This window comes from Emys orbicularis, chromosome 2 (assembly GCF_028017835.1).
Source record: "Emys orbicularis isolate rEmyOrb1 chromosome 2, rEmyOrb1.hap1, whole genome shotgun sequence".
Lineage (NCBI taxonomy): Eukaryota > Metazoa > Chordata > Testudines > Emydidae > Emys > Emys orbicularis.
Window position 1 is genome coordinate 26,763,057 of NC_088684.1, and position 72,089 is coordinate 26,835,145.

Genomic DNA, 72,089 nt, shown 5'->3' on the forward strand with positions numbered 1-72,089 from the left:
TTTATCTAGGATTTTTTTTTCATCAGAACAAACCAGATGTTGAACATTATAGCCACAGTCTAAACCCTGTGAAAAATAATACAAGTCAATTTCTGCTCTTAGGTATGAATGCACTAATTCTACTAAAGGGAATGGAGGTTGGCTGCATGTTTCCAAGGAGAGAATTTGTCTTTAATATTGGAAACGACTGAAGGTTTTTTAAAGTGGTAATTTGCTATAATTCATTTATTTTCTAGTGTCTTGGTATTGTTAAACTGTTAAAGTGCTTAAACTTCCTCGGCCTTGGACGGGGAAATTTGGCATATCTGCAAGTGCAACCCTTTTGCCAGCAGCCAATTGCAGAAAAAAAGGCTGTGTTAAAGCTGTGTAGGGGCCCTTTTTCTAAAATAAACAAAACTATGGCTTGAGCAGCCCTCCCCCTCAGAGCCATACCTCCTGGTCATCTGGGTTGTTTTTCCCTTCACTCAAGCACTCAGAGTCCTCTGAGAACATGGAACTATAAACATCTTTTTATTGGGGGGAAAAGGAAACACAACCAAAAGAAACCTGAAAACTCAATATATGCATTTACATACTGTACAAGAAAGTGAGCAACCCAAATCAATGCATCAGGAATTTGGTCAGGCACACAGTTCCAAAATAGTAATTATCTGCCTTATTGAGGTCCAGAACTCTTAATCTCACCACAAACCCCACAACCTAAAACCCCACTTATGATTCCAGTTAGATCCAGTGGTAGTCAAGGGACAGCTCTCTTCCACCAGCCTGCTCCAATGCTGAGAGAACTACTTTGCCAGCTCACAACCCAGTACGCAACTACCTGGTCCAGTTCTGTGACACCAGCTCTACTTCCACTAAGCTTCTGGTCATCTCAGCACTGCTGCCATCTGTTGAGTTGCTGAATAGTCAGAAATGCGCCACTGATGATCTGGTCTGATCTCACTGCGAATTCAGCTCTGTTCTACCGCTGGGCTGGTCCAGTCCAGTCCTGCAGATTCAATCCACGCAAGGCACAGAATCTCCAGGTGGGGAACCCAAAGCAAAACCCAAAGCATACAGAAAGGGTCCTTACACCCTGGACGAGAGCTCCTAGTCTCTAGAACACAAGCCTTTCTCCTTCATCCACTGTTGAGCTTGGATTTCATTACCAAACCAAGTTGACTACTCATAAACTCAGGCCGACCCATTTACTCCAACGCATGTCCTGACCAAATCCTTTGGCCTTTCATGAAGACAGTAATAATTATCTATTGCCTTGTATACAATCAAAACAAATTCCAACTAAAGAAACCAGACTCAATATATTGAAATGTGTAAGTAACATTATAATTCATATAAATGAAGCTGACTAGAGCTGGCTTTCCCCCTTCTGTCCCATAGAGGGAGTAGAGTTCTATCCCTGTAAGGGAGAGTCTACACTGCAGTCAGAGGTGTGATTGAGGTAGTGAAGACATTCCTGTACTAACTTTACTCTAGCTAGCACGGTGGCATGGGCTAGGAACTTGCCGCTGCAACTTCATTTCTATTTTCAGCTGCACTAACTAGATTAAAGCTAATGTATATATGCCTACTCAAACTGCAATCACACCTCTGATTGCAGCGTAGATATTCCATAAATCTTCTGGTTCTGTGGCTTACATATTGTTTCACACATAAATGACATCTAAGGCCTCCCTGAGTCACTACAGAAGTTACCCCCATCTTCAATTTCCCCATCTACTGTGATTTTGACACTTTTTTCCTATTTCTCTGTAACTTTTTCAATGTTAGAGAGATAATTGCGTAGGTGCACTTAACAGCTGGGAGATCTGGCAGTTGTTTCAAGAGCAAATCTAAAGCAGGGTGTGGTGGTCAGCAGCTGGGAGTTGGGGGGTTGGATTGCATGACATAGGGCTCATTGGCAAGTTCGGCGCCAGATGGATTTCTCCTTTTTTTCCCCTGACAGCAATGTGAATGTTTAGATTTTTAACCATGATTTGGGTGGGGCTTCAGTGACAGCAATATTTCCCTGAAAGTCACATTACAATCCATCTGGCAAATACTAAACATGTTTTTTTTAAATAGTCTAAATAGTAATAAACTATTTATTGTACTCTTGTGAATAATGTGCTTATTCACACCTGTGCAGAGAGCCTGCACAAAGCCTATGCACCACTTAAGACTCATATAAACTCTCAAAATATGACTGTGGGTACAGATGAATTTCACCCTTAAAGTATAGGTGGGGTGGGTAGCACTGCCTATTAGTTGCCTGACACTTCCCATTAAAAGGCCCTGCTTTCAGTTCCTTGTAACTTTGCCAAGCTTTACCACTTGACCTGACATTTTCCAGGCTGGGCGTCTGCTTCAGGCTGATTCTTATAACTTCAGCCAAAAAATTTCAGCTGTTTTTGAGAATGAAGCTAAGGGAAAATACACTGTTTAGTACTTATTAAAAAATTCTGCTGACCTTTTCCTTGAGAAGTTCTAGCATGCCCATACTTTGTAGTAGGTATTTCAAATTTGGCCCAGGTTGGCCTTTGTGTCAGGGATGTGATTTTTGCCATCCCCATGAAAATCTGCCCAAATGTGACAGTTATAAGCCTTTTAAAAAATCACAGCTTGCATATACTTGGTAAAGATATATTAGCACTTCATAGCTAAATTCCTCAGGAACAGGCCTGGCTTTAGAAAGTGCGAGGCCCGATTTGAATAGTTTCGACGGGGTCCCAGCAGGGATGACTCACCCGGCAGCGCTCCAGGTCTTCACTCCAGGTCTTCTGCGGCACTGAAGGACCCGCCGCCAAAGTGCCGCCGAAGACCCGGAGCTAGTGAAGGACCCACCGCCGAAGTGCCGCCAAAGACCAGGAGCACCGCCAGGTGTGTAAAAATTAAAAAGGCGCCTAAGTTAGGCGCTCTTCTTTAGGGCGCGGGGCCCTCTTAGGCACGGGGCCCGATTTGGGGGAATCAGGGGAATCAGCCTAAAGCTGGCCCTGCTCAGGAATTCCATTTGCACTGGGCATGCCCCAGACTGGGGTTAAGCAGGACTTTTCTGGCAGTTGCATCTCTGGACTGCTGCAAGCTGAGCCAGTGGTAAGCACCGGAAATGAGAGCGGGAGGCCTGTCTCTCTTGTGCTCTCTATGCCCCCTCTCCCCCTGCTAGGCCCTGGCAGCATGCAAGAGGAAGCTGCTTGATTTGTACACAGAGGCAACATGAGCTGGACCTGTTTGGAGGGGGACGGGGGGAATTGATTGAGACAATTAGCCTGGGGTGGGGACACTGGAACTACACACTGGCAAAGAAGGAAGGAAACTGAGAATGGGATCTGGGGTGAGGTGGAGACTGAGACTGGCTGGGCAAGGAGATGGAGGTGGAGACTGGAACTCAGAGGTGAGGGAGACTGGAATTGGCAGGGTAAGGAGACTAGGAGCCAGGGCAAATGTGGGGGAGAAATGAGAACCAGTGTTGTGCCAGAGACTGAAATAGGACGAGGAGCCAGGAGGAAGACTGGGCATGGAAACTGGGAATATTCAATCTTTTGTTTTATCCACATTGAACATGTGTGTCCCTAGGCCTTATTTACTGGGTCTGAATAGTGTGCAATAAGCAAGGCATGGGACCACACACTGAACAACAAGGAGAAAACAAAATGTTGAAGAGCTGAGCGGCTCACTAAGTGAGCACCATCCACTCTTTGCCCTGAAAGACGCAGGGTCCTGTAGGAAAATAAATAGTATGAGATTCCAGATTTGAAGACTGTAGCATAAGGCATACGCACAAGGGGGTCTGAGTTAATGTTGCACAGGCAACCTTAATTCTCGCATTTCCTAACTTTTGAGCACTTGACTTTGCAACCTTAATGATGTTCCTTTAATGTAGTTTTTTTGTGTGCACTATATTATGTAACAAAATGCAGTACTTCAGTTAGTGTCCCTTTTGGGATATGCCAAAAGAGGAACTTGTCATGAGAGATGATGGAAGAAATAAAATACTTTGCAGTTAAATAGCTGATTCCAATCAAGAAGCTCAAAGAGCTTTAGTTTAGACTTACAATATCCCTGTGAGCTAGGGCTTTAGCATCAATTTTACAGGTGAGGAAACTGAGGCATCAAGAGAGCATGGGCCTGAACTTGAACCACTGATGGGAGTGCAAGTTTTGCCCTTTACTTCAATGGGAGCAGAATCTGCCCTAAAAGAAGTGACTCTCTCATGATTAAATAAGTCTGTGGCAAATCCAGGAATAACACCCAGGTCCTGTGACTTTCAGCCACCTGTCTTAAATGCAAAACCAACTTTATTAGATATTTAGGGCCAAATTCACCTGTGATATAATGGGGTTGAATGAGCATCCTAGCAGAAAATTTGACCTTAGGAGCCTAATCCTGACACCTAGATGCTGACATGATATGTTCTTTAAATACAGGGGGGTTGGTTTTTTGGTTTTTTACATCTTGCATCATGTGGCATAACGGATTCTTAAGCTTCACGTACAGTTCCGTTCCCGATAACTTCTCCTCTTTGGTATGCCTTGCCCAACTTATCAAAATCAAATGGAGTACCTATATCCCTTAGAGGTAAGCAGTGTCTATCTTGCCACATATACATCAGGCCAAGAATTGTGTTTGCTGAGCCTAAATTAAAGCCTAGTTTGGCTGGCTATTTGACACTGTGCACAAAAACTAAACAGAACTAAATAATCTGAACTTGTTTAAAATGCTGTTTTACAGTGTTCAGCACACTGAGCCCCAGTGTAGATGGGGCATTTGTATCATCAACACACAATCTTGAATCCGCAGAATGAAGGAGAGAGGAACTGTCTCATATCCTCAGCCCTAATACCTAAAGGAACATTCCACTAGGGATATTTGTAAGGTAATTCCACTAGACCCCATTAGAATACTCCAGTTGATTTCTTTTGGTTTCTACTGGAGGACCAATAACCGAATGAATCAGTAACCTCTAATGGACTTGTTGTTCTGTCCCAAAAAGAGACGAAAAGGGGAACTGGGGTATGACGGGGTGTGCAAACCTCCCACTGGGCAAATTAGGGTTAACTCCACATTATGGGCGGCAGAAGTCCTGCCCCTCAGACCGTGCTGGGCATGCTCCAACTGCTACCACAGTATAAAAGGGAGCATCCCCGCTCATTCTAGGCTGATTGCTGAGGAGAGAGGACAGTTGGTGGAGGCTGCAGGCCAGGAGCTGCTACAGCTGCAGACTGTAGGAGCCTGAGGACCTGGAGGCCAGACTTGTGACCTGCTACCCTCAGTGAGTGGCCAGGAGCCAGAGTTCCCGGGAGTAAACCCCTCCACGGAGCCCGGAGGTCCTGAGGGCATAGTGACTGCTACCTCAGGAACCACGTTAGGAAGTGGCTCAGGGAGGCAGGGGGAGTGGTATCTACCACCTGAGCAAGGTCAGCATGTTGTGGTAGGATTCCCCGCTGACTGGGTTACGACCACCCAATTGCCAACAGGGCCCTGGCCTGGGACCCGGTGGAGAGGGAGGGTCTGGGTCCACCACTGTGGCTGCCACCCAGCCCTAGGGGGCAGCCTGCTTCCCTGACTGCAGCCACTAGGCCACCCTGCCCTGACCCCAAGGGCCGTTATATTGACTCCAGCCACCAGGCCACACAGCACTGACCCCAAGGGCAGTTATATTGGCACCGCCCATTAGGCCACACAACCCTGACACTAAGGACAGTCATATTGACTCTGGCCTCTAGGCCGTGCTGTTTTCAGCTGAAGGACAGTCTGGTAGACTGTAACGCTGGTGGGATCGCGCCCTGCCCCAAAGGAGGACAGGGTGTGCATACCCTGTGACAGGGGGTCATAGAGGATCACAAGCCAAATATGAGTCGACAGTGCAAAACTGTTGCAAAAAAAGCTAACATCATTCTGGGATACACTAGCAGAAGTGTTGTAAGCAAGACACGAGAAGTAATTCTTCTACTCTACTCCGTGCTGATTAGGCCTCAACTGAAGTATTGTGTCCAGTTCTGGGCACCACATTTCAGGAAAGATGTGGACAAATTGGAGAAAGTCCAGAAAAGAGCAACAAAAATTATTAAAGGGCTAGAAAACATGACCTTTGAAGGAAGATTGAAAAAATTGGGTTTGTTTAGTCTCGAGAAGAGAAGACTGAGAGGGGACATGATAACAGTTTTCAAGTACATAAAACGTTGTGACAAGGAGGGAGAAAAATAGTTCCTGTTAACCTCTGAAGATATGAGAAGAAGCAATGGGCTTAAAATTACAGCCAGGGCGATTTAGGTTGGGCATTAGGAAAAATTTCCTAACTGTCAGGGTGGTTAAGCACAGGAATAAATTGGCCAGGCAGGTTGTGGAATCTCCATCACTGAAGATTTTTAAGAGCAGGTTAGACAAACACCTGTCAGGAATGGTCTATATAATACTTAGTTCTGCCATGAGTGCAGGGAACTGAATTAGAAGATCTCTCAAGGTCCCTTCCAGTACTACAGTTCTATGAAGTTTTACCTTATATGTACGTACCTGGAAATTTCAAGCATGTATATAAAGATGACCAGATGGAACTGTTACAATGGTACTAGCGACACACATTTAAAAAGACATTGTAAAAAAAGATATTACACAGTCAAATTATTCCCTTAAAGACAAACTTAGAGCTCAAAAGCAGAGGCTCCAGGAGATTTAAAAAATATATGAATAAACTTATTTGGTAAGTGCTGTTTCTAGTTTTTTGTTAAACATAATTGCTACCTCCCTTTTTCCCCTCCCCAGCTGACATTTGGCAAGAAGCCCTCTGAAGAAATCAAATACTCAAAAATCATATATATCTTTACCGGCACATCTCTTAAGGTTTTTTTAATCTGTTTAAGATTTATCTGCTACATTTTAACTATGAAAATCTAGAGCTGATTCTAGGGGTAACAAGAACACTTTAGTTAAGGGGAGTGAGTAGCAGTAAAAAGTGAAACTTTTCTCTTCTTCCAAAACATATGCTGAAGTTTTGGGTTGTAGGGTTCTTAGATTTGAAATTGCTCTTTGTAACTTTTTTTACTATATCTATTACCATAACCATGTGTGAAAGCTTTTCCAGCAAATTAAAACTGATTACAATATTCTGATTGCAATAGTCTCAGAGAGCCAAGAACTCTTTTATCTTTTGCATCATCTCAATAGAAAGTGAGCTTGAAAGGCCTTCAGTAGTGAGATAGATGTGTTTGCAGCACAGTAGTCAAAGAAGGGAAACCTATAAAGTGAAAACAATTCATTTAACTGCATCCTATATTATTGTGCATTGTAAATTAATGTCCTGTGCTATTTTTATGCTGCTGGTTCTAATGAGACCAAAAAAAGTGTATTCTGTAAAAAAAAACTTGTTCCTGTTCTCTGTTTCATGCATTTTATAAAATTGGCTCTTCATTCATTTCAGGAAACTCACTCAGGACATGCACAGAGCCCTATTGAAATCAAAGGGGGAAGGGGAGGGAGATCCTTCCACATGGAACTAAGTTTATAGGATTGGGACTTTTGTTAAAATGTAACTTAATGAGAGGGGAAGAAGATGCAAGGATGACATGGATAAAAAAAGAAGAGTGGCATACCTGAAAGAATGAGATGCTGCTCCAGTTGGAATAATAGTAGTCGATCTATTGTTTCAAACACACACACAAAAATCCAACAATATACAGTCAGTAGAAACTTATGACATGAACAGAATGAAACAAGGGAGGGTCATTGGATTTGCTAGCCCTGATTCAGGCAAGCAGCACTACTCAGGAAAGCATTTAAGAGTGTGCTTCCATGCTTTTCTGAACACTGATGGACTTAAACTCATGGACTTTAAGATCAGAAGGGACCATCATGATCTAGTCTGACCTGCACATTGCAGGCCACAGAACTTCACCCACCCACTCCTGTAATAGACCCCTAACCTCTGGCTGCGTTACTGAAGTCCTCAAATCCTGGTTTAAAGACTTCAAGTTACAGAGAATTCATCATTTACACTAGTTTAAACCAGTCTGTATTGTTACTCCAAAAAATGAGTTTTGAGGCACTGCTGCACTAACCTGCCTATCACCCTCTTAATCTGTTCTTCTGGAGGTAAAAGTTCCCAGGGATGCTAAGGAAACACTCAAAGGACACGGCTATAACCTTCTGATAAAGTAATTGACACAGGCAGTGATCTTTCCAAAACCAAGAAGAAGTGGGTTGTAGCCCACGAAAGCTTATGCTCTAATAAATTTGTTAGTCTCTAAGGTGCCACAAGTACTCCTGTTATTTTTGCGGATACAGACTAACACGGCTGCTACTCTGAAACCTTCCAAAACCAAGTGTCTTTTTAACACCGTGTATCCTAAAAATCCTAAACAAGGCACTATAATCCCTTATTGCAAGTTAAAAGAGCACTTGAACTACAATAGCATATAGTTCAAATGATACTAAGCAAAGCAATTTGTTTGCAACAAATTGCTGATAACAGATCTTAAGTTGCTTTAAAGTTCACATACATAAAATAAAATTAAAACACACACAGACATTTCAAGCATACACATATTAAATACTATAAAAACTATTCTAAACTATACTTATACTAAGCTATAATTATAGAACATTAAGCTTACTCTATAAATCTGTTGCTACTTTCTTTTAAAAATAAAATCACTGGCACTGCTATTTGGCTCTTGGTCAGTTAGTTCTGTTCCGCTCCAGCTTTCTTTTCTCTCTGCGCAGCAGTTTGTCTTTGGCTTCTCTTGCTGGCTTTCCGGCTCTTCCCGCACAGCTCTTGCCTTTTCAGATGCAGCCTTCGGACTCCAAAAATGTTTCCAGCATCTGGCCTTTTATGCTACCTTGTATCCCTGTCTTTAAATAGCTTCCTGTTCTTGGCTATAGTTATCTCACTCGCACGTGCTCAGTCTTGACCATTAACTTAGAATTCTGATTGACAGTTCTGACTTTTAAAACAAGTTGTAACCAGTATGAGTGGGTTCTGACCAGTTAGAGACTTAACTGACTGACCTCTCTGTCACCCCTCCCTTTACTGCAAATGCTCAGTAGTACTATTCTATTGGCTGTCAGGTCTTTGCCTGGGCATGTTTTTGCACATGCTCAAAGTTGCCAATCTTGTACATGCTCACTGAGGTCCTTTACTTCAGAGTTGTGATTCTGTAGAGCCACACCCACACCTACTTGACTCTTTTCCAGGGCACCTTTTTTTTTTTTTAGAAATCCCAAGTTCTTACTGAGCATGCTCCGCAGCATCCATCTCAGAGTGGAGTGATTTTTGCTTATTCAGAATAGAGATCAGAGATACGAAGATGAGACTGGAGAGTTTTCTCTGGCAATATTATCTCTAGATATTATAAGTGGCTGTTGGGGGTGAGGGGAGTTGCAGAGTTGCCTTGTGCCTGGCGGTTGGGATTGCAGCGGATTTGCATTGTGGGAGGGATAGGGTTACCATACGTCCGGTTTTTCCCGGACATGTCCGGCTTTTCGGCAATCAAACCCCCGTCCGGGGGGAATTGCCAAAAAGCCGAACATGTCCGGGAAAAATGCCGGCCGGGAACTTCCCCTCCCGGGCTCCGGCGGCGCAGGGTCCGGAGGCATGGGGGCTGCCCGAAGCCGGTAGCGCTCGGGCAGCTTGGCTCTTAAACAGAGCCGAAGAGTCAGGGGAGGAGCAGAGCCTCCGGCCGCGGCAGCTCTGCTCCTCCCCTGACTCTTCGGCTCTGTTTAAGAGCCGAGCGCTACTGGCTTCGGGCAGCCCCCATGCCTCCGGACCCTGCGCCGCCGGAGCCCGGGAGGGGAAGTGCCCGGCCGGGGGCGCAGGGTCCGGAGGTATGGGGGCTGCGCGAAGCCCAAGCGCTACCGGTTTCACGGTTTGCCGGGCAGCCTCCAGACCTTGCGCCCCCGGCTGGGCGCTTCCCCTCCGGGGCTCCGCTGCGCTGGGGAAGCGCCGGCCGGGGGCGCAGGGTCTGGGGGCTGCCCGGCAAACCGTGAAGCCGGTAGCGCTCGGGCAGCCCTTTTCGCGTGGCTGGGAGTGGGAGGGGGAGGGGGCGGAGTTAGGGCGGGGAAGGGGCGGAGTTGGGGCGGGGCTGGGGTGGGAAATGGGCGGGGCCAGGGACCCGTGGAGGGTCCTCTTTTTTTATTTGTTATATATGGTAACCCTAGGGAGGGAGTGCCCGTTTTTTTGCATTTCAAAGATGGTAACCTTACTCCACTTCCTAATCCTCCCCAAACCCTCAGACTCTGACCACCTAATTTTGACTTTTGGCCTGTATCCGGACTCCAACTTTAATACCAACTTGTCTTGTCTTTGGACTCTGACCACACAGCTTTGACAGCTACGGTTCTGATTCTGGTTTGGCTAGGGACTCTGATCTTGGTTTGACCCTGGCATGTCCCCAGATCTCAATTCCAGCACCACCCTTGATCCAGGCCCAACCCTATGCCTAGGCTGCAACCTATGCTCCAACCACTAGGCCTGATTATCGGAGGCAGCATGTAATTATCTAAACTAGAATTTGGCTAGTACCCTGGGGCTAACACCCTTGTACTCTTATTATGAAAAGTGACATCATTATCGCAGGTGGTCAGGGCCTTTATTTTTTGTTGCCATTGCAAGAGAAACTATACTGCCTCAGAGCAGCACTTTGAGACTTCAGACAGTAGCATCTGTCAGAATTAGGAGAGAAAAATTATTATGAGAAAGTGAGGATGGATACAATACAAAACACAGATGGTTTAAGTCATTTTAATGAACTCATTGCCTGTACCATGTTTCTCATGAATTCTCTGAATTTTGGATTGGAAGTTTTGACGAGGACTTCAGTGGGGCCAGGATTTCACCTGAGATTTGTGCAGTGACTGGGTCATGTTAACACCTTTGACGCTCCGGGCCCATTGGTCCATCTAAATTAACACAATTTAGAAATGTAAACTACTTAATTTTTGACATGCCAGTTCCATTCTAAATTGTCCTCTCTGATAATTAATAAACAAGATGTTTCTCACCTACACACATGGCAGATACTAAATGCAAATATGTGGTTGAGACTACAGTGAGCCTTGAGGTGCTGATGAAAAGGCTGCATACCTCTGAGCCACTCAAGGAAGAGCTCTTGGAAAATACTCTGATTGTCAGTCACAATTGCTCTGCTGGTATCCCCTTGCTCTTGGAGGAAAGCAAATTGCAACACTTCCATGCAAGGTGCAACTTTATTCCACATCCTTGCACTGGCCCCTATGGGTAGAGTGCAGGCTCTGCCTAACCAGCTACAAAAATGTGTTGTTTTCTTTTTACTTTATTGTGATTCCTAATCATATAAATGCCTTTAATTGTGTGGATATTTTTAATACTTTCAGAGAAATGTATGATGAGATACAGTTAGAACCAAGCACTGTAAATGATGCATTGTAGCTTGAGAATAAGCTAACATTAAACTGTACTATTAAAGACAGAAGCTTTTTATAAACAACAGCATTGCACCTCTTTCTGATTCCGTGTATGGAAAATACCATCACTCTAATAATATATTTTAGCATGGAGCTATTCCCAAGACAAATATAACACCAGTACTTTATATATCAGCAGACTGGCAAGGCTCTGATGTACATATAAAGTATTGTACCATCACTTTTATGATATATACTTTAGTACAAGTCTGTTCCCAACTAAAATACATTAAGGCGATAGTACTTTGAGTATACTGTACATCAGAAAGACTTGCTGGGATAAAACATAACACAAAGAATGGGCCTTTTCCACAGAATTAGTCAAGTCACAATTGGTACAATATATATATTTAAACATAGTGAAAATAGAATGTTTGGGAGAGAAAGGGAGCTTCTGATCTTAGATAACCATAGCCTCTCAACCCTTGATAATTATAATGTGGGGAGAGAGGGGATGTTCTGAAGGAGTGGGGTCTTCCTCTCCAGTGACTCATGTGTGCAGTTTAGCTGGTATCTACGTTGTCCATAGTTTGCAGCCATAGATTCTTTACATGTTTCTGTGCAAATCAAAGCAGCTTAGACTGGAGGAAGATGGTGCATGGAACAGTGGATCCACAGACAACCTGTATCTCAAATTTGAGTGTCCAGTGGGGAAACGTGATTACCTCAAAAACATTTATTCAAAGTGAATAGAGCTCTCAAAAAAAAGCTGTCCCCCTCTCAAGAAAAAGTTGTTTAGCTGATGTAAGCTAATTTCCTCTTAAAAATTCTGGATGCACTGACTGGCTGGTGCATTTGACCAGAGGCTAGAAATGAAAATAGGCCTCAGTTTCCTTTTAAATGTCACTGAATTGGTCCTATTCCCCATATGTTGGTGAAGAGCATAAAATCAACTACCAGCTCTTTTCCTGGAGTACAGAATGGAATGCAATTAACTGAGCAGAGCCAGATGAGAAATTCAGCGAAGTACTGGGAGCAGCATTCAAATCATACGGTATGTTTCTTTTGCTGTGCAATGGCAGTTACAAGGCAACTGAGTCAGGAAGTCAATTTACATGTCGAGCATCAGGTCACTTCTACAGATCACTGTCCAAGTTGAGTGAAATAGAAAAGCTACACAAGCAACATGAGTGGTGAAAAATTAAATTAGATTTTAAAAATCCTTTGCTTTAATGCTTTAGGGCAGGGGTGGGTAAACTATGGCCCGGGGACCGCATCCGACCCTTCAGACGTTTTAATCCGGTCCTCGAGCTCCAGCCAGGGAGTGGGGTCGGGGGCTTGCCCCGCTCTGCACATGCTGTGGCTCCGCACGGCTCCCGGAAGCAGCGGCATGTCCCGTGTCCGGTTCCTACATGTAGGGGCAGTCAGGGGGCTCCGCACGCTGCCCCAGCCCCAAGCGTCGCTCCCGCAGCTCCCATTGGCTGGGAACTGAGGCCAATGGGAGCTGCAGGGACGGCACCTGCGGACGGGCAGCACGCAAAGCCTCCTGGCCGTGCCTCTGTGTAGGAGCCAGATGGGGGACGTGCTGCTGCTTCCAGGAGCTGCTTGAGGTAAGCACCGCCCAGAGCTTGCATCCCTCACCCCCTCCCATGCCCCAACCCCCTGCCCCAGCCCTGATCCCCCTCCTGCCCTCCGAACCCCTCAGTCCCAGCCTGGAACACCCTCCTGCACCCCCAACCTCTCATACCCAGCCCCACCCCCGAGCCTGCACTCCCAGCCAGAGCCCTCACCCACCCTGCACCCCAACCCTGTGCCCCAGCCTGGAGCCCCTTCCCGCACCTGAACTCCTCATTTCTGGCCCCAACCCAGAGCCCTCATCCCCAGCTGGAGCCCTCACCCCCTCCCGCACCCCAACCCCCAATTTTGTGAGCATTCATACCCACCATACAATTTCCATACCCAGATGTAGCCCTCCGGCCAGAAAGTTTGCCCACCCCTGCTTTGGGATATTTATGGCAACTGAAGAAAATTTGTATTAAAAATAAATCTTTTGAACATGGAAGTGGCCCTTTGAAACACTCATACAATAATTTATTCTTTGGTTAAAAATGAAGACAGTTCATTGATATTCTTTAAAAATGGTTGTTTAGTGGTTGGAGCTGGAGCTTTATGCATAAGGAAACAGAACATATTGTGCTGAGCTTCTGTCTAGGAAATCTTTTTGTTTGTTGTATTATAGTTTTAGTAATCTTTAGAAGAGCTTCCCACAATTATGTGGAAGCTTAAATGATTGGCTTGATCATTGTATACAGTCATGATGTTTTAAAATCTCAATAACAGTTTAAACCAAACATTTTTACATCATGTGATTAAGCTCAGCTTCAGGCCATGCAAAGAGGCCATCTTAATTAACTGTGATGGGAGAGAAACAGTCTCATGAGATGACGATCAATCAGAAATCTCTTGGACAAACTATGTAACATTAAATTAGACTGAAATCTTCTACAGTGATGGACAAGATCAAGTTGGAGAACAAGCTTACAGAATGAATTGATCTTGATTAGGCTGACCAGATGTCCCGATTTTATAGGGACAGTCCCGATTTTGGGGTCTTTTTCTTATATAGACTCCTATTACCCCTCACCCCCTGTCCCGATGTTTCACATTTGCTGTCTGGTCACCCTAATCTTGATAGTCATGTGCAAACAGTGGACAACAGAGTAAAGATGAAGAAATTATCATTCAGATAATTTAGATTTAAATTAGGCTACATTTAGATTGGAAGCTCTTTGGGGCTCAGGTTGTATGTCTGTACTTCTGTGAAATGCTTTGGCATACTTTGGTAGCTCAATAATAATAATAATAAATGTAGGAGGATCAGACACTAAAACGCTGAAAGAATTGCAAAAGTCTGGCTAGGCATCAAGAAAGGATCAAAACTACTCCTTAATGGCCTCATGATTCTAATCAGTCAATAGGTCTTATGGACAAGCTAATTTCAAGTATTTTAGATCTGATTTGCAAGAAAGGATTCAAGATCTGACTTGCAAGAAAGGATCCCTTCTGTAATAAGAAGTGCTAAACTACTAATATCAGAATTCAGCCCGAGTACCAGAATACCAAGAATACCCAAATTAGGTGAGACAAAGAGTACAATGATTTTTAAGTCCATGGGTGAGAAAAAGAGCTGAATGATATTCAGGAGATATGAAAGAATGTTTTAGGAATGTATCATACTCTTCCCTAAAGTTAAGCTCTGCTACTATTCAAGAATAATGTGGACTGTGACAGGTAGGTAAACAGCTGGCATACTACCCAGCAGTGGGGAGAAAATAATTGTTGGCCAAAGACCGTGGGGCAAACCCTTCCTTTTATTAAAAGTGGCGTGTTATATTTAATATCCTATTGAGAGCAAAAGGACTTCTGATTAAAATGCATGGAACTCAATATATGTACCACTGAAATAACAAGTCAGTCTTGCTGAGACTAAAAATCTGTGGTTCCAGGGAGTTTAAGTATTTCCAACCTGGTGCTTCAACCACTAAGCCACTGTATTGAGAAAAAAAGAAAGGGGTTAGTAGTGTTACAACAGGCATTTTCTGATAGAAGGCATCCTGGGAGCATTACTTTACCCAGCAAAGTTCCGTGTGGGGCATAAGGAGAATCAGTGTTTGTTTTGGATAAAGATTCTAATGAGACACTATTACGGAAAATGAATACTGAATACTGCAAAATTGAGTCAGAGGAAGTGGAATCAGGAGACTAGACTGCATATTTTTACAGTATTTGTTTGATATGCTATCATTTGCTAAGATTATATTATTGTCTGATATGATAGATTTGCTCAATTACAGTAATATTGTTTAAACCCTTGGAGGGAAAGCGGAGTTTCATGGTATTTCAGTGTTCCAGCTTGTTTATGTGCTGATAGTCTATTAAATAAATGTACAATATTGTTTTATAAGAAAGTTTTCATTATGCTTATATATTTAAGGTCTCTTTGGGACAAGGATGATTTATGGCACTTTCTTTTATAGTTGATCCAATATGTTGTTTGACTTTGTGTAGCCATGGTTTCACAGACTCGCTGATGCCTCATAGAGGTGACTGAAAAACATTCTATTCAGAAAAAATTGTTTCCTGGTTTTCTGTATTTCATTTCTTCCCTCTAAAAAAAATTTGAGTCATTAGTATAAAAACAGAGTATTTGTTTACTAATCATCTACTCCTGCTGCTTATTTTCCACCTGCAGTCATAATGCTTTCTGTGAGATAATACATTTGGTTGCTAGGGAAATGCTTGCTATTTTCAAACTTCCAAAACATGTGGTTCCGAAACCAAATTGCTTCAAGCAAGGAAAAAGGTCTGGGGTGTGCAGGTGCCATGTCCAGCCATGGGCGGAAGTGGTTAATGAACATTGTTGAGGAAAGGGAGAAGAAATATCGGTAGTGCTCCAGAGGGCAGGAGTGAGCTGTGAAGCTTGGAGGGAAGACCTGACAGCTGGGCCTTCCATAGGGAAGCAGGCTTTAAAAGGGGATATTTGATTTATGGTATAGAGCCCTTTTTCCAGACTAATGAAACCTGTTTGTAGAGTCCGTAGCAAAACAGCCTGAAGGCAAGGGAAGTGATTTTTGCTGCCTTGTAATAACAGGACTGTTTGTTTTGCTTCCCTAGAAAGCCGAGAGCTGTGTCTGAAGGATTTGTGTCTGAGATCAAGCAACTTATCAGGCCTCCAGCATGGTTGTTGGCCCCTAATAGATCAATCTGGAGGGGAGTAGCTTGCATCTGAATTCAAATGACAAACATCATGACTGTGCGTTCGCTAGCCTAGATGAATGTTCTCTTTGCTTTACTTGTTCAGGGGGAATCTGTAATAACGACAGTTTACCTCTTGCCAAAGACAATGTCCTGACCTAATGTACCTATGGTAGAAAGTAGATTAGACCCTGCTGGCACTCATGGGCACTAGTCCTTTTTCACACCTGGATTCAAATTGTGCATTGTGGAGAAAAGCAATGGTACTCTCTTGAGTTCTGCCAACAAATGCTGCCTGTTTGAGACAACTATTCATGGACTTCTCTAGGCTCTGCTTTTCCTTGGTGGGGCGAAGATGCTAGCCTGGGATCTGGGGTCTACTCAGTTGCTCCTTAATAGGGTTCTGAGATGGTAACAGCAATAGGAACACTGAAATCTGATCTACACACAGATTTTGAACCAGAGTAGTTATGTCAGTTAGGTACTGATATAGTTATACCAGTAAAACCTCTAGTGTGACAGTGTTATATTGATTCACATATAGGAATAAGCTTTACCCATATAAGCCCCTTTATAGCAATATAATTGTGTACACATACCATTTTAACTATACCAGTACAATTAAAGTGGTACAACTTTGTGTTTGGCAAGGTCTTAGTTAACAGAGTAATTAAGCTCACAGCTTGCATGTATTGAATCAGAACTGTTTAACACTAAACAAGAGATGTTAATGATCCCAAGTGTCCAACTGCTCAGTCAGGGGCAGTAAACATCACCACCCCACATGCAGTACATCACCACCCAGCCATTCTGCTACCCCATCATTCATCACCTGACTTGTTCAGGAACTGTCCCACCAGTTTGATTCATTTGGCCAGCAAGCAGATACACCTCAGTGTTCCCAACTCTCACAAATCTTGTGATATTTGATGTTTCTCTTAAGACCCTCAGCTCCTGAACTCATAGGATTGCATAGGAATCTTAGCTTTCATTTTTAAAAAGTAAGTTCCTTGTCTTCGTGATTGCAGGAAAAAGCTTGAAGATGTGTCCCCAGTGTAAGCTAAAGGCTCAGAAACCAAAGGATAAATAGACTCATAGACTTTAAGGTCAGAAAGGACCATCATGATCATTTAGCCTGACCTCCTGCACGTTGCAGGCCACAAAACCTCACTCACCCACTCCTGAAATAGACCCCTAACCTCTGGCTGAGTTACTGAAGTCCTCAAATCATGGTTTAAAGACGTCAAGTTACAGAGAATTCACCATTTACACTAGCTTAAACTAGTTTAAACCTGCATTCTGCATCAGAAGGTGAAAAATCCGCAGCGTCTCTGCCAATCGGACATGGGGGGAAATTCCTTCCCAACCCCAAATATGGTTCTCAGTTAGACACTGAGCATGTGGGCAAGACCCACCAGGCAGATACCTGGGAAAGAATTCTCTGTAGTAACTTAGAGCCCTCCCCATCTAGTGTCCCGTCTCCAGCCTTTGCGGATTTTTGCTACTGACAGTCGCTGATTAGGCACATGCCATTGTAGGCAGTCCCATCATACATTCACCTCCATAAACTTATCAAGCTCAGTCTTGAAGCCAGTTAAGTTTTTTGCCCCCACTGCTCCTTTTGGAAGGCTGTTCCAGAACGTTACTCCTCCGATGGTTAGAAATCTTCACCTAATTTTGAGCCTAAACTTGTTTATAGCCATTTGTTCTTGTGTCCACATTGGTGCTTAACTTAAATAACTCCTCTCCCTCCTTGGTATTTATCCCTCTGATATATTTATAGAGAGTAATCATTTCTCCCCTGAGCCTTCTTTTGGTTAGGCTAAACAAGCCAAGCTCTTTGAGTCTCCTTTCATAAGGTAGGTTTTCCATGCCTCGGATCATCCTAGTAGCCCTTCTCTGCACCTGTGTCAGTTTGAATTCATCTTTCTTAAACGTGGGAGACCAGAATTGCACACAGTATTCCAGATGAGGTCTCATCAGTGCCTTGTATAATGGTATTAATACTTTCCTATCTCTCCTGGAAATACCTCGCCTGATGCATCCTAGGACTCCATTAGCATTTTTCAAGGCTGCATTACATTGACAGCTCATAATCATCCTGTGATCAACCAATGCACCCAGGTTTTTCTCTTCCTCTGTCGCTTCCAACTGATAACTAAAAAGACCCCAAAATGAATTATTATTTTTAAATGTAATGATCTTGGGAACAAGACTCGTGACTTTTCAATGCTTCAGCAGAGTTGCTAGCTCTTGCGAATTAAGTATGAGTTACAGATTTTGGCACCCACAGAGGGCACTCCTCCATTCCTGCGATTTTCGGGGCTTGGGGCAGAGAGCTCTGATCATTTTCCAGATCCATTTTATATACCTCATACAGAAGGCAATATGGGGTGAGGTGGGAAAGTAGGAGGTGAGAGAGTCAAGATGATAATAGGTAGAGCCCTACCAAATTCATGGCCATGAAAAACAGATCACAGACTGTTAAAACTGGTCTCCCCCATGAAATCTGGTCTTTTGTGTACTTTTACCCTATACTATAGGGTACTATGGGGTAAAAGTATACAAAAGTACATAGCATTTCTCAAACTGGGGGTCTTAACCCAAAAGGGGGTTGCAAGCCTATTGTAGGGGGGTTGCAGTAGTCCCATTCCTTACTTCTGCACTGCCTTCAGAACTGGGTGGCCTGAGAGCAGCGCTGCTGGCCGGGCACGCAGCGCTGAAGGCAGCGCTGCCAACAGCAGCAGCGCAGAAGTAAGGTTAGCAATACGGCGCCCTCCCTTCAATAGCCTTGCAACTCCCCTCTTGAGTTGGGACCCCCAGTCTGAGAAATGCAGACTTAAGTGCTATACATGTGCATATTTTGCTGTTTTAAAATACATATTCCTGCTTTGTTACAACACTGTGAAATTTAATATTTAAATATCTGAAACCATTAAATTCAAGATTTTTAAAATGCTATGACTGTGACATTTACCAAAAATGGATCATGGATTTGGTAGGGCCATAGTAATAGGAAATGGATGGCAGTTCCCCTGTTGTGGGGATGGGGGGAGGCGGAGAGAGCAAGGAGAGGGTAAGTGGACTGTCCATCTGAGAAACTAGGGAGAGGCATGTATGTGTGTGTGCACTAAAGGCTGACTCTTCAGGCTGAAATTAGCAGGTGGGCAGAGGAGGGGGTGTACAAAGTCAAGAGACTAAAAACATGATTTGATGGGGGGCTTTTTAATCTCATGATTTTGCCGCCAATCTCACTGGGGGGGCTGTCATCTGACTCAGTATTTCACAAGCCTGATGCCAGGGGCTGTAACTATACAGCTCCCTAGGCAAAGACCTGCTGCTATGTACCCCAGCAACTGCGCTAGCCACTCCTGCCCTAGAGGGGGCGCTACCACCGCCCTCTTCCTTTCCGGGCGAGCCGCTTCAACCACACCGGCTCAGCGACCACGCGCAATTCCTCTTCCTTGGCTCGTTCTCCACGCTCCGGGCCCTAGCCCCGCCCGCTTTCGTTGGGCCTTGTGAGTCTCAGCGGTTACGCATGCGCCTTTTCAGCACCTTTCGACGCTCCGCCCTTTTCTTCGTTCGGCTACCGGAAGGCAGGGGCTGGGGCGCATGCGTATTTGGTATCTTCTTGCACTCTCGGAGCCCTGATCGTCATAGTGGCTGCAGTTCCGCGCATGCGTGTTTGGTCCCTGTGCCGGGAGGGGGGCATTTTAACAGTAAACATCCTGCCGATTTGAACGGCGGGTTTGGGCGGCAGGAAGGGCTGCGGCCGCCATCTTGTTTGTTTGAGTGGCTCGGATCGGGGAGGAGGCGGAGCGGTGTAGTTACCGAGCCCGGCCCCGCCAGCCGCTGCATTGGCCTCCCCTGCCGCCACGCAAGACTTGGGGTAAGGAGCCGGCCTCGCTGCGCCCGCCCCGGCGGAGCAGGCAGCGCGTCCCGCGGGGGGATCTGCAGCCGTCCGAAGGGCGGGGGCGGCCGGGCTCAGCGCTGCGCTTCCTCCGGGACGCGGAGAGGCCTAGTCCTCGCCGCCCCATGTTGCGGCTGGGCAGCCCTGGCCCGCTGCTCCTGGGCACCCTCCAACCGAGTCCGGGAGGCGGAGAGACGTGGGGGGTCGCGAGGCTTTAATGTGTCTTCTGGGGCCGCTTCCCCAGAGGCGCGCGGGGTGCTGCGGCCAGTGCCTGCGGGAGCCGGGAGGGCTGCTCTGTAGTCCACTGTCCCCAGGAGCTTGCCCCACTGCCGGGTGGAGACGGGTGAGGCCCGTGAGGGAGCCCTGGGCAGGCAGCGCGGAGCAGTTCGACGTGAGCCAGCTGTGCGGGGCTGCTGCAAAACTTCCCCGTAAGCGAAGGTGACGTGCCCCAAAGTCCCCCCTTTCTAGCCCCTCGGGTGCGGCCTTGAGCTGCTGGATCTGAGGGGCTGCTGCCGGCATCGGAGCCGTGTCCAGTCCGGGGCACCGGACAGGTGATTGGTGCAGGGGGAAAGGGGGTTCAGTGCGTGTCTGAATGCCATGCGCTTTTAAATGTAAAGCGATCAGAGGTACTCAGTAAAAATGTTTGCTTCCCTCTGTACGGGTCAACTAATTTATATTCATATAGGCTATTATGTGGGACACTATTTTGCGAGCCTTTTGCTGAAACAGTGTAATCTCTGGGATTGGGTTTATGGGGGGGGTTGCTTTTGGGGTTGTGGGAAGTGAAGGTTTAGAAGGGGGGACCTGAAAGGGAAAAGTTTGAGAACCCACTTACACTAGAAAATATATTTTGGGGGGTTTGGATCAGTCCTATATTAGTAGAGATGGATAATCTAGGGCTTTTCTACTAGCAATAGTTAATGCAATAACTAGTGATTAGTTTAAGTGGTGCATCAAAGGGATATCCGTGTTACATTTGCTAGATTTTTAGAGTTAAAAGAAGTTTTTAGGACAATAGGATTGCCTGTATTTCCCTCTACATGCTTATAATATTTGTAGTTCTGTACTGTAATGACTGTAATCTAATCCTGTCTTCATGGTTTCATCTGGTCTCCTGCAGAAGTCAGGAAGGAACACACACACACACTCCTGATGTACAACTGTATTCTGGAGGTGGTGGAGGGGTTGGGTTCACCTTCCTCTGAAGCATTCTGCCACTACCAGTTGGGGTGGACTGGTGCTCGGAAATGGTACAGAGAATCTTGCTCACATGCTTATGGTCTAGTCTCTAGCTGATCACTAGATTTGGTGTTTGGAAGGAATTTTCCCAAAGATCAGATTGGCAGGGACCATGGGATTTTTTTCACTTTCCTCTGCAGCATGAGAGGAAGCATGGATTGTGTGCTATGATGTATCTCAACTAAGCGATTCTCTGCCATCACAGAGATCTTGGGATCCCTGTTGTTCTCAACTCATGGTGAGCAACAGTTTAGCCTCCCGAGGACTAAAATCTAACTGAAGTCATTGGACTCAACATAGGGGTATACGGGTGAAACTTAATGATTTGTGATGTGCAGGAGGTCAGAATCTATGATTTTGTGATTCGTTCTAGCTTTTCTGAAACCTGCCCCAGAATCACCCTGCCTGCCAAAGTTCAGCTGTAAGAGTCACATTTTCCTTTTTTTTTTTTTAATATTTTTTTTTTGGTTGCTGTGTCATTTAAATTAAGTTACCTTGTTTGTTGAATTTGAACACTTTTTGGGCAAGAATATTGCAAAATTTCTACAGTAGTTTCTTTGGCCAGGATTCAGCAATCACACATGCTCTCTTTCACAAATGTGGGTAGTCTTCTTGACCTGTGTTTGTAGGATCGGGGCCTTAGTTTACTTTCTAAAGACTCATTGTAAGCATGTGGCATGCTGTGAATTTGTAAACCGTAATTAAAACAAAATGAACCCAGTATATTGACAATCAGAGAAAGTGAGTATGGTGGGAAAATTGGCAGATAAGTTATTTAAGTTAGTCAAGTATAGAGAAGATTGTGAGGAACTTTAGGGACCTAACCAAGCTAGATAAATGGACAGATACTGTGGTAGACTAGTTTCAGAGTAGCAGCCGTGTTAGTCTGTATCCGCAAAAAGAACAGGAGTACTTGTGGCACCTTAGAGACTAACAAATTTATTAGAGCATAAGCTTTCGTGGGCTACAACCCACTTCTTTGGATGCATATAGAGTGAAACATATATTGAGGAGATATATATACACACACATACAGAGAGCATGAACAGGTGGGAGTTACCAACTCTGAGAGGCCAATTAAGTAAGAGAAAAAAAACTTTTGAAGTGATAATCAAGATGGCTCAGTACAGACAGTTTGATAGACTAAGTTGTGGTAGACTAAGTACTTTGCTTTTACCAACATTGAAATGTCCATTGATGGGGGGAAATTTGAACTAACCTGATAATTAACTTAACTCTGGAAAGAGGCCTGGGCCTCATTGTGGGAGTGAAGACCTACTCAGTGTGCAGCTGTGGTCAAAAAAGCAAAGAAGACATTAAGATGCACAAGTAACAGGATGGAGAATAATATTAAAACTATGCTATTATGTAAATCAATTGAATACCCTCATCTGGAATATTATGTGCAGGTCACCTGACTCAAAAAAAGATATAGCAAAATGAAAGGGGCTAAGGGAAGGGCAGCAAGAATGTGGTGTATGAAAAAATTATAGTATGAGAAGTGACTGAAAAGATTGGGATTTTTTACCTTAAGAGACAAATGTGATGTAACATGATAAAAAGTATATCCAATAATGATATAGAGAAGGTAGATCAGGAACTTAGTCTCTCCCTTTCTCTTAACTAAGAACAAAAGGAACATGGTGGCAGATTCAAACTGATAAAAGGAATTTTTCATGCAGTGTATGATTAAAATGTGGAAGAGCCCAAGTTTTTAGCTAGATTCAAAGAGCTGTTGGACACTTATATGGCTAACAAGTATTTCCAGAATTACAATACTTTAATGCTAATACATTTTAGAAGGGATATAAAACCTAATGCTTTAGGTTTAATCCAGTCTGTAATGACTGGGAATTAGGATGAGACTTTCTGGGGGGCAGATTATCCCACATCAGCCCATTCTGAGGTTTCTTGCACCTTCCTCAGACACATCTGGTGCTGGCCATTGTCCAAGACAGGATGCTGGGGTAGATGGACCGTGGATCTAATTCACTATGGCAATTCCAACATTCTTTTTTTCAGTTTTACTTTATATACACTGTGTGGTCAAATGTACAGACATAGTATAGTCAATTTTCCTGTGATTGTTTTGGGCTTTCCACACAACATAGAGACACACTTTAAACAAAATAGGAATGCTTGACTGTCAAAACACAAGTAGGCAGGAGGGCTCAAGGATGACTGTGGCATTTGAAATAATTTTAAGTTGATTAGACTTCAGTTTGGTGTCCCTTTTTAAAAGGACATCTTTTGACAGGGTCAAAATTTGATCATAGTAGAAAGTTTCTCAAACTGAGGTGAGTGAGGCTGCCCGTGAGGTGCCCAATAGGATTGCTAGGCAGAAGAATAGATCACTGTGCAGAACAGTGGTTCTCAACCAGGGACTTGCTAGGACCCAGGGCAGAAAAGCCAAAGCCCTACCATGCAGGACTGCATCCTGGTGCCCCAAGCATCACCTCCCAGGGCTAAAGCCAAAGCCTGAGCAATTTAGCTTCACAGTGCCCCCTGTGGCATGGGCCCCTGGGCAATTGTCCTGCTTGCTACTCCCCTAACGTCAGCCCTGGCTTTTATATGCAGAAAAACAGTTGTGGCACAGCTGGGCTGTGGAGTTTTTATAGCGGGGGGCGGGGGATGACTCAGAAAGAAAAAGGTTGAGTACCCCGGTGTAGAAGAAAGTTGTAGGATCCCAGATCTGATCCATTGCTTCTCTAGTTAAAATGGCAGGTGGCTACTTGAAAGTAATTAATTACCCTTCCTGCATCTGTTGTGAGCCCTAATATTGTTGGCTGCAGGAGCAACTCACATGCACAGGTGTATAGTCAGGGAGTACCATGCCAACCTAAGCTTCTCTTTGCACATCTAGCAGTTAGTTCAGCGTTGGGTTGTATCAAATGTCCTATTGCTCTCCCCACCACCATCTGCCTGCACTTTTCTGGAAAGAAGAGTCAGACAAAAAAAAGTAAAGGAGAGAAAACAAGAAAGAAACAAGGGAAAGAAAATATACTGAAAAGAGAGAGGACAGAAGCGTGAGAAAAAGGCAGCAACAGTTGCTGCCATGCTGCAAAGGATCATGTGTGGTGCCTGTGCACTAGTGCACCCCAGATGGGGAGTCCAAGAAAAAAAAGTTGGTGAGCACTTCATTAATAATTCCACTGGAAATGTATTTTTAAAATTTGTACAAGCTGCATGTGAATGTATTCTCATTGCAGTATTGGGATAGTGCATTAGAACTTAGAAGTGATGCTGACTTGTGGTATTGGTTCAAGCAGACCGCATTGCATAAAGTAAACATTGCAAATAGAAATTAATGTTTTAATGTAAGATGTTGTAACTTATAAATGCATTTGTTAAATTATTTTTAGTGTGGTAACATCACTCTTTAAATTGTTTCCTCTATTTATATGTTATAACTTTCTGTGGCAGCATGTCCATAATATATGGAGGAAAACTGCTAATCTCTGCCAGCAGCAATTTACTTCTACTTTATTTCCTCTTTTCAAGATTTTCAATACACCTCTACCCCGATATAACACGGTCCTTGGGAACCAAAAATCCCTACTGCGTTATAGGTGAAACCCTGTTATATCGGGGTAGCGGCAGCAGGGCTCCAGCGGTGATTTAAAGAGCCCCGGGCTCCGGCCGCTGGGGGGAGCCCGGGCCCTTTAAATCGCCGGCCGAGCCCCGCTGCCGCAGCTCCGGAGTAGCGGTGGCAGGGCTCCAGCAGTGATTTAAAGGGCCCAGGGCTCCCCGTAGCAGCCGGAGACCCAGGCCCTTTAAAGCGCCGCCCGAGCCTCGGTGCCAGAGCCCCGGGGTTACCGCGCTATATGCGAACCCATGTTATATCGGGTCGCGTTATATCTGGGTAGAGGTGTACTTGAAACAAGTAACTCTCATTCTTCTCTAATATTGCCCTTGAGTTTCAGGCTATCCGTAACCCTTGCAGAGATTTAGCAATTCTCTATGCTAGTCCTGTGAAACATCAGCATGCTGACCACTTACCATTTGGGCTTCCTATCCCCATCTTCCCCACAACAAAAGTGTAATAGGTTCCCAGTCCTGTTTGTTGTATTAATGACCTGTGTTTGTGTGAAAGATTAAACCTTTCCCTATCACATTGGGGAGCACTTCTTCCTCTCTCCTTTCTCCTCCCCCACTCCCCCATGCCCATGTATATTCCCAGAATAGAAGAAATAAACAATTTGTCCTCACAAGGAACTAACTTTGTTACCCCTTAGCGTTTAGTGTTTGTGTGTTCCTGTCACCATGGGAAAGTTACTTCCTCTTGTAGCTCTAATGGGGGAACATGCAGACCGAGTGCAGCAATATTGCTGAAAGATAGTAGTGGCAATATGTCCATGCTAGCAGCTGCTATCTGTGCTGTCAGGGAACTGGACTGAATACAGTTGCTTCTGTGTCTTATTGGTCCACATAATGCTTTTCATGTTTAAGGGGAAGACTTCATTATATTTTCAGGTTTGAGTCAAGTATGATTGCTCTTTCCCTGAAGTTCAAGCTATATATTTTGAATTGATTGTGAACATGTCAAATCTAATAACTATGCCAATCCACAAAAAATCAAAGAACAGTTTTTACAACTGGAGTTGGAAGGTTGTGACAGAGATTTAATGCTGATGGCTTTAACTCCTCACTCCTCCATTCTCTTATGCCTAATGTTTTTGAGAAATACACCTCTACCTCTATATAACGCTGTCCTCGGGAGCCAAAAAATCTTACCGCGTTATAGGTGAAACTGCGTTATATCGAACTTGCTTTGATCCACCGGAGTGCGCAGCCCTGCCCCCCCGGAGCACTGTTTTACTGCGTTATATCCGAATTCGTGTTATATCGAGGTAGAGGTGTATTGCATTGTACAACAAACCCACCTCATAGATTTGTGAAATACTTTTTTAAACCCATTGCACTGAAAAATACAGTTTCTGATTTATAATGTCCCCTTTCATTTGATGATCTGGGTAATTCCCATAAAATTGCTCCTTTGGCAGGTCTTTTGGAGGATCCGCTGCATCTTCTCTCTCTCTCTCTCTCTCTCTCTCTCTCTTCCCCCCCCTCCCCCCCCCGCCCCCAGCTTTCAGTGAGGGTGTAACAGATTTCTGTCCTTGGTTCCTTTCTCTTCTCCCTCTTCACGTTAACTGTGGGTAATCTCATTTGCAGATACAAATTCAACTACAGTAACTCCTCGCTTAATGTTGTAGTTGTGTTCCTGAAAAATGCGACTTTAAGTGAAACTATGTTAAGCGAATCCAATTTCCCCATAAGAATTAATGTAAATGGGGGGGGGGGGGGGGGTTTCAGGTTCCAGGGAAAAAAAATTTCACCAGACAAAAGACATACACACACACAATAAATTTTAAACAAACAATTTAATACTGTTCACAGCGATGATGATTGTGAAGCTTGGTTGAGGTGGTGAAGTAAGAGGGTGGGCTATTTTCCAGGGAATGCCTTACTGTTAAATGATGAACTAGCTTTTGGCTGAGCCCTCAAGGGTTAACCCATTGTTGTTAATGTAGCCTCACCGCTACAAGGCAGCAGAATGGAGGGAGGGGAGACAGCATAGCAGACAGACACACACCCTGTGTGTGAGAGAGAGAGAGAGATGCGCATTGTCCTTTTAAGTAGGCTGACCCCCTCTAAGTACACTGCCTTGTTAATTAATCAGCAAGTTGAGACAGCAGCTGCTCCCAGGAAGCTCCCTTGGTCCTGATCCCTGTGGTGTTATCATGTCCCCCCCATGGAGATGGAGTAAGTAGGGTGCAGGAGAAAGGGGGACACCCTGACATTAGCTCTCCTCTCTCCCCCCCCTGCATTGGGAGCAGCTCCAAGGCAGAGGGCAGGAGCAGCACATGGCAATGGGGGGAGGGACAGCTGAACTGCTGGCAATTGATAGCCTGCTGGGCGGCTCTCGCACAGGGAACTTAGGGGAGCGAGGAGCTGATGCAGGGCTGCCGGTCCACCCTGGTTCCAAGCCCCCACCAGCTAGCTACAATGGGCTGCTCTTCCTGCAAGCAGTGGATAATGCAGGCGGCTGCCAAATGACGTTATAAGGGAGCATTGCACAACTTTAAATGAGCATGGTATCTAATTGATCAGCAAGGTAACAACAAAACAATGTTAACCGGGACAACTTTAAGTGAGGAGTTATTGTACCACAGGGGTCCCCATCTAAGTGCACCCGCGTACTGGCCGGCGGACGAGCAGCAGCCGAAATGCCGCTGAGAAGCAGCGTCATCCAGAGGCATCGCCTCCGAAATGCCGCCAAAAGGCATTTCGGCAGCGACGTCTCTGGATGACGCTGCATTTCGGCGGCGACGCCTATTGACGTTGCCGCTCGTCGGCGGATGCTCATCCGCCGCCACGGTCCTCCGTGGCTCGTCGTCTGGCGGCTGCCAGACGAAAAAGGTTGGGGACCACTGCTGTACCACAACTATTTCTGGTGACTCTCAGATCTTCCTCTACTCCAGGCCTATCTTTCGAGCCAAACAACAAGCTCAACATGGCTGAAAGTGAGCTCTTCACCTTCCCCTCCCCTCTCTTTTCTATCATTGTGAACAATACCACCATCTTTCCTGTCACTCAGGCCAGTAACCTGGCTGCCCTCTTCAACTCAGTCCTCTGTGAGATCTTACATTCAGGCTCTGTCTAACTCTTGCCAATTCTTCCTGCTGTGACAAAGTTCCTTCTCTACCTTGGTGGGTCCTGCGCTTATTGGCGGATTTGCTCGCTTTACAGATCCACCCTGTGGGTCAGGAAACAGTCCAGAGACCTTCCCCTCTGGTAGAAGCTATAGTCCAGGTCAATTCCTCCTGTGTTTGATCAGGAGTTGGGAGGTATGGGGGGAACCCGGGCCCGCCCTCTACTCCGGGTTCCAGCCCAGGGCCCTGTGGACTGCAGCTGTCTATAGTGCCTCCTGTAACAGCTGCATGACAGCTACAACTCCCTGGGCTACTTCCCCATGGCCTCCTCCCAACACCTTCTTTGTCCTCACCACCGGACCTTCCTCCTGATGTCTGATCACACTTGTACTCCTCAGTCCTCCAGCAGCACACCCTCTCACTCTCAGCTCCTCACACTCACTTCCGCTCCCCCTGGCTTGACTGGAGTGAGCCCTTTTATAGCATCTAAGAGGGGCCTTAATTAGAGTCAGGTGCTTAACTGCCTCACCTGGCTCTTAGCAGGTTAATTGGAGTCAGGTGGTCTATTAGCCTGGAGCAGCCCCTGCTCTGGTCACTCAGGGAACAGAAAACTACTTATCCAGTGACCAGTATATCTCCCTTCTGCTACTCTGCTGTTCCCAACTGGTCTGGGTCTATCACACTGCATACAATCTCCAAGATTTGGCCTTTTCTTTCATCCACGCTGCTAAAACTCTCATCCAAGCTTTCATCATCTCATTTCCCAATTAGTGCAACATCCTTTTCTCTAGCCTTGACAAATGCAAATATGCCCCGCTCATATCCATTCAGATTGCTACTGCAAAAATCGTTCTCATAGCACATTGCTTGATTGCATCACCCCCTCTCTCTGAATCCCTCACCGGCTCTCCCTTCTCTTATCACATCAAACATAAGCTACTTGCCTTCACATTCAAGGCCCTTTGAGTCCTGTCCCCACCCTAGCTATAATCTCTCATTCACTCTTAAGGGTTGAGTCCTGCCTCTGAACAGCTTGTAATGCTAACCTCCATCACCCACTTCTTAATCTTCAAAGGAGTGCTTTTTTAATGCAGCCCCTCATGCTTTGGAGGAGCTCCCTATAAACATCTGTAAAACTTAACTCATTATACTACTTTAAAACTTTTTCCATGATCCTACAAAAAAATTAACTATGGTTACGCTGCCAATGTGCTGAGACGCTACCTGTAATGCTGACCTATATTGTCACATTGTTTCCTTGTACTCCCCCATTTATCTGCCTGTATCTGTCTCTTGTCTTGTACCTATGCTGTAAGGTCTTTGGGGCACGAACTGCTTTGGGGTTCTTGGGGTTTTTTTTGTTCTGTTTGTACAGTGTCTAGCACAGTGGGATCCCAGTTCGTGACTGGAGCTTGTTGGTGCTATGGTAATACTATAGGGCTAATAAAACGCATATTCAGATAAATATAAACCAAATTACATGAGTGGGCATGCTGAGATCTGGTTGCAGAATATTGCACAACTGTGGAGTAACTGAAAGAATGTAAGGGTATGTCTCCACTGCAATTAAATACCCGTGGATGTTGTCAGGGGCTGTTTAATCGCAGTGTAGACTTCTGGACTCAGGCTGGAGCCTGGACTCGAGGACCTTGCATGGTGGGAGGGTCCCAGAGCTTGGGACGCAGCCTTAGCCAGGAAGTCTACACTGCAATGGAACATTCCTGCAGTTTGAGCCCAGTGAACCTGATTCAGCTGGCACAGGCCAGCTGCAGTTTATTTGAAGTTTAGACATTGCACTTCTATTAACCTTTGGGACCGCAGATTTAAACCTGGCCTGGAATCACAGGAAGCCTGCATTCTGTATACTACCCTGCATTTTGGAAACTTTCCAGCAGGAGACAATTGTCAGTTTTGCTAGAAATTGATACTCCTCTGCTTGATGCATCAAATTAAACTGCTCTGCTCCTAGTGTCACATGCTGTGCCTGCTGGGGAGGTGTTCTTTATAGGAGCTTTAAAGGCATAGGTTTGATCCTCCATTGTAGGTACAGTGAGAGAAGGATAGAAGAGGCAAGACAGATGGTGCTTGGACTTGCCAGGAGCCGGATCTATCCTCTTAGGATGATAGCGTGCTCCCCTTACTTGCTCATTTCCGATTAGCTGCCTGTTAGTGGCTTTGGTCTTCTGCTTCCCTAATACACACACTTAATTATTGGTAAGGATGCAATTTTTGTCGGAGGTCACGGATTCCATGACTTTAGCGGACCTCCATGACTTCTTTGGCTTCAACTCCCACCACGGCAGCGGGTCGGGAGCAGCTGTCTGTGCCTGCTGCAGTAGCAGCAACCGGAGCTGGAGCAGTGGCTGGCAGTCAGCCCCCAGCAGGGCTTGGACTGTTAGTCTTGAATATTTTTGGTAAAAGTCACAGACAAGTTGTGGGCTTCTATGAATTTTTGTTTATTGCCCGTGACCTGTTCATGACTTTTACTAAAAATACCTGTGACAAAATCTTAACCTTAATTATTAGGTTCATACGGGTTTCCCCATAAGCTAGTGATGGGACTGTAGTCTTATGTCTATCTCATATTATGGTGACCAGTCCCTTATAAATACAGTATATTTCCCCTTCTCAAAGCTGCTAGGAGTGGGCTCTTGCACCACCAGCAGCAAGACAAAAGGACAATAGGAAAACAATGCTACACTCAGAGGGAAAGGGCTGTAGATAATAAGAGTCCTTTAGAAAGGTTGGAATAAACCAGTGGTTCTCAAACTTTTTTACTGGTGACCACTTTCACATAGCAAGCCTCTGAGTGTGACCCCCCCTTACAAATTAAAAACACTTGTTTATATATTTAACACCATTATAAATGCTGGAGGCAAAGTGGAGTTTGGGATGGAGACTGACAGCTCGCGACCCCCCATGTAATAACTTTGCGACCCCCTGAGGGGTCCTGACCCCCCCGTTTGAGAACCCCTGGAATAAACATATGGAAGGCTTTTAGAATGAGTAGAGCTCTTAACTTTTTGTTTTGGAATGCAAAGATACAGGAACTGTTTGAGGATGGAAAGACTGTGATCTTTTTTGTGTGTGAGGAAAATTTGGGTCAGTAGTATTCCATATGTGCTGGGGTCTGAATAGCTGGTACTTGATAAGGCTATGTAGAAGACTGTGGTGAATGGAGATGAAAGCATGAATGAAGATTTTTACAATGGAGGAGTCTTAGTGACTAGAATTGGGAAATGAGCTCTTGGAAGAATCATAGATAGGTCTAATAAGAGACCAAAGTTCATGGTCAAGGATGATGCTAAACTTAGACCATTGCTGGCAGACGTTTGTGTAGGTATATTTAATCCTGCCTCAATGCCGGGAGATGGACTTAAATGTCTTTTGAGGTCCCTTCCAGCCCCACATTTCTGCAGGTGTGACTTTTTTCTAGTTTACTGCTCAAGTTTCCAACGCAGTAAACTTCTACACTTATAAACATATAGCCACCAATGGGGAAAAAACGAGCAAAACGCTCTCAATCTTGAACAAAATCCTTTCAGATTTCAAGGTATATGGAGCATTTTCTGTTCTACTTGAAAATTTCTGTCCTTTTTCTTGTACAAAACCATTCTAGAATCTTGCTGGTTGAAAAGAAGACATGTTGATAGCCTCCAAGTGGCATATATATACATATGGTGAGATTTTTTTGCAGTAACCCAATTCAGTATAAAACAATTATATTTTTCTTTACAGGTTTACACCTTATAGGCGGCTGGGACAATGTTCTACGCCCATTTTGTCCTGAGCAAGCGTGGGCCGCTGGCCAAAATCTGGCTAGCGGCCCATTGGGATAAGAAGCTAACCAAAGCCCATGTATTCGAGTGTAATCTAGAGAGCAGCGTGGAGAGTATCATCTCACCTAAGGTATCTATTTTACAGTCATCTTGATGTTAATGTTGCTGGTTCAGCAGAGATAAATTACGACAGCACATGATCAATATACAAGAAGTAACTAATATACTGATGCCTTAACCTGAAAAATTCTAAAATGTTAACTCTTTTAATGAAAAATAGTGTGCTCACAATTGTTTTACATGAAGTATGAAATAATCCATGAATACCTGTATTCTAAGAAATAATCTGAGCTTTTCACTCAATTCTTATTTTATAGTTTTGCAAGAAGTGGCCAGGTTTCAAATTTGGTCCTTTGGTTAATAGGTTTTATGCAGAGTATCTTTATCTGAATTATCTTGACGTACCATGTGTATACGTAGAAATTTTTTATGGTGGGAGAGGGAAAGGGAAAAAAACATCTTGTACCTGTCAGCAAGTAGCTTTCAAAGGACTTACGGTAACATTTGAATACGCTTGACATTGAGAGCTATTGAAATAAAGAATGATTGATTATTTAAATATTCTTTCTTGTCCTTTATGTTCAAAGGGTTGGAAAATGTAGTCGATAGCTACACAATAACATTACTTGCTGAGTACAGTTTTCTCCGGGCTAGGCCCTAAGTTGCCTTTGGTGCTTTGCTTGGTATTGGCTACAGCCAACAGAGCAACTGTGAAAGGTGCTGAAGGACACAACCTCAGAGTTAAGGGGGAGAGAATGGAACACTTTCTTCTTACCAGATACCTACTAATCAGAGGGAAGATTCTTCAGGTCTTGTGTTCATGGATGTTTTCGTTTTTAACTCACCTCTAAAAATGGACTGGTTATGTGGCACATTAGTCAAATATAAACCATTTTACTTGACAACAGACATTTGGATGTCTTAGAGAAAAGCTTTTTTATTTTTTAAAAAAAAACTAAAGCTTGTTTCCAAGTATCCATAAACACTTTCTTCAGCTAAACAGATGTTCTGGCTGTCAGTTCAGTGCAGCTAATATGATCTTTACAAGAGTTATAAATATACACAAATATAATAGCTGAATCCTCTATTAATCAGAGCACTGTAGATATGCATGGTGCTTTACAGAACAGGCTGATTCCCTGCCTACAAGAGTTTGTAATTGAAGGGTATGTTTACACTGGCAGAGTTACATCGCTGCTCAGAGAGCACTGAAGGGAAACCACTGTTGTGGGTTCACACTGTCAGCTACTTGTGCAATAGCGTGTTCACACTTGCAGCGCTATTTGGAGCGGTGCACTCTGGCATCTCTTCCTCTTCTGCTGCTAAGAATTGTGGGAAGGCGGAGGGGGTCGCGGGGCATCCTGGGTCCTGTCCCAATGCCCCGTGATGCATTGCTTCGCATTCCAGCAAATTCTGTGCTTCTGTCCGCCTTTGGCACCATCTTTCAACAGTTTGTGTACTGTGCACTCTGCCTCTTCGGTCTTCAGGAATGGATCCTGCACTGCTGACCAATATGCTGCTCGCCCTCACTAACGCATCACAAGTGGCAGTGAAGTTATTCCTTAAATTACAAAGGCAAGAGGAGTTTGACATTAATCTCGCCAAGCGTAGTAGCTACGACATGAGATTGCTGTGACATTCACGGAGGTTCTGACCACAGTGGAACTCCGCTTTTGGGCTCGGGAAACAAGCACTGAGTGGTGGGATCACATCGTCATGCACGTCTGGGATAACGAGCAGTGGCTACAGAACTTTCGGAGAGGAAAGCCACATTCATGGGACTGTGTGATGAGCTTGCCCCAGCCCTGCAGCGCAAGGACACGAGAATGAGAGCTGCCCTGTCTTTGGAGAAGTGCATGGCAATTGCACTGTGGAAGCTGGCTACTCCAGACTGCTACTGATCGGTCACTAACCAGTTCGGAGTGGGAAAGTCGACTGTTGGAGTCGTGTTGATGGAAGTGTGCAGGGCCATTAATCACATCCTGTTCCAAAAGACCATGTTGCCCAGAGTCATGCGTGACATTGTGGATGGCTTTGCGCAAATGGGCTTCCCTAACTGTCGAGGAGCGATAGATGGCCCGCATATTCCAATTCTGACACCAGACCACCTAGCCACCGAGTACATTAATTGGAAGGGGTATTTCTCTATGGTTCTCCAGGCACTTGTGAATCACCGTGGGCATTTCACGGACATTAACACAGGCTGGTCTGGAAAGGTGCATGAGACACGCAACTTTTGGAACACTGGCCTGTTCAGTAAGCTGCAAGCAGGGACTTACTTCCCAGACCAGAAGACCACTGTAGGGGAAGTCAAAATGCCCATTGTGATCCTGGGAGACCCTGCCCTACCCCTTAATGCTGTGGCTTACGAAGCCATACCCGGGGAACCTTGACAGCAGCAAGGAACGGTTCAATAGCAGGCTGAACAAGTGCAGAATGACTGGTGAGTGTGCTTTTGGCCATTTAAAGGCCCACTGGTGCTGTCTATATGGGAGGCTGGACATGGCTGATGACAATATTCCTATGCTTATAGCCACAGTTTGTACGCTCCATAATATTTGTAAAGGGAAGGATGAAAGCTTCACTCAAGGCTGGACTGCGGAGGCTCAGCGCCTGGAGGCTGAATGTGAACAGCCAGAGACCAGGGCTATTAGAGGGGCGTAGTGCAGGGCCATAAGGATCAGGGATGCCTTGAGGCAGCAATTTGAACAGGGTGGATTTGATTTAAATCAAATTGATTTAAGTCACTAGTCAGGAAGACTCGATTTAATCATGGTTTTCTACGTAAAAGTGCATTCTTGTTGGTTGTTATAACCTTAATACATATTCTTCACAACTCGGAGATAGATGTAGGTTTCATTTTTAGAAGGTACACACTTATACATTTTAAAGTGATTTATTTTGAAAACTTCAGATTAGCTTTACAGCTATATCAGAAAATGAATGATTGGTTATTTCATTTACCAAAGGTAATTGAAGCAGATATTTATAAAGTCATTGGGAGGTGAACTATCTCCAATTCAACAGGTTAATCATTAATATTTGAAGGATTTTCTTGCCATGCTGTATTAGGAGGAGAACATCACCAGACAGACATTTAAACTGTTTTATTTAACTAAAACAAGGACATTAAGTGTTCTGGATTTTTTTCTTAAACAGCAAACACATAATATTTTAACAAAACAAGCATATGTCCCTCGCTTCACATTTATCTCCTGACTTCTTCTCCTTGTCCAGATCAATTCTGTCCCCAACAATCTTCTATTCGTTGAACTTTTTGAAACTTTGCACTTTTAGAGAGAGGTAAGGGATTGACTCTGTGTACACAAATTTGCAGAGGGACAATAGAGTTGAGGCCTCTTATTTCTCACGTCTATTTATTTATTTATTAAAAACAATTTTGCTGTTAACAAGCATGTTACCTCTGGAGACACAAATCCACAGTTTGAGAACTGCAAAACTAGGCATCTCTGATGGTATCTTCTAGACTGAGCACTGAGTCCCATTGGGTAGATAGAAAGATTAACCTAAATAATCTATACAGAAGTCCCTGGAACCTCATAAGATTGGGTCCTTAATCCATGAACCATTGGAACTCATTTACAAAACTTTTCTTAAACATTACATAAATATATTGCCTCATACTATAGAATTATAATTTATGATCCCTATTCCATGATGAGATATCTTTGAGCTATAATGATCTTAATTAAAACTATCTTTAGATCAGATTTTTTTGATAAAATGTTTTTTGATGGGAAAACCTATTTAAATTTAAAAAAAATCTAATTTATTTATTTATTTTTTAAATCATTGATTTTTATCCACCCTGAATTTGAAGCTGAAAGCCACTAATATTTGTTGCTATGTTCGGGAGTGCAGTGCTTGTAGTGCTAGCAGGTGATTGTGATTGGTGCAGACGATGCACTGTGAAGGTTTAAGAAAATTGTCTGTTGCTTTGCAGGGCTCTGTTTGCTTTCAATTAACGGAATAACGTTTTACAGCAGCAGTATTGTTTGCAAGACAGAGACCACTGATTCAGTGATTTAAAACACAGCTTCTATTCACATACCTGTCACTAACTGGCTGAACCCACGGAAGCACACATGAGCCACAAGACCCCCAAAGTGATGAGTAACCACAGGGGTAGGGGAAATCAGTGTTCCAGGACCTACTGTACACTGGGCACCTGGCTCTTGGGGAGAGCCAGCACTATAGGGGCGGGCCTTATAATCATTACTCTCCCCGCATTTTCCACAGACTGTTCATTATGGAAGATATCTCGCTGCTGAGGGTGAGCAGGGAATCAAGGGAGGGTCTTCTCCAAAACTGCAGCTTCTGCCTTGGCCCTTATGCAGCTTGCCTGTGTGCAGCAATGGTCCCCAGTGACGGCAGAGTGCAGTGACGGCAGAGTGGCGCGGGAAAGTTACCCTTAATGGGGCAAGAAACAAAGCAGCTCTGCCAAAGAACCTGCAGCCGCGGATTGCCCAGTATGTCCATGAGCGTTTCGTGGAGATCTGAGGCAGATTCCCGTGAAGTATGGGAGTGAATAAACACCCTGTTCCGCCGCTCAGACTGGGCATGTGGTGGTATGCACATCATACAGACACAAGCCTGCTTTCTGCAACCCTCCTGCCCCCAACAACTTGCTTCAGCGATTTCCAAAATCAAAGCCACTTACCGGGGCCTCCTCTCCTGATTGCCCTTCGCCAAGCTCCGACTGATGTGATTGGCTAGCCTCCTCTGGGGTAGAGAAGAGCTCTTGGCTGCGTGCATCTCTGACCTCCGAGTCGTCCTCTGCCTCTGGGTCCCCCTCTACGTCCTCGTCCAAGATTTCCTCCTCCTGACTCAGTCCACTCTCTACTGGCATGCGAGTCACCGAAGTATCCACAGTGGCCTTCGCAGTGGAGGTGGGGTCACCACCGAGTATCGTGTCCAGCTCTTTGTAGAACCAGCAGCTCGTGGGCACAGCACCGGAGCGGCGGTTTCCCTCCGTTGCCTTGTGATAGGAGTTCTGCGGCTCCTTCACTTTGACCATCCACTGCAGTGTGTCCCAGTCACGGCCCCTTTCTGTCATGCATTGTGAAATCTGTCCGTAGGTATCATAATTCCTATGGCTGGAGTGCAGCAGGGACTGGACAGCTTCCTCTCCCCAAAATGCTGATGAGGTCCAGCAGCTCGGCATTGCTCCGAGTAGGAGATTGCCTGATCCGTGGAGCAGGCATGGTCACCTGGAAAGATATGCTGAGACCACTGCACACATTACCGAGCAAACAGAAAGGGGACTTCCAAAATTCCCAAGGAATTTAAGGGTTGGGGCTCACAGTTGGTCACCTGTGGGCAGGGCAGTAGAGTTCAAACCGATGACCAGAGAGGCAAGAACAGGCATTGTGGGACCTCCTGGAGGCCAGTTGCAGTGCTGTAATCGACCAGGTGTCTATATTGGCACAGCGGCGCTGTAGCCTCAGCGCAGAAAGCTGTACGCCACTTGTCGGGGTGGTTTTTTTTTTTAGTGTGCAGAAACTGCGCAGTTTCTGCTATTAAGTGGTTGGCAGTGTGTACACCTTGGGAGTTACACCGCAGAAAGCTGATTTACTGCGCAGAAACTTGCCAGTGTAGACAAGGCCTTAGTTATGACAAGAACCTCATTGACAACCCAGGGAGGAGTCAGAGAAAGGAGAATGAGAACGAAGGTAGTGGAAATGCTCACTCACGGGGGTTATGCATGTGCCTTGAGGCTTGCAAGGATTTTTGTAAGACTTTCAGAGCTAGGCATTCTTAAAATCTGTGTTTGTTTTTTGGGGGGGGGGGGGGTTGTGTGTGTTTTTATCTGATTTCTGGAGGCTTAGAAGAGCTTTTATTATTGTGTGTAATAAAAAGCCTGGGTATCTGTAATAATTCAGTTAAATTGAGGTTAGAAGTTTTAGGACTTATTCTTCCTGGGAAATCTTATTCCACTTATCCGTCAACACAGTTCTCAAACTTCTTCAGATTATGAGCCACTGAAGATATTCTTTCCTGGCCACATCTTTTGACAACCACACTCCTTCCCTGCAGCAAATACAATACTTGGTTACATAGAAAAATAACAGTGAAACCGTTTTAGAGATTTGGCGACAAAAGGAACACAAATTTGTTTTAATGTGATGGGTACAGCTGCTTCTTTGTGCCCTCCCCAACATTTTTAACTGTGCTGTTTTATTTCCTATTTTGGTGTGAAACTCTAGATTTACTATTAGTAAATCTTTCCTCATTGCCTGCAGTCACTTTTAACCTTATTTCTGGTTCAGTGTGCAGTTTAGTTCTGTTCTTTGTTTTGTATTATCATAGAGCCTGGGGCCCCTGTCGTGGACCAGGAGGACCCCATTGTCCACCTATTAAATCTTGGTGATGTCCACAAATTTGAGCAGGATTGAAGGTTAACCAAAGAAACAAAGGCATGAAGGAGCTATACAGGATGCAGTGAGATGGGTTTGGTTTTGTGTGCTGCTTGCTAATTTATTCCAAAGTGACATGTTTCAAACTTAACTTTATTAATTAAAACTGAATGTTTAGGAAATAAAGCATTTGCTGTAATCGCTAGGCATGCTGACTCAATGAATACCCCTTTGTTTGCAAACGTAACAGGCCTTCTCTTCATTTCCCCTAAGCAAAAATAACAAACTAAACCTGCATGCCACTCTATACTAATAGAGTGTGGTAGTTTAAAATATTGGACTTAAAGCTAGGAATTCCCTGAATTCTGATCCTGGCTCTGATGCTGTCTCCCTCGATGGTGTTGGACAGTTTCCCCATGTATAGCATTGGAATACTTAGCTGCATCACACTGTGGGAACTGATTGTAAAGCTTTTTGAACAGCATATGCTATTTTAAGAATTACTATTGTAGATATTTCTTGAAATAGTACAAAGTACAATTAACAAATTGCTGTTCAGATTTAGTTGAAAGGATGGGGTTTGCAAACTACTTCATGTTGATTAATATTGTCTCTGGCAGTATAAAGTTACTTTGAGATGCTGTGCTTTACTGTTTATCCTAAAATTGATGTAAAAGGAGTATATCATAAGAAAAACTCTAGCAAGACTGGCTTGCACTGAGGTTTTTTTCTCCTGTGAAAGTACTGTGTTTTTTTGTTTTTTTGTTTTTAATATAAACAAGATATACCTGTTGCAATCAGTAAATATATTTTTAGGTGAAGATGGCACTTCGAACCTCAGGACATCTCTTATTGGGAGTTGTTAGAATCTACCACAGGAAAGCTAAATACCTTCTTGCAGACTGTAATGAAGCCTTCATTAAGATCAAGATGGCTTTTCGTCCAGGTACTTGTCATGTATCTTAAACACTTTCCCCCACAAGTTACATTACAATATGTAGTGAGACTTAATAAGCATGTATGCCGTTTTACATTCCTGATGCTCCTATTGGAATAAGAGAAGTTTGTGTTACTTTGCATAGGGAAATACCATCTTTCAGATGACTGTCTGAAATTCTGCTTCTTCCCCAGCACTGCTTCAGTTGAGTGTTCTGGACTAAGGTTTCAGCACTCTTGTCAATAAGACCTATTCAGCAGGTGATATGGGGATGTGCTGCTTGTTAAATAGCTGCACATGCAATTGGGAAGCACTGAGGGGAATTTGGAACCAGTGGAGGAGTATCAAGAGGCCATGCAGGCAGGAGGTGAAAAAGGGAAATATAGAAGCAAGTTGTTCAAAGAGATGCTATCTTATAATTATATTCCTTGTGCCTAACGATTTTTTGTCTACAATCGTAAAAGTAATACCTAAGCTACAGTAACTGAAAGGAATTTTTTTTTTTTTTCAGTATGTGTATTTTGATGTCTATTCAGTATCACTGTTTTCCTTAGGATAGTCAGTTTCTCCTATTGTGTGGATGTTTCACACAGCAACAAAGAAAAATAATTTAAGTAGGAGAACGTGATTGTAAAAGCAGAAGAATTGGCAGGGAGACTTGGAGGTGGGGAAGGAGGGAACAAATGTTGTTAATACCTGAAACTACTTTTAACCCAACTTTAAGTTGAGTAACTTAGTTGATTATCTCTGATTTTAGTGTGGGAATTGTAAAAAAAAATTTGCCAATTTGAAATTGTTCAGACGGGACTTCAGTGGAAGCTTCTGGGTGCTCAGTACTTCTGAATCCGGTCTATTTATGTGCCTAAATGTGGCCTTGGGGATTTAACTTTAGGAATCCAGTTTTTTTTACAGTGGCATATTTTTGAAAACTGGCACAAAACAGCTTTAAAAAAATGAGACTTGAAGTATGTAGCATTTTTATTTAGGTTTTTTGGATCTCCCTTTCTGATCCAGAGTCTTAAGTATATGGCCGTGGCTTTCAGTGACATTTCACTGCCTGCTTTATTGCATTTAACTTTCATCTGTAACAAAAACATTTGGAGTGGGATTTTTCAGAATCGTTGAGCATTGGCTTGGTGTTTTCCCACTGAAGTTAATGAAGACAATGGGAGTCTTACCTAAGGGAGCAGAGAGGCCAACACTAAGTGTGTTGAAAAAAAATCCTATCTTTTGTGTAGATACAGAAACTTATGTCTGAGTGTTCTCCTTTTCAGGTGTTGTTGATTTGCCTGAGGAAAATCGAGAGGCTGCCTACAATGCTATCACTTTACCTGAGGAATTTCATGATTTTGACCAGCCACTGCCTGATCTAGAGTAAGCTTACTTTCTCTTACTAAAGTAGGCTTGCTTTTCTGGAGTAGCGATTTCAAATCTAAATTTATCAGTTAACACAAACAATGGCAGATAAGTACCATTTCAAATTGGATACTTAGCCTTTTTAAAAAATGAAATACTTTTTTTGCCTGTGGAACTCCTGAAATGCAAATTGCTATGCCAATATTTATTTGGTTTACAGTTAAATTTAAAATGCATTGTGTAAATTGAGAAATAAGTCACAATATGTTCCAAGTTATTTACGCTTTCCTAACCATTTACCTTAACGCTCTTTGCTGTGCATTATATAAATTTAAACTCTTGCTGAATGTAGATAATGTAACCGCTGAATTTCATAAGTACTTTTTGGAGCTTGTTATTCCAAAATTAACCTTAGAGCCACAAGAGGCACAGTATATCTGTAGCTTTTCTTTATTCCTAGCTTTCTAGAAGCTGATCACAATTTCTATTGCCTCACTCTTAGTATATCCTAAAGTCATATTTGTTGTTTGTTACATTTTTTAGGGTTGTCTTCATGACTGTATTTATACAAGTGCACAATATATTTCTATAGACAGGCTTCATAATAAAACAATAGTCTGTTAAGTAACCTGTAAATTGTTTTAAATTGAACAAATATAATCAAGGAAAGTCTTTTAAAACTGTATGTTCTTTTTATTTAAGCGATATTGATGTGGCTCAACAATTCAGTTTGAACCAGAGTAGAGTGGAAGAAATTACAATGAGAGAAGAAGTGGGCAACATCAGTATTCTTCAGGATAATGACTTTGGTAAAATGCTTTAATATTTTTAATATATGTACTAAGTTAGGTTTTGCTGGCTCTTGGACTGAAATGAAAGTTTCACAAATCTTGTGGAAATCCTACAAAATGGGTTAATTAGCACTGTGAGAATTTTACATGAAATATCACTTAGATGTGTTAGTCAAATGTTTTTACAAGAGTGAATACCCTCATTATAGGATGAGTTTTCCAAAAATCTGTCATCTAATAGCCAAAAAAATTGTTGCTGCTTGTAAAGAAGCAACAATAACCATTTGTCAGGTGGATTAATGCTTAAGTGAATATATGAAATGTTAATTTTCTCTTTAAATGTGGGAGTCTAAATTCATTAGCCAGCAGCTCTTTTCTACCGATTTTCATTGCATTCAGAAATAACTTTTTGACCCCTTATAACTTTTTCTTAGTGGCGGGGCAATTGCAATGATGAAAGTGGTATTCTGAGATTTTTTGTTTCAATATCTCTTGGTGTATCGTTGTACAGAGTGCTTTAGAACTGATAAAAATGTATATGAATATCCTAAAATTGTTTTCTGTGCTCCAAGCTTGTTTAATATTATCCATAAAATAGGAATCTGTTAATCAGTTGTCTACACATGGGATTAATAGACCTCTCTGGTATTAATCTGTTTTTGGGTGTGCATTAAACACAAACTTAGCACTTAGGAAGCTTTTTCTTTGAATAGATCCAATGGACGTCTCTAAACTGAGTATTTTAAATATTTTGGTGCAGTACTGAAGCCATTCTCAATAGGTATGCTTAGAATATATTTTCTACATAAGAAAGATAACTTCAGGAGGAGGACAAGAGAGGAAGTTGTTTTGAACAAACCTATGAAATTAAAACAGCACTGAAGAAAGTGTCTTCAATGTGTCCACCATTAACTCTGCATTTAAAAAAGTAATTAATAGATAAATTGTAAAACAGTTGAAAACTATAGAAACATAACTGCATTTTGGTGAACAGAAATAACTCTAAAACTTACTGAGAAATTACAATTATAGGACAAAATTATCTACTGGGTCCATTTTTTCATAGATTAAGTGAAGTGATTAATGATCTGCTTGTTGGTTTGCTTAAACCTAAATTCTTTATCTGTTTGGCTAAAATTATATTCTTGCAGGAGATTTTGGAATGGATGATCGTGAGATGATGAGAGAAGGTAGTGCATTTGAGGATGACATGCTAGTGAGTACCAGTGCGTCCAATCTTTTACTGGAGCCTGAACAGAGCACCAGTCATCTTAATGAGAAAGCTAACCACTTGGAATATGAAGACCAATACAAGGATGACAATTTTGGAGAAGGAAATGATGGAGGAATATTGGGTATGTTTGAGAAATTTGTGTAGCAACTGGATTTTATTAACTGTCCCTTGTCTTCTGTCTAAATTGTAAGCTGTCTGGGGGCAAGGGCCATGTTTTGTTGTTGTTTGTACAGTGCCTAATAATAATTATCCTGATAAACATTTCATTTTATTTTAAAATACGCAGTTTGAATTAAATCACTTTCCAAATTCAAGGCACTCCACTGTACATGTGAGGCGTGGAAGAGAAACTAGTATGTGAATCTTCTGGCCCATTGAAACTCCCTTGGGAGGGATTAAATTTATACAATGAGACTGTTAAGTGTTGGATCCTTTTTAGTATGAGCCCTGAACTTTAAAAACCCTGTGGAATTCTTGCATGATAGACTTAAGCTTTGCATGCAACATGCAAACATTATGTATAATTGGGTAGTCAGAACATAGCGTACTAATAAAACAGACACAAGTGTGATAACTAACTTGACTTAGATTCATAGATTCTAGGACTGGAAGGGACCTCGAGAGGTCATCGAGTCCAGTCCCCTGCCCGCATGGCAGGACCAAATACTGTCTAGACCATCCCTGATAGACATTTATCTAACCTACTCTTAAATATCTCCAGAGATGGAGATTCCACAACCTCCCTAGGCAATTTATTCCAGTGTTTAACCACCCTGACAGTTAGGAACTTTTTCCTAATGTCCAACCTAGACCTCCCTTGCTGCAGTTTAAGCCCATTGCTTCTTGTTCTATCCTCAGAGGCTAAGGTGAACAAGTTTTCTCCCTCCTCCTTATGACACCCTTTTAGATACCTGAAAACTGCTATCATGTCCCCTCTCAGTCTTCTCTTTTCCAAACTAAACAAACCCAATTCTTTCAGCCTTCCTTCATAGGTCATGTTCTCAAGACCTTTAATCATTCTTGTTGCTCTTCTCTGGACCCTTTCCAATTTCTCCACATCTTTCTTGAAATGCGGTGCCCAGAACTGGACACAATACTCCAGCTGAGGCCTAACCAGAGCAGAGTAGAGCGGAAGAATGACTTCTCGTGTCTTGCTCACAACACACCTGTTAATACATCCCAGAATCATGTTTGCTTTTTTTTGCAACAGCATCACACTGTTGACTCATATTTAGCTTGTGGTCCACTATAACCCCTAGATCCCTTTCTGCCGTACTCCTTCCTAGACAGTCTCTTCCCATTCTGTATGTGTGAAACTGATTTTTTCTTCCTAAGTGGAGCACTTTGCATTTGTCTTTGTTAAACTTCATCCTGTTTAACTCAGACCATTTCTCCAATTTGTCCAGATCATTTTGAATTATGACCCTGTCCTCCAAAGCAGTTGCAATCCCTCCCAGTTTGGTATCATCCGCAAACTTAATAAGCGTACTTTCTATGCCAATATCTAAGTCGTTAATGAAGATATTGAACAGAGCCGGTCCCAAAACAGACCCCTGCGGAACCCCACTCGATATTGTTTGTTTGCTGGATTTCACTAAAAAAAAAAAAACACATTTTTTCCTTTGGAGCATGACTGCTGCAAAAAAAATTCAGATCGTTTGTGTATCTTTAGTCCTTCAGTTTTCCATGCTGTTATAAGTGTACAACATTTTGATTACTTGGGGTTTTTTGGTTTGTTTATGCACTCTACCACAACTGATTCTTCTGTTGCTATTTCAGATGACAAACTTCTTAGTAATAATGATGGAGGCATCTTTGATGACCCACCTGCTCTCTCAGAAGGTGGGGTAATGATGCCAGAACAGCCTCCCCATGATGATCTGGATGATGATGATAACGTATCAAGTGAGTATTTAATCTAGGACTAAGTTTCATTTTTAAAACTATCACTAGGAATTGTTTAGTTTCATAATAAAACACGTTGTGGACTGAAGTTTATAAAAGCTTGTGTTGAACCTGTTGATATATTGTGCTGTTTTCTTTGTGTTCCAACTTAGTCCAAGATGTTTAACTTTTGTTTTGTTTGGTAGTGGGTGGACCAGACAGCCCAGACTCAGTAGATCCAGTTGAACCGTTACCAACTATGACTGATCAAACAACACTGGTTCCAAATGAAGAAGAAGCTTTTGCTTTGGAGCCTATTGACATCACTGGTAAGTAAGCCATTTGAGAACACTTTAATTGAAATATTTGAGACCTTTTGATCTAGGAAAACCTTGAGTTAGTGGAGTAGAAATGAATCTCTTGGTATTATTGCTAACTCAGTTTAGTGGTGTGTGTCCCATTTTCTTTTCAGAACATGGGATTTTGTCTTGCTTTCCCAAGAAATTCACTACCAGCTTTCTTGCTTGGAGCATATACAGTGCAGTTGCACATATTGGAATATCAACCTTGCTTAGTCCCTTGCTAAGGCAGAACCTGAAGTTTTTTGTCTAGTTATCTAATGTCTGATTTAACATAACAGTTATGTTCTTACTGAAACAAATTAAAATCTGCATACTAAAATTATATTTAGGACATAGCTGTCTGCAGTGTGTAAGAAGCAACTCATGCTGACGTGAAGGAAAATAAATATCGTTAGTCTAATTTTAGTTCAGTTATTACTAAAACAAATACTTGGTTGTTTGGTCAAAATGGATAGTAGCATGGTTGAGTTGCTAGCAAAATGACTGGTATTTACTTGTTTACAGTACGTGTAACATTAAAAGCTAATCATATCAGTTTACATCTTAAAAGTACTGTACAAATATTTAGTGCTGCCACCAAATAGGTTAAGAAATTTTACTACACCTCTACCCCGATATAACGCTGTCCTCGGGAGCCAAAAAATCTTACCGCATTATAGGTGAAACCGCGTTATATCGAACTTGCTTTGATCTGCTGGAGTGCGCAGCCCCGCCCCCCCCACCCCCCCGGAGCATTGCTTTACCGCGTTATATCCGAATTCGTGTAATATTGGGTTGCGTTATATCGGGGTAGAGGTGTATCTTAAATTTAGGGAATTCTTAGGCAGTATATTTACTTGGAGCCTGTAGGATTTTTACTGTAACATAGTATCAAGTCTGTTTCCCTCTCTCTTGTCTTCAACAGTCAAGGAAACCAAAGCAAAGAGGAAGAGAAAGCTGATTGTAGACAGCGTGAAAGAGCTGGATAGCAAGACTATTAGAGCCCAATTAAGTGACTACTCTGATATTGTCACTACTTTGGACTTAGCACCTCCCACTAAGAAATTGATGATGTGGAAAGAGACGGGAGGAGTTGAAAAACTTTTCTCTCTGCCTGCTCAGCCTTTGTGGAACAACAGACTATTGAAGGTAATACAGATTTCTGAAGGTTTATTTTTAAATGAATTATATTAAGAACTGATCATGTGGGTGAGGCTGAAAGCTTATATAGCAAGCAAAAATGTGCATTAGCAGCATCTGATAAATAGTACATTTTTGAAAACTTGCTTCAACTGAAAACAAACTTCTGGAGTCTGCATGTAGTTCAGTCACTGATATGTAGGCTGGGAAGGATTAGATTTTTTTTAAACAGTAAATGTCGATCAGTAGTGGTTTTCACCACCCACACAAGCCAAGGAAAAAATATTTTCATCTGATTGAAATTTGAAGATAGTGAAAGTAAGAAAAGTGTTGTGTGACCACTTAGTTTGATTTAAGGCTATTTACTTTGTCTGTTTTGACATATTCCGACAATTTGATTTAACTATTATGAATCTTTACCTTTTTGACTGTCAGCATTTACTTTCATTAAATAGTTATTGTCTGACCACTACATTTTTGCACAACTATGAAAAATTTAAATCGATAAAATTTTAAAAATGCTTTAAAAGAAACATCTGTATTAGTTGAAGCTATTAAAAAAAAAAAAAAAATGGATTCGGCCAAGCCTGCTGATATGTAACAATTCTTAAACATTCAGGGAAAGAAGCTTTTTAAAACAAGGGCACATAACGAGAAGTCCATCTCTGAAACAAATATAATATGAAAAATTTATGTGTTAACTACAGATCAGAGAACTACTAGTCTACAGGAGTGATTGTTTTTTCTTATAGCTTTTTACTCGCTGTCTTACACCTCTTGTACCAGAAGACCTCAGAAAGAGGAGGAAAGGTGGAGAAGCTGATAACTTGGATGAGTTCCTTAAAGACTTTGAAAACCCGGAGGTGCCCAGAGAGGAACCGCAGCAGCAGCAGCAACAGCGAGATGTTATTGGTTTGTAACTCGTTAAACAACATGCTCTACTTCCTTTCAAAGCTTAATTTTTATTTGGACTTGTGCTTTATATTAAATTACTAGAGGGGAAACATTTACTTAGGTTATAAAGCACAGGGCTTTGTAATTACTCGTATAACTTGCTACAGTTAGTAACTCCTTTCATCATAGAATCATAGAATATCAGGGTTGGAAGGGACCTCAGGAGGTCATCTAGTCCAACCCCCTGCTCAAAGCAGGACCAATTCCCAACTAAATCATCCCAGCCAGGGCTTTGTCAAGCTGGGCCTTAAAAACCTCCAAGGAAGGAGACTCCACCACCTCCCTAGGTAGATCTCTTTGCTAAATATAGCAGACTTACATGAGACAGCTGTGTCCAGTGGATTAAATGGGCACTGAGGGCTGGTCTGCACATACATTTCCACTGATTTAACTAAATTGACTTTTGCGTCAATTTAATTAAATCAGTACAAAAACTGTGTGAGTATGAAAATATGGACCTAATTGTTGTAAACTCTGGAGGTGCTGTGAGTTGATTGGTGTGAGTTTAAGAAGTGACATGATGAGTGTGAGTTTAAGAAGTGATGATATATAAACTACTTATATACAATGAAATCAAAATACCTATTTATAAAATGTATTGAATATCACAAAATATAGATGAACCTATCTTGGAAGAGCCAAGCCGCCTACAGGAATCAATGATGGAAGGCAGCAGAACCAACTTGGATGAATCTGTCATGCCACCCCCACCACCTCAAACAGGCGTGAAACGCAAGGCTCAGCAAGTGGATCCAGAGCCTGTATTACCTGTGAGTAAGATTACAGTGAAGATGTGAGTTACACAGGAGTGGTGACTATATGCTCTGCAAAGAAAGCCTATTGCATCCCTTTATCTAGAAATAGATAACGTTCTCTGGTGGGTAGGAAATGGTGTTAGTCTCTGCTACAAATCCTGAAAGTAATTCTCCCAACCCCCACCCCACAGAAACATATCAAGGTGGTTCTGGGACTGTGTCCTACAGAATTTGAGTAAAAATAAAACCAGCCCCAAAACAGGTCATGGTAAAAAGGTCTATAAGGGAAAAGCTGGTGCTATGCTATGCTAAGCCCTTACATTTAAAGGAAAGAGAATGTCCCGATGCATTTACAACAAGGAGTCTGGTGGCACCTTAAAGACTAACAGATTTATTTGGGCATAAGCTTTCATGGGTAAAAACCTCACTTCTTCAGATACATAGGCTATGTATCTGAAGAAGTGAGGTTTTTACCCATGAAAGCTTATGCCCAAATAAATCTGTTAGTCTTTAAGGTGCCACCAGACTCCTTGTTGTTTTTGTAGATACAGACTAACACGGCTACCCCCTGATACTTGACACCAATGCATTTAACATGTTTGCAATACCTCTTACAATGAGAGTTGCTTCTATAACCACTCAATAGATGATGTAATTTAACGCAGGTTTCGCCAAGATATAATTCAGTGCAACACACAGTTATGTTATTGCTTGTGCTCCTGTCTATCTTGGTGTAAAGAATTGCTTGTTGGCAGACTATTTTGGCAAGAAAAACCTCAGTTGTCTGTCTTCACCCTTCATTTATAAGGATGGGGACCAGTTAATAACTTGGGTACCTCTGCTTCAGTGTTTAGCAAGCAGTGTGTTTCCAGTTCTCCACGATCTGTGGGGAATGGGGTCTTCAGTACCCTATTTGTAAGTCACTTCTGAAAATATTAGCTAGTGCCTTCATACCAATGTCCTCACTCTTGTCCCACAGAGGATGCCACCGTAGTTTTTAATGCATTGAAGAGGCATTTCCCCAATAAGTTGACAATGGGGTTTATACAGCAATGCATCTGGCTATCTGGGGGGGGGGGGGGGGGGGGTCTTAAAGCTATCTCTCATCCAAAGTACACCATATTTCTCTGTAGTAAGCTCAGTTCCCAGGGTGATGTACTAAACCAACTTCTTGGGAAACAGACTTGTGTTACTAATATTTTATTAGAATTTCTAGGTTTAATGGAATCTAAGATTAAACAGGTACTTACGGGGAGCTAAGGAAAATAAATGTGTTGTATTTCTTTGCAAAGAACACTTGGATTATTTGTAGCAAGTGTCTGAAAATTAGAAACTTGGATTAAGTTTAATTATGTGGGATTATAAAGATGCCAAATTGTATCTTTTTAAGATTTTCAGTCCTAAAAGTTCCAGGAGCTGAAATCTTCATGTTAACTCCCATTTAACTTTAATGTCTCGTGTGTTCTCAAAGCCTCAGCCATTACAACAGTTGGAAATGCCACCTGTAGAAATGCCTCCAGAAGAGCCTCAAAATATCTGCCAACTAATACCAGAGCTGGAACTTTTGCCAGAAAAAGAGAAGGAGAAGGAAAAAGAGAAGGAAGAGGAAGAAGAGGAGGAGGTAGGCATGAGCTCTTAAGGATCAGTCTATAGATTTGACACAGGAAGTACTCGGTGGGGTTCCTGAAAATATTTTTACTGCCATCTCTTTACTTGTGACATCCATTAAACTAAGTGTTTCAGCTAAGGAAGCATTTTCTGGTTACTTGGGGAGTGAGACAGACAAAGGGTAGAACTTTGAGATATGGAGAACACTCCTGATTGCATGCTTGACTTGATGAGCTGCTCAACTGATTGGAGAGGTATTGGCCATACTTAACATACAGTTAACAGCTATACGTGTTACATTTTGAACTTCAAGGGGTGTTATCAGATTTTAAATGTTGATCAATTTTGTAAAAACAAGCTTTACAAAAAAAGTTTAAGATCAAATGAAACGTTTTCACAAATCTAAAATTCTTACGTAGAATTTTAAGCACTCTGTTGTGGCGTTTGAAACACACATGTTACATAATTATGGTCCTGAAACTGACTTAAATGATTTCCATTGCACAAGCTGAGAGAAATTTAAAAGTAAATAGAGTATAAGTGACCAATTAAATTCATTCTTAGACTGTAAATTCTTTGGAACAAAGATTGTAACTTATGTGTTTGAAAAGGATCCCTGATCTTGATGTGGCCTCTTGAGTGCTAATGTATGGCCTAGGTGAAGATACTTCTTTGCAGTGTAGATTTTAAACTGACAATATTGTGTATGTAGCACTGTGGTCATGTAAAAAGCCATGTGCATGCACTGAGGAATAATGTACATATAATTTAGTGCAGTACAATGCAAAGGATCAGACAGGCACCAAAACATAGTTTTGAAAACCCATAACTATCACATCAGAGTTCTAGAAATAAGGACGTCTCCTTAAGCTTGCAATTCCTGAGTTTGCCAATTGGCAGTGGCTTTTTTTGCTTAAATACAGTGATGGTGGGACAGTAGGAAAGCCACAAATCAGCCTGTAAATTAGTTTTCATCCTGCTTTGAACAGTATTAATTGAAGCAAAAGGAAATTAAATATTTGAAGAATACTAAAGCAGATGGGATTTGGCTTGCAATCTTACCTAGCATTTTCAGTGTTTCAGAAAGTGCTTCTTTTTGGAATGTAGAACATTTCCTTTAAAAGTTGAGCTTACTCTCCATAAGGAGAGGTGGGATGCTCTTGTAGATGAAGTGCAGGAATGGGCATTGAGAGAGATAAATTCTAGTCTCAATGGTGCCACAGATTTCCTCTGTAGCTTTGAGCAAATCACTTTTCTATGCCTGTTTCATGGGACTCCAAGAATCTGAACGTCTACATGACAATTCTGCAGCAAAAGCCCGCATCACTGGACACGGGTCAGCCTCAGGTGTTTAATTGCTATGTAAACGTACCTTTAACATACAATAAGGGCAGGCAAGTAGCCTTTTGTCAATTATTTTTAGTCCCACTGGGATATCCAGTTTCCTTGTATGTGTTGCCATTCTTCTTCATTCCTTGTAAGTCAAGCCATCGTGACCTTCCAGCTAATTCTTGATTGGCTTGAGGAGTGCTGTAAACAACTGTAGAAGCATGGATTTCATTTCACAATTTGTGTGTAAATATTAACCTAAGCCTACAGGTGTTTTTAAGTGTGAATTTTTTGTCGGTTGCAGGAAGAAGATGGTACGGGGGGTGATCAAGATCAAGAAGAAAGAAGATGGAATAAGAGAACTCAGCAGATGCTTCATGGTCTTCAGGTACATATAGCACTTATCTTTACAATTACTTCTTGAACCAGTTTAGCGTGTTTTGACCAATGAAGAGGTCAAGTAAAAGCTAGGCTGACAGTAGACACCACATACCTGACTGATACTTTAAAGGTTTGATTTTGAAACGAGCATAGAAAAAGTGTAGACTGTGATTAGGTAAATCATTGAAAGCACTCTCTAAAAGTAAACATGTGTATTCATATATTATGCAATAGAGGGACAGTTGAGCGAGATACTTGTAGAACACTGACAGGTCCTACCTTTGGGTCTGTACTTCGGCTTGCAGTAAAGGCAGGAACTCCAAAAACTCTTAATTCCTAATTGTTTTCTGAGCAACACATACCAGCTCCTGCAATGGAACCGAGGCACCTCCAGTTCTTTCAGCTGCCTGCAGACCGCATTCGGAACTCCTAACCTTCATTAGCAAATATCTCAAGTTATGGAATCACTCTTGACCACTTCCACAAAGAGAAGCAGTACTCAGTGAAATTGGCCAAAAACCATATGAACACAGCTCAGCATTGAAAAGATGATTCACACCCAATCATATATACTAGAAACAGCTGTACTTCCTACCATTATCACATACTTCAGACACATACATGGCTGAGATCCTGACCTTCATTCTGCTGTTGAACAGAAGCTTGAGCGACTGTCTGAGGGAACCTTTTGAAGAACTTGTATCCCTGAAGTTGGTCTTGATTCAGAGAGTCAAGTCACTGTATTCTATATCAGTTTGCAGAAAAACAAAATCATTCCTGCTGTCTCAGGAAACCCTACAAGTGTGGGATAAAGCCATGTGTCAAGATGTTGTTACACTTAACTGACAGTGAATTTGTATGAATTCTACCTGAATCTGGAGCACATGGATCAGATGGATCTTGAGTAGGACATAAGAGTTCTGTTCCTGTCTCTGAACAACAAAATACTGGTTCCACACAAAGCACCAGGAAAAGACTGCACTGGAGAGTCTCTTAAAAGCTATGGAAGAAATTCACATATGACTTTACTACTGTCTCATAGCAAAATCTCTCTGAGAAAGTTCATGAGAAGCACACATTCTCAGTCCTCCTGGTTAAAATAAATATGATTCTCAACGTTGTTGGGGAGGTCAGTAAATAAGTTTGAACTGAACTCCCAGAATCAAATCACCGTGCTACATCTCAGTCTAGAAGCCATCTCTTTGTAGGCATAATTCTTGGTGGGGGGAGGGGGAATTCTGATCAGTTGTCTGAACCTTAGCTGCTTGACATGAGCACTAGTTTGCATTTGGGCATAAGACTGCACAAATTTGAGCAGAAAATTGTTGCGATCTGATACAAAAAAGGCTCCCTGCACACATTACTTGATCTCTTTGACCTGTCAGTCTGGATTCCTTTTTCCCTCAGTTTATTTGACAGCTCTTTTATCTTCAGTGTCTGTAGAAATTACCCACTTTCTCAATATTTGTTTGAGGGAGAGGGGATTGGAGCATTTATAATACCCTATTTAAAAGCCTGCCTGTCCTGTGCAATATTAATGTGGCTTTAGCTGCTGATAAAAGCTCCTTTTGGTGTCACATTGAACCTGTGAGCTCACTTCATACATGGAAGTTTTAGTTGATATCGCTGATTTCTCATTCTGCAAATTGAACGTCAGTGATCTGTCTTAACTAAATTCTTCACAGATGAAGCTGGTGTTCAGAAGCATCCTAACTTCCTTCTGAATACAATACCAGAGTTCCACCTTAGGGCTTATCTGATATAAATTGAATCAATTTAACTAAAGAAATAAAATTAATTTAGTTAAACTCATGCAAACCCCTTTGTGGATACTTCTGTTTTGGTTTGACTATCCATGGATCTTTTCCCATCCAATAGACTTTGTAAGGCAGACTGTTCTCTACATGTACATCTACTAACGGTAATTTATGTTCTTCAGAAGCTGTCACTTGTCATTACAAAAGTGTTGTTGGCTAGGAGAATCTCAATTCTCCTGAACCCTAGCAATTTTGAAAAAAGGAGTGATTTGGGATGCTCTCACCAAATAGGTGTCTGATTTTTTTCAAAAGTACCCACTGTTGGAAAATCAAGCCCCCTTAAAAAAATCTCAAGTTGAGCATCCAAAAATCCAGGCACCCAAAATCTCTAGTCATTTCTGAAAATCTTGTCCTTTACTTTATTACTGTAATATGCCTCTTCTCCCAAATACTTACCGAATCACAGGCAAGCATATGGCTTTAAGTGGCTTGGGATTCTACCAAGGGATTGAAGTTACTTTGATCTCACGTGTATTGTTATATCTGTCTCTAATTGTTCTTTCTGGCAGAACTAGTGGCGCATCTATCACAGGTGTGCTCCCTGCTCAAATGGGGATTACTTTGAGAGCCAGTGTATCCTGAGTTGGGGGAGAATAATTATAATATGGAGATATACCTATCTCATAGAACTGGAAGGGACCCTGAAAGGTCATCAAGTCCAGCCCCCTGCCTTCACTAGCAGGACCAAGTATTGATTTTGCCCCAGATCCCTAAGTGGCCCCCTCAAGGATTGAACTCACAACCCTGGGTTTAGCAGGCCAATGTTCAAACGACTGAGCTATCCCTCCCCCTAAAATGAATGGCAGGCACTGTTTCCTGTGGGATCTGTTGGATTTTGCAATGTGACAGTCTCCCAGGCAGAGGAAGGAGACATTTAAAGCTGGTACATGCATTAGAATTATAGAATATCAGGGTTGGAAGGGACCTCAGAAGGTCATCTAGTCCAACCCCCTGCTCAAAGCAGGACCCAATCCCCAGACAGGTTTTTGCCCCAGATTCCTAAATGGCCCCCTCAAGGATTGAACGTACAACCCTGGGTTTAGCATGCCAAGGCTCAAACCACTAAGCTACAAGGAGAAAGAATAGTCACTTGCCCCAGCAGCTGTGGATGACATTAAGTGGAACCTCAAATCCTGAATACAGCTGCCCCTTCCTGCTGATTAAAACATCCTGCACCCATTAGTGATGAGTATCTTGACACCAAACCCACAGCTGCCAAAACGCTTTGAGCTTTTGCAATATATGACTTCTGTACTAATCAGTGTTGATCATAATTGGGTATGTAGAATTTTGGGGGATTTGTTTATGGTATCAACCAACTTTTGTGTGTGTTTGTTTTTTTCCAGAGGGCTCTTGCTAAGACTGGAGCAGAATCTATCAGTTTGCTTGAGCTGTGCAGAAATACAAACCGAAAACAAGCGGCAGCAAAATTCTACAGTTTCTTGGTACTCAAAAAGCAGCAAGCTATAGAGCTGACACAAGAAGAGCCCTACAGCGACATCATTGCAACACCTGGTCCCAGATTCCATATTATTTGAATGGTTAGATACATCATAGCTAGTGTTAATTTCACTAGTGCATATGTATTGCCCCATGTGTAGGGCCCACAAGACCATTGGAGAAAATTTTAGATTTTAATTGTCTGTACAAAGTCCTTGGTTTTCTTTTGGTTTTGGTTCTTGTATTTTAAATTTACCACTTTCATTTTTAGTGACACTGCTGGGGTGGATGGCTTGAGTTCCAACTGCAAAAACAAGACAAGCAATTCAAGGACCCAGATAAAGATTGTTTGATTCAGAGCAGATGTGTGCAATATTGGTGCATGTAATGTTGAGTGACAATGAAAATGTCTTACTATAATTTGACTAGCTTAATTCAGTAATGATATTTTTAACCTACACAAGTAAACCTGAAAAGCCAACCTATTGTCTGATTAAAAACTTTGCCAAACTTGTCTAATATGTTCTGTCTGCTTCTCATAGTAATGAATTTTTCCTTCCCTAGATTTCTGTGTCTATTTTCTTCCTGGGTACCATGGGTCTCTTGCAGCTGCCAATGTGAATGGTAGTGCCTGGCATGTGAACTTTGCTTTGTCATTTTTGCAGTAGGATTTTGTAGCCCTTGATGCTAAAGGAAAACAGATGTCTATGGAAAGCACTTCTTATAACTGATCTTACTTATGCAGGAGGACAGAGCATGTGTAAAACATCTTGGACAAAACATTCCTTTTCATTTATCACCTCATTGCGGTCCACTACTGATAATGGCTAGCTACTGTTAATAGGCAGCAAATAATTCTAGTAATTTCATTTAAAACTTAAAATATCAATATGCTTTAGGTTTGATCGAGCTGTACATAAACCCCAAACTTTTTTAAAGAACAGACTTCTGGATTGTATATTTTCTGACATTAAGCAGGCCTATGAAGATGAGCATAAGAGAAGTTGAACAGATTGCATTTGTAAAATATTGAATTAAATCAAGACACAACCTGTACTGAAAGGACAGCAAACTAAACATATAGTACAAGCAGACAGTTACACTTAAAGCAAATGTTGCTGTGTAAAGTGTATTAATGGCTCTTCAGATATATTTATAGTTTTAGTATCGATTTTCCAATAATGCACACTCCTCTGTTCAGAACATTTTAACAGCTTTGCAAAATAAGTCCTATTGGGTTTTATTATAAAGAATAAAAGCTTTACTGTTAGGACCAGATAGTATCAGAAATTATGTGAATATGTTGATTATGGAAACACGTCTTAACTTTTTTAGGGCAAAATTATTCACACTGAAAGTTCTGGTTTTAATGTTGGCACTTTTGTGAAATGATTCTCTTTTGGGACTCTGAAATTTCAGTGTATACTCACGTGTAAAATTATGTGAATGTTTTAAAAATTTGAGACTACATAATGACCGTGTTTTAATAATTGTTGAAAAAGTAAATTGTATAAAATAGTTACTGCAGCTTTATTTTCAACATAATGTGCCTGTAAAACCATGATTTTCCCCTTTGTAAAAAGACATTGTAGATAACTTGAGTGTTTAATTATAGAAAGGTCATTAGTTTCTTGTTACACATTTTGTTAGTCTGTTTTTTGTTGCTTTTCAAGGTTGATATTCTTGAAAATAGGTGATGCTGTATGTATAACTTTTCTAATAAAAATTGTTACAAGCTGTTATGTACTGGTGCTATATCCTGTTTGAATACCTTTGTGACATGTTGCTTATTTTGGTATTAGGAGGAGAAGTTAATTCTTTAAAAAGATTCTTAAAAACTCCCTCAAACATATAAATACTTTTTGCCATTAGGAAGGAACACTTTAAATCAGAGGTGGGCAAACTACGGGCCGCGGGACCGTCCTGTCTGGCCCCAGAGCTCCTGGCCCGGGAGGCTAGCCCCTGGCCCCTCCCCCGCAGCCTCAGCTCACTGCACCGCCGGCGCAATGCTCTGGGCGGCGGAGCAGTGAGCTCCTGGGGCAGCGCAGCTGCAGAGCCCGGCCTGACCTGGTGCTCTGTGCTGCGCAGCTGCCTGTCGTGGTGCAGCCGCGCCACCAGCCACCCGTGCTCCAGGCAGTGCGGTAAGAGGGCAGAGAGCTGGAGGGGTTGGATAGAGGGCAGGGGAGTTCGGGGTGGTGGGAGCAGGGGTCCCGGGGGGGCAGTCAGGAAGGAGAGATGGGGTTGGATGGGGCGGCCAGGGAGAAGGGGTGGTTGGATAGGACAGAGGTCCTAGGAGGGCAGTCAGGAAGGAGAGGAGGGTTGGATGGGGCGGGGGGTCTGGGGGCAAGAAGCAGGCGGGTGGGGGCGGATAGGGGCTGGGCCACACCTGGCTGTTTGGGGAGGCACAGCCTCCCTAACTGGTCCTCCATACAATTTCAGAAACCCGATGCGGCCCGCAGGCCAAAAAGTTTGCCTGCCCCTGCTTTAAATTGTGTTAACAATGCTGTATTTCTCTCTCATTTAAGTGCTCATGCTATGAATGGCTGCCTGTGTATATTCCAGAATTAGGAAATTAAACAAGGAGGCTGTCTGTAAAATGCATTTTGTCTCAGTTCCCATCCCTCCCTATCCCAAAAACAAATTCATACTCCTATTTTTAGCACTGCAACTTACTTTGCTTCACAAATTGCTTCTGAATGTGGATATTCTGGCATTATCAGGGTAGTATGAATGCCCCTGGCAGATCTGAATGCTTGGATCAGAGCCTGTAAAGAACAGTGTAGCTCCATGCATCTCATTTACTTCATTTCTGTGATTAGCTGTGCAATGGAGGGACTTCACTCTGTACCTGAACAATTTAATCTTCAAGAGCAGCATTCTTGAGTTTACGGTATAACTTACTCTTCTGCATCTTGCACTATTGCATAGTCAGAAGCCACAATTCTATCAGTGGTGATGTACTACACAAGATGAAAATCTAGCAGGGTTTGGGAGTATTTGAGCCACCAGTTGCTGATCAGAAAGCATGGACCACTGCAGCTAGACTATTTCTGGAAGGAAGCAGAGAAGTTTCCTAGCAAACAGGAAGTGGAATCCATGCCACCTTCCCTGGTGAAATTGAATGTCCACAGCTAACAAATCATCAAACTTTCCTTCAGAGAGCCTTTCTGAAAAATGTAGTAGTCCCCTGACATTAAAAGAGCTAACAATGGATGCAGAAAACCTCTAAATGCTGGCACCAAACTTCCATTATAGGCAAAATCACTGAGAAAGTAATGACAACCGAACTTCATAATCCTCTATTAGCAACCTAGATGCTTGAAAACTTGGCTTCAGGCACAAACACAGCCTGGATAGAGTCTTAATGGCAGTAAATAGTCCCAAGGCAATAGATGGAAACCATATTCAATGTTTTGACTGTCAACCACAAGGGACAGTGTCCAGCAAGCGGAATGAGCAAATGCTGCTTGTTCCAAAGTCCTTCACTTTCACAGTCAGGGGATTTATCATGCCTTTCTGCTCATTAACTACATGAGATCATCTGAGAGATGCAGAGATGTAATGGGATAGGCTGTTAACACACGCCAGCATTATTTCCACTTTCTTCTGATACAACCTATGCTATCCCCATTGCAAAGATGTTTCAGTGTAGTGCAGTTGCCAAGCTATGAATTCTCCCCTCCATTCACCTCAGTGGCATGTGAACTACTTGCCATGTGATAAATGATGTTGCAGAACAGAGTAGAACAAATAATTGCTATTAACCATTACCAGCCTAAGAAATGAACACTTCGGTGGAGTGCAGACTGACTAAAAATAAATACTGTATGTATGTATTGGTTTTGTCTCCATCTCCTAGGTTGGGATCAGGGATTTGGAGAATTCCAAAGCGAAGAATGAATTAAACCAATTGAATGAAGGCCTTTATAAACAAAATAGATCAATAGATTTATAATAGTAATTCTTTCATCACATCTTACATCCTTACACACTTGAGGTCACCTTTTGCTTTCCATGTTCCTCCTCCTTGTCTGCTGGTCAGTATTTTGTCTTGGAGTAGTTCTGCAGGTGTCCCTCAATGGCTGCCTTTAGGGTATGTGTTGCAATCCAGTCTATTGCATTTTGCTTATCCTTGATCATTTAGGGTCCATTGCCAATTTTTTGTGCCTTGTATTCTGTCCCTCTTAGTCTGTTTCTCAGTTGAATATGACAACTGCTTCTGAAGTTCATGCTACTGACCATGTCAGATGTGCTCTTTGGGACATCCACTAAGAAGTCAATCATCAAGTAGTGGCTTCCAGTGAAAATGAGTGAAATTGTCTGGGGCTGGATCCTATAGAATGGAACTACGATACTACTGGCTTTTGACATTTGTTGTGGAAACTTTATTCTACCACTGAAATATTTTATTTCCAAAGTCCTATGGTGGTAAGCGATATAAGACAGCTGATTATCATTTAGAGTATAGTGGTTAGATTCCCAAAACCAACTCTAAAATTAGCCTGCCTTATACCAATCCTTTTGCTTATTTCAAACTTAACCCTTCACTGTGGTAAGACAACTGTACAGCCCTCTTAATATGTACATGCAGCTCCCATTGACTTCAACTGAAGATGTACATGCATATCCAAAAATCAAACTTGACCTTGGTATCAATATTTTGCTCCTCCAAAGAAAACAAGATCTCTCTGAAATGACTCTTGTATAACAGATTAGATTATCTAGCCAACCTCTATAATACACGCACACAATTCACTCAGTTACCCTGAGTGAATAAATTGTATTTGACTAAAGCAGGGATTCTCAAACTTCATTGCACGGCGACCCCTTCTGACATCAAAAATTACTACATGATCCCAAAATGGGGGGCTGGGGTGCGGAGGGTGAAGCCTAAGCCCGCTGTGGGGGTGGGGACTCTAAGCCTGAGCCCTGCTGCCCTGGGCAGGGGGGCCAGAGCTGAAGCCCTTGGATTTTGGCCCCAGGTGATGGGGGCTCGGGCTTCGGCCCCAAGCCCCAGCAAGTTAACGCCAGCACTGGCAACCCCATTAAAACAGGGTCATGACCCACAGTTTGAGAACCGCTGGACTAAAGCATGTCATCCAGTCTTTATTTGAAGATAGCAAGAAATGGAGAATCCACTTTGCTTGGAAACTTGTTCCAATGGTTAACCACTCACTGTTAAAAGATTGTGCCTTATTTTCTAGTTTGAATTTGTCTAGCTTCAGCTTCCAGTCACTGGTTCATTCTCAACTAAACTAAAAAGCCCTTTAATACCCTGTATTCTCTCTGTGAAGGTACTGATATACTGTAATCAAATCAGCCTACTTTTTGATAAATAAATTGAGCTTTCAGTTTCTCCAATCCTCAAATCATTTTTGTGGGGGTTTTCTGCACTCTCTCCTATTTCACTGCTGACCATTTTAGCAGAAGGGTCCAGCCAACTTACTCCACAATCTCAAACTGCTTCTCAACTCTGTGCTTTCTAAGATTCTAATCTCCAAAACACAAGCACATCTTGTGAAAGCAGAACAGTCCAGAGAAAGATATGCAAAGAATGTGTGTGGGTTATGATAAATATGCAATGTTCAGATTCAAAGACAATCAACTGTATCAACACTCGCACATAGAATGCCATCGTGGCTGGTTAACTGGCTGAGAGTCACCCTGCTAATAAAAAATACAAGATTTAAATGTTTTATAAGTGACTTGAAACGTAAACTTACGGCTGGCTTATGAGAAAGCTGAGGGAGGCAGCAATGAGGTTTCTCGAAGTGTTTTCAGCTAGAAAAGTCTGGTAAAACTTGCTTCTGGTAGAAGCTATTTAATGAGATAATCTGCAGGTTTTCTTGATGGTTTATCAAGCCTGAAATAAGTGCAGAAGGTCTCAAGTGCTCTCAGTGCTAAATTATATCTCCACATCTGTCAGAAACAGTTCCAGTTTAAGTGCGACAGGCTGCTCTCTGTGGTGTGAATTGGAGCAGGGCACAGGTATTGGGAGCCTTCTGTCACTCTCTGACCACTGACATCTGTGCAATTGCACTGAGAATCTTAATGCCTTTGAAGGGGGTGTATTAAAAAAATTAAAATAATCCAACAAAAATGTGCCTGCAGGCAAATTGGCTACACAAAGAATTCTCAACTTAGTCATCTTTGCAAATATTAGTCATTAAAAATGGCCAATCAGTGCTGAAGTTAGCTCATTTTTATTAATTGTTCATTGAAAGTGATAACAGTTATCAGAGCAGAGTAGATTTTACCCACTGTTTACTGATTACCAATGAGGTTCTTTCATGAAGACAAAATTTAGCAAATGGTGTACTCTGCCTTACTCCACGTTGACGAATCATATTTTAACACACGTCATACTCTGGAGCCTGAACTTCATTGACCTGCATGGTGCACATAATGACGGTTTTCTGATTTACTCGCTGGATCTCCCCATTGCAGCTCTGTTTGTAGGTATGGAGGCTGATACTTATTTTCAGATTTATATGCAAATGCACAAATGAGCCTAAAATTGTTTATTTTTGTCCCTTCTACTCTAGACAGGCAGTTCAAGTTCTTCCAGTGACTGCACATGGCCATTCCACTCTTGGTGTATGTGTACCCCACGCACAGTCATTGGAAATTTTTCCCTCATATGTACCATAGGAGCGGCTCAAGCGTTTTCTGCTGCTGCGTGCCCTGCAGGCCAGTATAAAGGAGCCCGAACCCCCTCAATTCCTTTTTACTGCCTATGATGGTCATTGGAATTGCTTGACTTAGCAAGTGCTCTCTCAGTGTGTTCATTGTAAATTAACTGTAGATAATATATGGAGATATACCTATCTCATAGAGCTGGAAGGGACCCCAAAAGGTCATCGAGTCCAGCCCCCTGCCTTCACTAGCAGGACCAGGTACTGATTTTGCCCCAGATCCCTAAGTGGCCCCCTCAAGGATTGAACTCACAACCCTGGGTTTAGCAGGCCAATGCTCAAATCACTGAGCTAGCCCTCCTCTACTAGTGTTCTAGATATGTAGTGTTAATACACTATTTACAGTATGAACTAAGTATGTTTTCCTTTTTGGTCCCCAGTTTGGGGTGTTTTCCGTTACTCAGTACTGAGGGATGCCTTGATCACCAGGCTTCAAGCCCTATCTCTCTTGTGCTAGGCCAATGCCCATGAGGGACTCACACTCAAGCTGCTTGAAATGTTTAGGGGAAGTTCAAATTCGGGATTGTTTGTCAGACCTGCAAAGACTTTAAGCCTCGGACAAAGAAAGACAGAGAAGCCAGACTAAAGTTTTTACTCATGGAGGTGGCCCTGAGATCTGTGTCAGAATCCAGTAGGTCAGCATCGCTTTGGAGTGCACCTCTTATGTTGCTTGATTCCCAACACAGCTCATTGTCCCCAGTACCTAAGAAGAGGCATAAGACCTCTAAGCAGACCACCGAGAGAGGAAGGGCGCTGGCACCGAAGTCTTCTAGGCCTGGAGATGAAAGTAGAGTGCAGCCAAAACATAAGCTCTCCTCTTCTCTGGCACCTTTGACTCTGGCACAGAGGCAGGTACCATCAAGGGAGCACCTTTTACATCTGCAGCACCATGCTGGAGGTGTTTGCATCAGTGAGCGATCTGCTGAGCATCTCTGTATCTATCTCCAGCAGGCCAGGAGACCACACTCTCAGTAGCAGCATCAGTGCAGCACTTAGTGCTCTGGCAACCTCCAGGGCCTCAAACTGCAGTAGTGTCTGTCTGTTAGTAATGTCAAAGGGGAAGCCTCCAATACTGGCTGTGCTGTGTCCTTCTCCGACTTGACATTGGGCTCTGGCACTGTCGAGAGCAGCCCCTCCTTTGTCAGTAGACGCAGTCATCCTCTTCTGAATAGGAGATTGGTTTCTGTTTCCCAGCCTCATAGCCACTCTTGCTACTCTCCACCAAAGCACTACTACTCTGCTAGGGAACCTTCAGCAATAGTACCATCGGGTGGGTGACCAGGGGGTCAGTGGGGCTCACCACCTCTTCCAGTGGCCTCCTTGGAACCTGCGGGATTTCCCCCCAGTTTCTAGGTCATACACATGTTCTAGTTCTGTGTCCTTGGAGAGATGTGGAACGCCTACTCACCATGCACCATCTGTTCCTGAGCCCGGTACCTGCACTGGTACTGAGCAGCAAGAAGTGGTTCAGGAGGACCCTTTTGGACAGCTAGTGGAGGAGGAAGAAGTAGCTTCAGCCTGTGCTGACCTCTTCTTCTTCCTCTCCTGATGAGGGAGACTCCTCCAGCATTTAGCCTCCCCCAGATGACTATAAGGCCATCCTCCTTAGCAGCTCTTGGTGGCCTTTAACTGGGGGATTCAGGTGGAGCAAGTTAAAGAATACTCACACCGCCTTGTTGACATTTTGGCTACAGCAGGTCCTTCAAGAATGGCCTTACCTATTAGTGCGGCAATTATGGACCTCATTAAGGCTCTCTGGTAGACCCCTTTGTCCCTTCCCCCTTTCTCAAGAAGGGCCAAATGTAAATATTGTGTTCCGTCCCAGGGTTTGAATACTTATATTCTCATCACCCCTGTCCCTGGGCTCTCTGGTGGTGTCAGCAGCCAATGAAAGGGAATGACAAGGGCAACAAGGGGAGTCCCCTAAATTGAAACACGCAAAATAACCTAGAGCTATTTGATATAAAAGTTTTTTCTAGTAGGGGGTGGAAATGCAGGATTGCCAACCAGTAAGTGATTTGGGGTCAGTATAATTTTAATGTGTGGGACTCCATTTTAAAGTTTAGAGACATGCTGCCACAGAAGGGTAGGCAGAAGTTCCCGTCATTAACTGATGAGGGGAAATCTGTAGCAAGATCTTAGCTGCAGGGTGCACTGGATGCGGTAGACTTGATGGTTAAGTTCATGGCTTATGCAGTGGCCACGCACAGGAGCACTTGACTGCAATGATCAGGGCTTCCATAAGAGGTCTAACAAACTTTACATGATCTGCCCTTCAATGGGTCTTCACCGTTCTCAGAGCAAACTGTCTGAGCTCCATGGCTTGAAGGACTCTTGGGCAACTTTAAAGTCTTTGGGGTTGTACACTTCAGCCCCATCCAGAAAGCACTTCCGCCCACCTTTACTCTGCCCCTGCAGCAGAAACTGCAGAGAAAGAAGAGTAGGGGTTATAGACATAGAGCATCTCCTCCTCCTGTCTCTGCATCAATGCCTGCTCCATCTACACAGCCAGGGGTGCTAAATGGGCATTTTGACAGGACATTGTGGAAGTGGGATATACCCTCCAATTTGATTCTACCCCTCCCTCCCCATCCCTTTTCTGGGGCCACTCTCACAAGGAGCTCCTAATCCAGGAGGTTCAGTCTCTCCTCAGGTAGGAGTCATAGAGGAAATTCTGCAGTGTCACAGAGAGAAGGGGTTCTATTCTTGTTATTTCCTAATCCCGAAAGCAAAGGGAGGTCTCAGACCAACTTTAGACCTGCGTCAGCTCAACAAATACCTCAAAAAGATAAAGTTTTGCATGGTCAACCTGTCTTACATTGTTCCCTCCCTGGAGACTGGTATGCTGCCCTTGATTTAAGAGATGTCTACTTTCATGTGGCAATTTATCACAGTCACGGAAAGTTTCTCAGGTTCATAATAAAGCACTCTCATTACCAGTTCACCAAGCTGCCTTTCGGCCTGTAGGCAGCTTCTTGGGTTTTCACAGAATGTATGTCTATGGTAGCGGCTTTCCTGAGGAGACTAGGAGTACAGGTCTACCCTTACCTAGATGACTGGCTAGTCAAGGGCAGGTCCCTGGCTCAGGTTCTCTCCAGTGTTCAACTCAACCAGTCAACCTTCAAAGCTCTAGGTCTACTGATCAGCTCAGATAAGTATGCCCTTTGTCCACTTCAGCAGATATAGTTTATAGGATCAGTGCTGGACTCTACTCAGGCCAAAGCTTTCCTTCCAGACACAAGATTCTAAACAATTCCATCTTTTGTGCCAGATCTCAAGGTTCACCCAATCACAGCAGCTCAAAATTGTACAAGGCTCCTCAGGCATATTGTCTTGTGCATGTATATAGTCCAGCATGCCAGGCTGCGCCTCAGGCCTCTTCAAAGTTGCTGGCCTCCGTTTATTTGCCAACTCATCACTGTCTGAACATGGTGCCCTCATGGGCTCTGACTTCATGAGATTGGTGGACAGAGCCACTCAATTTTTGGGGGGTGTTCCCTTTGTCCATCCTCAGCCTTTGCTGACATTGGTGATGGACAAGTCTGCCATGGGATTGGTGCAGGAGGGGAGTTCAACTGGGCCCCCTCTGAACTCAAGGTTTGTGGTCCTCAAGGGATTTCTCTCTTCATATCAACATCAGAGAGCTAAGGGCTGTCCACCTCACCTGTCAGGCCTTGCTACCTCATGTCAAAGAGAAAAGCCTGTTTGTTCTCACAGACGACAGTGTGGAGATGTTTTGCCTCAGCAGGCAGGGAGGATCTCGCTCTTCTCTGCTTTTGTCAGGAAGCAATTCACCTATGGAATTTTTGCATTGCCAGTTCAATCAATCTCAAAGCCTCTTACCTTCCAGGAGTGCGGAATAAACTGGCGGGCTGCTTAAGCAGGTCATATACCAGTGGTCTCTCCTCCTGAATGTAGTCAGATACATTTTCCAGCAGTGGGGGACTCCCCAGATAGACCTTTTGGCAACCAAGGCCAGACAGGAAATACCTATAATTTTGTCTCTACAAGGCCACAGTCCCAGTTCAATCACAGATACTTTCCTGTTATCCTGACAAACAAGCTATACTATGCTTTTCCCTTAATCCCATTCCTACACAGAATGCTGCTAAAGATCAAGCGGGACCAGGCCTCAGTTATATTAATAGCACCAGTGTGACCGCAACAGCAATGGTTCTCCACTCTACTGGATCTGTCAGTGGAGGCTCCAAGTCAAGGTGCAATGGGAGTGAAATTGATCTCCCAAGGTCATGATTGCTTCAACCGAAGCTGCAGGCCTTTCATTTAATGGCCTGGAGGTTCCATGGCTAAATCCTAAGGAGGAGTCTTGCTTGGAGCAAGTTTGCCATGTCTTGTAAAATAGTAGACAGCCCTCCACCAGAGCTGCATACATATCAAAATGGAGGCATTTTTCCATTTGGTCTTGTCAATCCAGTGTCTCACCAATGCAGTCCTCTTATCCAGCATATCCTGGACTATCTATTGCACCTAAAATGGCAAGGTTTAGCAATTTCTTCTATCAAGGTCCACCTGGCAGCAATATCACATTTCCTATCCTCATATGGGTTACTGTTCTATATTCTCTAGTGATATGACAATCAGATTTGTGAAGGGCCTGGAACGGTTGTACCCTCAAATAAGGAAACCTATCCAGCCCTGGGGCTTGAACCTAGTTTTGTCAAAGCTCATGGGGCCACTGTTGAGCCTCTAACAACATGCTCCCTAGTGGACCTATCTCTGAAGGTGGCTCTCCTGATACCTATCACTTTGGCTGGGATGGTGGCCAAACTGCATTCTCTGACCTCAAACCACTATATACAATCTTTTTTAAGGATAAAGTGTACTTGCATTCTCATCCAAGATTCCTCTCTAAAGTGGTATGTACTTTTCATATTAACAAGTCAATTAACTTAACTACATTTTACCCAACACTACAGGCCAATAGACAGGAGCAACATCTGCACATCTTAGATGTTAGAAGGACATAGGCATGCTACATAGACAGGTTTAATAGTTTTGTTTGTCAGCCCAACTATTTGTAACCATAGCAGATGGAATGAAGGGTTTCTGGTTTCTTTGTAAAGAATTTGGTCATGGATAACTTCCTGGATTCATGTTTGTTATGATCTGAAAGACAGTTCCTGGACAAGCAGTGAGGCATGTTCCACAAGATCGCAAGTGGCCTCATTGAGTCCCTCTCCAGGAGATTTGTAGAGCAGCAGACTGATCTTTAGTTCACACCTACTCAGTACTCCAGAGACAATACTACATTTGGACAAGTTGTACTCCAGTCTATATGTACATAAACTCTGATCGCTTCTTCTACTTTACCGTTTGTGACTCACCGAGAGTGGAATTCACATGTGCAATTACTCGAAGAAGAATAAACATGTGAATGTTTTGTAACCATGTTGGTCTTTGAGAGGTGTTTCACATGTCCGTTCCACAATCCATCCTCTTACTTACATTGGAATTGTCCAGCAAGAAGGAACTGAGGGGCAAATGGGCCCTTTATACCGCACGTAGTGGTGCGAGGTAGCAGAGGGCACTCAAGCTGTCCTGACGGGTACCACTGAGGGGAGAATTTCTGACAACTTGTGTGCAGGGGACACACATCAAGAATGGAATGAACATGTGCAACACATCTTGAAGAACAACAGTTACAAAGAGTTAGTAACCATTTTTTTCCACTGGAAAATCCAGGTTAACATGCTCCTGTATTTTGGCTGGCAATAACCTTCTGTGAGCTATTTGGAGCCGCCTGTGTGATTTATGAATACTGTATCTTGACCAAGTTATTGTGATGTTTTCGGTATGCATATATTGCATGAATCAATAGCAAGATTGTCAGGAAATGCACTCGGGAAGGTGGGAGATGATCTACACCTCAGCAAACACTTGAGAGACAATGCAAGTGCCATTCACTTTGATACCTGGGCCCAGGTCTCTGCTGTGCCTGTCAGACAGGTTTCCTCAGGAATGACTCAGACCCTGTGAATCGCAGGAGGGTTTAAAGAGACACACTCCCTCCATCACGGGGGGGACACAGGGTTTTGAGCTAAGACCCCAGATCCTGCAGTGTGTGCGTTTGGGGGAAGATAGACCTGCGGGGTCCTCATCAGGAGAATGGTGAGACCCTAGGTAAGACAGACATATGTGTAGACTTTTTGTTGTTTTAAAATCCTTTTTTGCTTATATTGTGCAATGTTCCGATGGTTAAATAAATGTAACCCTTTTGCCAGGTGGAGCCAGCAGCAATCATGACCAGGTTCAATATCTAGGGGTTCCTTTCCATTGATACAAAACAGAACCGGCTCTAGCCCCCACCCAGTAACCTGGGAAAATTACACACCACCCCTGGGTGCCTCTGAGAGGCAATACTTCCCCACTCACAAGCACAGAGTCTGAGTATAGAAAAGAAACTTTTAATAAAAGGAGGGTGTAGTGAGTCGGTGTGGCTCCCCTCCTGTCCTGAAGAGGGAGCACCGGCGCAAACACCCAAGTGGGCGGAGCCACCGCCGCCTGTCCCCGCCCCCCGGAAGTCACGGGGCGGGACAGGAAGTATAAAGGCCGGCAGCCAGAGCTCAGTCAGGCGCCGGCCACCGCAGGGAGCAGACGTGCGGTCGGGAGCTCCCTGCCCGAATACCTCGGAGGCCCGAGGTGGATGCCCTAGCTGGCCGGAGCTGCCCCGAGCTCATTACGAGGAGGAGCCGCCGGAGCCCGTCCGCTCCCGCCGCTGGGAGACGCCAGTGGAACTCCCCCACAGCAACCCCGAAGGGGAGGCCCCGCCCGAAGCCTTGCCGCCCTGTTGTTATCCGGAGGAGCCGCCCGAGGGTCAGTGGCCGGACTTCCCCACAGAGCTACCGGACCTACCGCCGAGCCCCAGCAGAGAGGCGGCTCCACTGATGGACTGGACCGCAACCGGTGCCACAGACGAGGTAGGCCCCGAGGGGGATAATGGAAGTAGCCCGGGGGTAGCCGACCCCAGTCAGGCTACAGAGGCCTGTGAGCCCATGGCAGTGTGTTTCGGTCAGGATACCCCACTGACCGGCAGCGACACTAATCGCTGCTAGGGCCCCGGGCTGGGACACAGTGGAGTGGGTGGGCCTGTGTCCCCCCCTGCCACCCCTACACACGGGTGGCAGGCTTCCCCCTCACCCAACGGTCAGGTAGGAACCTGAGCCCCTTACCTGCCGGAGCTAATTGCTTGGTTGTGCTCCGCCCTGACCCAGGGCCGGAGCTACTACACTGCTTGCCTGCTCAGCCCGTACTCCAAAGGGCCTGAGCTAAATGGACTGTTTATGCTCCGCCCTGACCCAGGGCCAGAGCTATTAGACTACTTGTGTGCTCAGCCCCTGCATCCAAGGGCCTGAGCTTATAGACTGTGTGTGCTCAGCCCCTGCTGCAAAGGGCCTGAGCTTATTGACTGCTAGTGCTCAGTCCCTGCTCCAGAGGGCCTGAGCTAAATTGACTATTTGTGCTCCGCCCTGCCTCCCAGGGCCACAGCTTATTAACTGTTGGCGCTCAGCCCCTGCATCCAAGGGCCCGAGCTTATTGCCTGTTTGTGCTCCGCCCCTGCTACAGGAGGGCCTGAGCTAATTAACTGGCTGTGTTCAGCCCCTGCATCAGAGGGCCTGAGCTAAGTGACTGTTTGCCAGCCCAGCCCTGCGCCAGAGGGCCTGGGTTCTTTGACTGTGATTTACTCAGCCCCCTGGACCAGGGGGCCTGAGATCTGAGCTAACTGACTATTTAAATCGTGCAGTAGGGAGTCGGTGTGGCTCCCCTCCTGTCCTGAAGGGTCGAGCCCCGGCGCAAACCCTTTTACAGAGGGAAATAACTCGGCATTAATTTGGGAAAACACCGCAAATAGGGTTCATAAAAATAAACCATGAGCAAAAGACCCAAACCCAAGTAAGTTGGGCCGCGTCCTTTTCCCCTCAGGTTCTTAAGTCCAGCAAAAGTCCCTTTCACGTGCCCGACCCTTCTCTGCACCCCACTCACAGTTACTGTCCTTGGTCAGTGCGGACCCAGAGTTCAGAGGTGTATCTGCAGAGTTCACCTCCCACCCTGGGTGGTGGGGAGAGGGTAAAGAGGCATCTTACTCACTCCACTGCTTGGGCACTCGCTCAGCGCCCCTCTCTGCCAGCTGTCCTGCTGGTCGCTGGCCGTCCCTGTCGGCCGCCTGCTCGCCGCTCCCGCCGGCCACTCCCGCCGGCCACCTTCTCACCGTGCCTCTCCGCCAGCCGGCCTGCTGCCCGATCGCCGCGCCTCTCCGCCTCACCAGCCACTCATTCACCAGCCAACTGTCAGTCACCTGCTGCCACCTGCCTCTCTGCTATGACTGCACATCAGTCTCTTAGTAATTTTCAGCTCTTTGCAGGCTGGGCACTAACACAGCCCCATCTCAAGTGACTTCAGCTCTCAGTGATTTTTAGCTCTTAGCAGGCAGGGCAGAAACACAGTACTACCACAACTGATTTCAGCTCTGATTGAGCATTTAAAATAACAAAGAGTCTCCTAATGAAGCCTATTTAGCTCTTTCTTTGAACAGAAGCGGAAGAACAGGTTAAACCAGTCCAGGGAGGATCCTGGGGGAGGGCCCATACCTCCTGGCTGGGACACCTGTCCCTACCCCTCTTACTTTCACAGGACTCTGGCATTCGAGACCCTGGCTTAAAGAGGTTCTTTCAGCTGAGGGTGACCCCCTCCTTTGGGACAGGTTAAGCACAGTCCTGCTTCCCTGTATTCATACAATAATGCCAACATTGGTAACAGCATTTCAGTACCCCTGCATTCAGTACTAAAGTAATTTTTAACCCAACACGAGCCAAAGTTGATAACAAGTGCCCCCAGCTAGCTGTCAGGGAAGAATTCATTCAGTGCATTTAGACCCTTACATCAACAGTACTTTTGTTTTAAGAAGGCTGCTTAGGGTCACTGTAATCCACTGGCCAAAAGCTCCCAAAGGGAAGAACATGTACCAAACCAAGTTGGATCTCTTGGGTAAGCATGACGGATACACAGGATGAGGTCTAAGAGTGGGAGAATCATGGGATTCTATCCTAGGCAAGATAAAGGCACAAGGAGAGACCAGAGGAGGGTGCACTCAGAAAGTACAAATAGAAGGGGTGAGAAGTACAGCCTGTCCTATAACTGTGACACCATTCTTCTCAGAGAAGGAGTTATCTGCAGGGATTGGGACAGAGACCAGAGTTTCCATTGCCTGCTTATAGGGCTCACATACTCAAATATGCAGACTAATGTACTCTGTCCCCTATGCCTTATGGTGGAATATGCCCTCTCTCCCCCATGTCTGTGGTCACTGGGGACCAAGTGTCCCCTCCCTCTCTGAAGAGCAGCCAGGATTGGGACAGAACAATTTCACCACGTTTTCCTTTGAGCTGCAGCTTTTCCTGCATGTGAGCAGCCGGCCCAGCCACTGGCTGGAATTTGGTCCATTCTATCAACAAAACCAAATAGAAGCTGCACTTAGCATTCCTACAAGGTGCTCGGATACTACAGTGATGACACATTATAAGAGACAGAATAGAATGCTGTTAGGTTTACATTTTATTTTTGACTCAAATTTTATTTTCACTCCAGAGTCACTGTTTATCATATACATGGGTAAATCCTTCAGCCATAGTGTCATTTTTTTCCAGCCATCCAATCACACAAGCTTCCCTCCTCAGCTCCCTGTACAAAATGACACTTAACAATCACATCGGTGCGATTTTAGAAGGCAAAATAGCACATGACAATTTTCCTTCAGCTTTTGGTTGGCAAGTGACTTAGGAAAGTAACCCCATTGAGGAAGGATGAAGACTGAAAGTTTTGCTATAGAAAGGATGATGAGAGACTGATAATGATAATTTATGTGTATTGGGATAGGGCCTAGGATCCTCTGTCATGGGGCCCCCAGAACCCCAATGTGGTTGGTATTGTACAAACAGAATAAAAGGCCAGAAGGCAACATTGTGATCATCTCGTCTGATGCCCTGTATAACACAGGCCGCAGAACTTCCCCAAAATAATTCCAAGAGCAGATCTTTTAGGACAACATTCAATCTTGATTTAAAAACTGCCAGTGATGGAGAATGGTTAATTGACCTCACTATTAAAAATGTACACCTTATTTCCAGTCTGAATTTGTCTAGCTTCAAATTCCACCCATTGGATCACAATATTCCTTTCTCTGCTAGATTGAGGAGCCCATTATTAAATATTTATTCCCGAGGTAGGCACTTATAGACTGTAATCAAGTCATGCCTTAACCTTCTCTTTGTTAAGCTAAATATATTGAGCTCTTTGAGTATATTACTATAAGGAATAATTTCCAATCCTTTAATCATTCTTGTAGCTTTTCTCTGAGACCTCTTCAATTTATCAACATCCTCCTTGAATTGCGGACACCACAGCTGGACAGAGTATCACAACAGCAGTCATAACAGTGCCAAATACAGAGATAAAATAACCTTCTTCACTCCTCATTGTGTCATGACCCATAGGTCTCGAATGTGTGGCTGCACTGTTTATAGGAGCAGCCATGCTCCAAGTATCTATCTGGCAGTCTGCTCACACTCACTTACCTGGAACCCATGAAGCTCAGCCCCAGTTTGAGGCTCCACCCCTGCAGTCCTACTGATGGAGTCCCAGAGCAGCTGGCTGGCCCTATGGTCCTACTTAAGCCAGCACCAGGAACAGGAAGCTGTCTGAACAAGGGTGCTCCACCCCGTTCTAGACTATGTGCTTCCTGAACCAGTGTGACTTCTGGCTCATGATTCTGAACTCCAGTTTGTCTCCTGCTTCTGACCTCCCAGTAACCTGACTCCTGTCTTGTGACTGCGGACTCTGGCTCTGACTACGAGGTCTGGCTGCGCACAACCCAGCTGTGACAACTTGAGATTTAGAATCATAGAATCCTAGAATATCAGGGTTGGAAGGGACCTCAGGAGGTCATCTAGTCCAACCTCCTGCTCAAAGCAGGACCAATTCCCAACTAAATCATCCCAGCCAGGGCTTTGTCAAGCCGGGCCTTAAAAACCTCCAAGGAAGGAGATTCCACCACCTCCCTAGGTAAAGCATTCCAGTGCTTCACCACCCTCCTAGTGAAATAGTGTTTCCTAATATCCAACCTAGACCTCCCCCACTGCAACTTGAGACCATTGCTCCTTGTTCTGTCATCTGCCACCACTGAGAACAGCCGAGCTCCATCCTCTTTGGAACCCCCCCTCAGGTAGTTGAAAGCAGCTATCAAATCCCCCCTCATTCTTCTCTTCTGGAGACTAAACAATCCCAGTTC

General features: G+C 43.6%; 1 protein-coding gene across 2 annotated transcripts; it reads left to right on the forward strand.

The window, feature by feature from the left end:
* The first annotated feature begins 19,899 nt into the window (after nucleotides 1-19,899).
* RAD21 (RAD21 cohesin complex component) lies at nucleotides 19,900-55,834 on the forward strand. 2 transcript variants are annotated; one of them, XM_065397798.1, is made up of 14 exons: nucleotides 19,900-19,996; nucleotides 31,648-31,818; nucleotides 38,942-39,071; nucleotides 40,337-40,436; nucleotides 41,121-41,227; nucleotides 42,361-42,564; nucleotides 44,223-44,348; nucleotides 44,534-44,656; nucleotides 45,594-45,817; nucleotides 46,561-46,720; nucleotides 47,381-47,532; nucleotides 48,989-49,138; nucleotides 50,759-50,842; nucleotides 53,999-55,834. In XM_065397798.1, the coding sequence occupies exons 2-14, from the start codon at nucleotides 31,675-31,677 to the stop codon at nucleotides 54,188-54,190; spliced, it is 1,896 nt and encodes a 631-aa protein (XP_065253870.1). In that variant the 5' UTR covers nucleotides 19,900-19,996; nucleotides 31,648-31,674; the 3' UTR covers nucleotides 54,191-55,834. The 2 variants fall into 2 exon arrangements, with proteins under 2 accessions (XP_065253870.1, XP_065253871.1); XM_065397799.1 differs by having other exon boundaries at nucleotides 48,995-49,138.
* Nucleotides 55,835-72,089: the final 16,255 nt, after the last annotated feature.

Coding starts and splice junctions, on each gene's coding strand:
- RAD21 (XM_065397798.1), top strand. CDS start 31,675: ATGTTCTACGCCCATTTTGTCCTGAGCAAGCGTGGGCCGCTGGCCAAA. Junction 39,072..40,336: donor CAAGATGGCTTTTCGTCCAG/GTACTTGTCATG, acceptor TCTCCTTTTCAG/GTGTTGTTGATTTGCCTGAG. Junction 44,657..45,593: donor GGAGCCTATTGACATCACTG/GTAAGTAAGCCA, acceptor TGTCTTCAACAG/TCAAGGAAACCAAAGCAAAG.